A 72089-nucleotide genomic window follows, 5' to 3' on the forward strand; every position below is an offset into this window, starting at 1 on the left:
GATGAAAGATTTAAATCGTTCCACAAAATCACATAAGTACATCCATGCACATCTCCTAATGGAAATGCCTGAACCCGCCACCCATGAGGTACCCTCAGCAACACAAGAGATTAACCTCATGGACAAATTAGATATAGACTGAAGATATGGACCCCAAAAGAGATTTGGTAAGCTCCTTGATCAAATCTCTTTGAAGTCTGGTAAAATGTGCCAAATAATTCAGTGACCTTAAAGCAAAAGTTCCTGATGCATAGACACTTTCCAAACCCGTCCAGCACCCTAGACTCCCTGTTAGTGGGGTGGACAGAAGAACTCCATTCTGCTAGTTCATTTCTAGTCACTGCAGCAACAACCATGGCATCAACAGGCACTCTATTACTCCAGTGTAGACGCTCTTTTGGAGGAGCAAGAATTTTGTTTGGCCTTTGTTTTGTTTCTGCAGTCTTTCTAAGTTTTCCCTTGCTCTTGTAGAGTTTTGAACAAGCTAGCTGCCTGTGGATCAAATAACAGATCCCCATCTACATGAAAATCCAGAAAGTTTGCTTTGAAATCTTCAGGGAGACACTGAGTGTAATCGTACACATCTTCTAATTACTAAGCCAGTAGCAGCTACTCTGGTGGAGGCCTCTGCAGCATCACAGCTGCACTTAATGCTACGCCTAGTCAAGTAAGTTGCTGGAGCAACCAAAGACATGTCCTATTGTTTTCTATCTGACCTTTCCATGGCAGCAATAGCCTTATTCAGGCTGCCAAGAATAAACAAGAAATATTTTGTCATGAGAGTCTGACAATGACCCTGACAGGTCAAGGCAGAAGCAGAATAAACCTTTTTGCCCCACTTGCCAATGTTCCTACTGTCCTTATCTGAGGGAAGATGATGAACAGTAGGCAGATGCTTAGATGGCTTGTCAGAAGCTAGAGAAATGGTTGATGGATCAACTACAGAATTCCTGAAAAGAAATTTAAGTTAGTCTAGAACTATATAGTCTTTATCAGGCCTCTTGGGGGATGGTGGGTGAGAATAAGGGGCTGAGGAAGTGGATGCGAAAGGATTGGAGCGACAAGAGTAGGACAAGAAGTGCCCACTTCTAAAATCCCTTTTCCTTTTACCAGAAGCCACCACACAAGAAGGATTAACAACCTGCAAAAGACCCTGACCCAAAACCAATAAACGACTCCTTTCTAGACAGACATAGGAGAAGCTAAATGTTTGTTTTCAGTCTCTTTTTGGCAGGAAATTTAGGAGAAATGGAGTTCTCAGCACCTGCTGTAGTAGCACTGTTACTGGATACTGAGCAATTTGCAATAAAGGAGTTTAAAGGGTAGCCCATGAGCACTGATATTTTAATCCTAGTTGAATCACCAGGAATAAGAATTTAATTAGCAGCCCAAAAGGTTAGGCAATCAGAAGGGGAATCCATTGCTCGACAGGCAGTTCTCTATCCTTGGATGTGGGTGTTATCCCCCCCACCCACTCCTCTCGCCACAGAAGCATCTCTCTGTGGAGGACAGGATTACAGCTGGGTAAACAGTGTCCAAGTCTGAACACTGCCTAGCATTACCTTAAGCAAGTCATTTAACCACGAAGTGCTTTGGGGCAATTGGGAAAATTGGGTTAGGATCACCAATGGTTTTCTAGAACACATATCTACTAACAATCTGTGAACCTATGATTTCTGTGAGAGGGCATACATAAAAACTACTGATGACCAGGAAAGAGGCGTTAGGGTATTAAACATGAACTTCTCAGAAAAGTTAGTAATTACCTGAATGGTCCTTATTGGTCCTGGCTCACACCTCTCCCCTTATACTAGTCACGGGGGAAAGCGAATGTCTTAAAATTAGATCTGGGAGTTTGTGGCATGAAGTCAGATGTAGAGCATAGTATGCTACTTTTTTTTTTAAAGCAAAGCCACAACAAGAACAATTACCCTTCAGTTGAACGTTCAGTGTTTTTCTAAATCCTGAAAGACTGGAACCTTTAACTTTAAAGGGCAGGCACTTTCGAAGGGTAAGTGGCATTTAACTGGGTACAAGAATGGAAATACAGCTCTACAGGTTGAACTTAACCTAACAGTCGATGTCTGAATGAGCACTGCTGCAGTAACCTCAGCTATATGCCAAGGATATGATACAGCAGCTGGACAGTTTCCAAAGCTTTAGGGCACCTTCCACACACCCAAACTGTGAAGCAGCTTAAGCTGAGCTGACTAAAAGACAAGTTTGGGCCAAAGCCCTTTACAGTTTCTGCCAGCAGAGAGAAGGAGGCTGATACCTGAAAGGACAATGCTTGGAGCAACAAAAAATAAATGTCCACAACCAGGCATCAAAAACACACCAAAAAACTGTAAAACTGTTCTCCATGTTACCTCAAGTCAGTCAGATTATCTGGTTCAAATGGAGCAAGTATTAGTTTCTCTAACACAAAATTAAGATCCTAAGGAGAGGCCACCATTTGTCTTGGAGGCCTATTATATAAAACCCCTTTCAACAACAAATAGACATGAAACTGTACTGAAAGAGGAGATCCACGGGCAGATGTGCTGAACTGCCGATAAAATAACCATGAATAAGGAATAAGAAAGGCCGCAGGATAGTAACTCACAAAAATATTGTAAAACCAGTGAACAACTATCACTGAATTGGTGCTGGTTATGCTGTTGGCATCAACTAGAAAACCTTTTCCACTTGCTAATATATGACTTTCTACTAGCAGGTTTTCTTGCCTACATTAGTATGTGCTGCATATCCTCACAAAGCAGATGTCTAAAAGGAACTACTACTCAAGCATCCAGGTATCAGCGGTGGTGCAGCGGTAGCATTGTTGCCTCACAGCAAGAGGTTCTCCTGTTCGATTCTCAGCTGGAGTGCGGGGAATGCCTTCTGTGTGGAGTCTGCATGTCTTCCCCATGGTTGGGTGGGCGTTCGAAAAACATGCGTAAATGGGCGTGCCTTCGCTGAAGGTTGAACGTCGTGCTGGCATCTCGGCGTTCGTGAAAATCTACTGCCAATCATTAGCAGACCGGAGTTCCGCTGTGGCGACCCCTAACTGGGAAAAGCTGATAGACAACAACAACTCAAGCATCCAGGAAGTCAACTGAAGATAAGACATCGGGGTGTATCAAACACTCATGTTATTGTGCGACTGGAGCCATTCTGTGAGCAAGCTTGTGGGAATTGCCACTGGCCATTTCCAAAAGAAGGGAGAACCATGATTGTCTGGACCAGAAGACAGTCATCATAATGATCTTGGGGGATTTCTTCTGAATCTTCAGAAGTAACCTGGACATTACTGGAAAGTGTGGAAAAGCACACAGGAACATTCCTGTCCAAAGGAAAAAAAAAGGTATCTGTGCTCCAGGCCTTCTTGCATGGAGTCCTTGAACACAATTTTGCCAGCTGATTGTTCAAAGAAGAGGCAAAGAGGTCTACTTGAGCTCTCCACAGGTGGATCAAATCTTAGAAGACCTTCTGGTCTTGTTTCCATTTGTGAGGGTCTGCTCTGGTCCTGCACAGCTTGCCTGTCAAACAATTCTGATCTGATGGAATGTAGGATGCATGTAGAGTGAGGTTGTGCTGTGTGCTATGAAGCTATATCCCAAGCTAACATGACTGGTCTGCAAAGGGGGTATGACCTTGCTCCTCCTTTTTTCTTAATGTGCCACATGACTGTGGTATTGTCTGTAAACACAAAGAGGCCCCACGGACCAAAATTACTTCAGAGAATTGAATGCCTTGATCAGGGCAAGCATATACTTTTGCTGGCATCTGTCCTTGGTGACCCATACTCTCCCTGCACTTTTATCTCTTCTGGAACTGCTCTCAAAGCATCTGTGGTACTGACTGCTTTTGGGATAGAGAGGGAGAAGGGGAGAACTGGATTTAAGGATATCTGTTGTCTCCACCAAAAGATTTCTCTTCTGACAAACCCCAACACTGGGATCTGAAAAGATAAAGGGTGTTGACATTGGGACCACAGAGATTTCAGATACTGCTGTATCTTTCCCATGTGGAGTTTTGCCAGAGGTTTCATATGAATCAGATTCCACGAGATCCAAAATCCTGAAGTATTCCCTCACAGTGACTGAAGTCTTAGTGGAAAACCTTAGAACTAGATCTAAATAAAGATCCAATTTTTACTGTGAAAGAAAAGCTCTTTGAACTGAGGTATCTAGATGACATACCAGGAACACAATGTTGTAGGAGAGTCAAGCAACGGTTTTGAATTTTCTCTTGGATTACCAACTTGGGTGAGAGATCTCTTACGCAAGTTGGGATTCCAAGAGACAGATTCCTGACACTCTGAAAAAGACTCTGCAAAGATAAGCAAGTCATCTAAATATAGAAAATGAAAGTTATGTACTTACCATAACAACAGTTGTTGGATTTTCATCCAGTTTAACATACGGGTCATTGGATCAGATCAGATCCGATCTTGTCACCGAATTAGCTTTCACGGTTCCAGGGCTGGAAAGTCTGACTGGGCTCACAGGGTACCCAATTTCAGTGAAGGCCAAGGAGAAAAGCTCCAGGTTAAGACTGCTGCAAGCTGCTAACAAAAGCAGTTGGACTACATTTCTGCGTTTAGAGAAATTCTGAAGAAGTTCTTGTGGAACAAATGCACTTCATTGCCCGTTAAACTTTTGGATACACACTGATCGCTTGGTGTTTTGTGGACGTTTACTTCTGATTGTGCTTTTTACACTATAGTGGAAATGTTTTTACCACCACCTCTGACACATGGAGGTTTGTCTTCAGAGTGATTCTAGTAAGAGCTCTGTGACTTGCGAAACCATAATTTTTTTCCTGCTGTCTGGTTCCTGCAATAGGACCTTTGAGGGCCGGAAAAGTATATGCCTATTGCAGCAAGAGTCTTACTATCCTGTTCACTCCTGGTCAGGGTAGTCTTAACTTTGGACCAAAAAAGTGTGGAACAATCATAAGGGGCACTGATGAAGGACATCTTAAAGCCTTCCACAAAATCAGAAAGACACATCCAGGCATGTCTAACTGTATGACCTGCGCCTGCCATTCCGGCTGAGCCACCAGCTGCATTAGAAATGAGATGCATGGCTATGTTTGAAGTTGACTGCAAAGTTTACAACTAGGAATCCACAGTCTTTTGGATGTCCAACGCCATAACTCCAGAAAGAGACTTCGAAATCTCCTTGGTGAAGTCCCACTGAAACCGGATAACATCAGCAAGATAGTTTACTGACATGAGTGCAAAGGTCGCTGATGAATATGTCCATTTTCCAAATCTGTCCAATGCCCTACACTCCCTGTTAGGGGGATGGATAGAGAAACTCTCCTCACATAATTCCTTCTTTGTGACTGCTGCTATAACCATGGTGTCCAATGGTGGACTTTTACTCCAATGCTTTCTGCCCTTGAGAGCTTGTAAGATTCTGTCTGGCTTTTTAGAATGGGCTCCACCACGTCACAGTCCTTCCAAGCCCATTGCTCTGTAAGACTGACCAATGGATCAATGGGTGGTAACACCCAAAACAAAGTTGGGCTGGAACCAAGGCCTTGTAGAAATATGTCAGAAAAAGGATCTTCTGGAATCAACCTCCCTCTCTGTTTCATAAGTTCTAGAATTTTACCAAAGGTGATGTCCACTGAAGGAGACATGGGTGATCCCTTGCCTTCATCCAAATCTGTATTCTTCTGTGGCTGACTCTGGGGAGGAGTCTCTGTGCTTTCACTTGCATGTCCATTTCTTGTGAACAGACTTTGCTAGGGATGCAGACAGTTCCACATCGGACTAGGAGCTGATGCAGCAAGTGATCCCAGAAGCCTGTGATGTCAACTGTCCCTGTCTGGCAGGATGAGTGGAAACAGGAGTCGATGGATCCAGCTGCGGTTTGGGTGGAGCCAATCTCCAAAAAAGTGCCTTCTGTCTGGGCAAGCCAAAGCCCTTTCAACTACCTCAAAGGCCGAAGCTGCCACTGGAGCAGACAATCACTTCAGATCCAAGAAAGCAAGAGAAATCTAAATTCCTGACATCCCTAGCCCCAAGAAAGACCTCAGACCCGAGCTGTCTTGTGCCGTGGCTCCTAAGGGAAGGCAAGGTTCAGACAATCTTGGTGTCAAACCAACCCACCCAAGAGGTCAGCACTGATGCTGCGTCTCTTAAGTCCCATCCATATCAAAGGGTATTGATGTCGACAGGGATAGGGAGACTGTTGGAGAAGCCAAAAACTGTAGTCACCAAAAGAGGCATTTCAGAATTGGTCAGATCCAGAAGTCAGTGGATGGACTCCAACTGGAAAAATGGGGAAGCCAACATGAACAACGGTTGATACGTTCCCTGAGGATGGTACTGACAAAACCCCAAGCTGGATATGCATCCTTAAAAACTTCATCATCCTTTTAACACATTACTTTGACAAGCTGATCAGGTAGACAAAGCCACTGAAGGTCTTGAATATCTTTTCTCTTGTAAGATTGGAGAATGTAGTCTGGAGCTCACCAGTTCTGGTGAAAACTGGGGTCGAGATGAGGATGATTGGGACTGGGAGGCTGTCACTTTCAATCTCCTAGATGACTTGGGTGTGGGTCCAACTGGAACTGATGGATCTGAAGATCTTTTTTGAAATTGATGGACATTTGTCTTTATCCTTCCCTTTAAATTTACTCTTGCCTTTCTCCTTGTCCTCATCAAAAGCCTTCTCCGAAAATTGAGCCTTATCTTGTTTCTTAGTAGGGGAAGAGGAAGAGGAGGGTCCAGAAGACGTAGTCCCTTTCTGTGGAGGGAAAAGTCCCTTCACCACCAATTTGTCTCGATGAGCTTGCAAAGTTTTGGCACTAAAGGATGCACACAAAGTGCATTAATATCCATATGGGTAGCACCCAGGCAATACACAAAGTGTGAGGATTCTGAGGGGGCAGTTTGTGCTCACAGTCTGAACACTTTTTGAAGGCTTATGATTTAGCCTTGAGGAGACAGAGAGGACAGAGAACACTAGCCAAACATCTAACTTTATAAACAATAGTTGTGTAAAATCTTATCATAACCATAGATGTCCTTCTCTTCCATGCTGCAGTATTCATAAACTTTGGGTTATCCTGTGCTTAGCTACCTAAATGTCCGGCCAGTATACAAAAGATTTAGTCACTGCAAGGTATGTGGGATGTCGGACATTGGCCGTAGGGGGGTGGGCCATAAAAGTGACAGCTGCACGTACCTTTCCTCAGAACTGAACACCCCAGTCGGACCCCAGTTCCAGGATAGCTGCACAAGTCCTGTGTCATCCAGCAAGGCATTTATATAGCATATATTGGCAGTAGGAGGGATGGACAGAATACAGCAACATGGAAGAGAAGGACATCTATGGTTATGGTAAGATTTTACACAACTATTCTATCCTTCTATTCCCACGTTGCAGTATTCATAACATTTGGGTGAGTTTCAAAGCTCAAAGGGAAGAAGAGGAGGGTGGTATAGAATTGTTTTCCAAGAACCCATGCAGGACTTCCCTAGCAAACCCTGCTCTAGACCTGGAAACATGGTCCAGTTTGTAGTGTTTGGTGAAGTTATGGATAGATGCCTAGGTAGATGCCTCAGAATGGAAGCAGTGCCCAGCCCTTTGAAGAAGGCTCCAGATGAGGACATGGCTCTAGTGGAGTGGGCTTTAATTTTTGAGGTTAGATGTTTGCCACGGTAGGTGTAACAAAAGGAACTGGCTCTGGAAATCCAGGCAGAATTGGTCTGTTTTGTCACCACTTTTCCCAGAACTCTGGGGTGAAAGGAGACGTACAACTGCCCTGATCTCCTAAGGAACTTGGTCTTGTCAAGGTAAAATCTTGATTGTCTTTGAACATCAAGAGAATGCAGGACTCTCTCACTGTCATTCTGGGGATGTGGAAAAAGGTGGGGAGGTGAATACATTGGTTCAGGGACAGCTCATTGACTACCTTAAGCATGAAGGACGGGTTGGTCCTTAGGGTCACTCTATCCTTGTGGAAGATTAGAAAAGGTGGGGTGGCGATGAAGGCCTGGAGCTCTGACACTCTCCTGGCTGATGTCAGGGCCATCAAAAACAGTCTTCCAAGTGTAGTATTTTACAGAGGTTTTTGATGCTGATTCAAAAGGAGCAACAGTGAGTGTCTCTAAAACGTAGTTCAGGTCCCATGGAGGTGGAACTGGCCTCCTGAGGGGCCTGAGGTCCAGTATTCCCTTAAGGAATAACTTCACTGCAAGTCGGGAGGCAAGAGGAGGGTCAAGAGGCAGACAAGCCGAAATAGGAGCTAGGTGGACATTAACAGAAGACTATGCTAGCCCTGCTTGCAGCAATTCACACAGTTATCACAGCACTAAATGGATCTCTCCTTGAAATGGGTATAGCTGTCTCCAGATGGAGAATCTTTTCCATTTGGACAAATAAGATCTGCTAGCACTGGGTTTCCTGGCCTCCTGCAGGAAATTAAGCACGTCCTCACTTTAAAGGTGTCTGAAAGGGATCAAAACTATCACCCACAGGGTTAGGCTCAGAGATTCCAAGTTGTGATGGATTGGGGATCACTTGTCCTGTGCGAGAAGGTCCACTCTGTGAGGTAACTTGTGATGACTGCCCCTGGCTAAATGCAGAAGGAGGGGGAAACAATGCTGTCTTGGCCTAAAAGGAGTCACCAAAAAGATTTTTGGTTTGTCCTGCTGGATTTTCAGCAGGACTTTTTGGAGGAGTGGAAAGGGGAGGGGTGCATAGAGAAACATCCCCTTCCATGAGATAGAAAAGGTGCCCACTGCCCTCACTAGGGGGCTGGGTGTCCTGGTACAAAAGAGTGGAAGTTGTTTGTTCAGAGGTGAGGCAAACAGATCTATTTGTGGAGTACCCCACTTGTGGACTATGTCCAGGAACACATCCCTGTGTAGCATCCATTCGTGGGATTGTGACATGGACCTGGTCAAGGTGTCTGCCTGATTGTTGTGCGCTAAGGGAATATAGACTGCCTGAAGGGTGATTCCATGTTGGACTGCCAATTCCCAGGCCTGGAGTGCAAGTCTGCATAGCAAGTAAGATTTTGCCCCCCCCCCCCCATTTGTTCACATACCAGAGAACTAATAGTGTTGTCTGTGAACAACTTTTGGGGGCCTTGCTTCAGAATGTGTTGGAAGTCTCTCAGAGCAAGGATGATGCCCTCATTTCTCTGATGCTGATGTGCTCCCTCTTGAAGGGGCCTGTTCGTGTACCCTGCACCTTCAAGCTGCCCATACCAGCTCCCCAGCCCAGGTCTGAGGCATCTGTGTACATCTCCTGGACTGGGGTGATGGGTCGTAATGGAAGTCCTGGGTTGAGAGAGACTTGATCCAACCACCAAAGGATCACTTTCCTTAGGCATAGTAGGAAGGGAATGTTGTGGTCGAAGGGGTGGGAGTGTTGGGTCCATGTGGACCTCAGGTACCAATGACGTTTTCTCATGTGGAGTCTTGCCAGTGGCAACACTGGTACAATGGAGACCTTATGTCCTAGGAATTTGAGATATTGTCTCACTGTCGTAGCCATGGTGTGGAGGACAGACAGCAGGTATTGCTTCAGACTTTCCACCTTTTGGGGTGGAAGGAATGCCCTCATAACATCTGTCCTTATTCTGCACCCCAGGAAAACTTGGTCCTGGGAGGGGTTTTGTTCGGACATGGAGAAATTGATGCTGAACCCCAGGGACTGCAGGACAGAGATGACTTCTTGGAGATGGATTTTTAGGGAAGTGGAACATACTGCCTCGATCAGGTTGTCCAGGTATGAAAAAATCTGAATCCCTTGGACCCCGCAATAGGTTACCACTGGAACCAGACACTTGGTGAATACCCATGGAGCAGTAGATGGTCCAAAGGGCAAGGCAGAGAACTGAAAATGCGAGGAACCCACAGTGAATCGTAAATACTTCCTGTAGTTGGGCCTTATAGGGATATGCAGATATGAATCTTTGATGTTCAAAGTGGCCAGAAATACCCCAAGCATTAGCAATGGGAAAAGAGTCTGGAGAGTAAGCATGCAACAAGTGGGTACTTCCAGAAAAAGAATGAGGTGCGAGAGATCCACGATGGGTCTCCATGGGACATCTTTCCTTGGGACTAGGAAAAGTCTGGAGTAAAAGCCCTTTCCCTTTTCTGACCGAGGGAAAGGTTGGATAGCACCTTGAGAAAGGAGGCTGTCTATGACTGTCTGGAAAAGGGGGGGGGCTGGTCTTTCAGTGGCTGTGGGATGCCTCTTAAGGAGGGAGGAATGACCAAAGTCATGAAGTAATCCTTTTCAACAACAGATAAGATCCACCTGTCTAAGGTAATGCTTTGCCAGACAAGAAGACAGTGAGAGAGTCTTTGGGACAGGGGAATGCAATCCAGAGAGGGTGGAGGAGAAAGTAGGTAGTCACACACTACCTACCCTGTCCTGAAACTGAGGTTTCTCAACTGTAGTCTGAGCAGGCCTTTAAGGAGGCTGATGCTTCCTGGTGCTCTTTTTGCTCCTAGAATGAGGGGTAGGAGCAGAATGTTTCCTGATTAACTGTGTCTTGGTGGGATAATTCCTATGGAATTAAGGAATTGGAGACAAAAATGTTTTTTTAAGTCTTGTAATTCCTTCCCCTTTTGCTGAAGGGTTTTGAAAGGCTCTGCCACATTAGCCCCAAAAAGGGCAGAATTGTCCAGGGGTGCATCCAGACGTTTAGCTCCGGTATTATCAGGTAGGGGTTGGAGTCTCAGCCAAGAATACCTTCTAACACTGAGGCAGAAGATGCATATCTGGCCGAGGCCTCTGCAGCATCATAGCTGCATCTGATAGAACATCTTGTCACTTGAGAGGACAAGGAGATATGGTTAGATAACTGGGCCTTAGAAAGCAAGTCTGGGAGATCAGCCAAGAGTTTAGAAACCTGAGACAAAAGGGCCAAGACATACTTTGACACGTGTGTCTGGTAGTTGATCACCCTAAAAGCCAAAGTGGCAGAGGTGTATACTTTTTTGCCAATGCATGCCATGGTCTTACTGTCCTTATCAGTGGGAAGGACAGAAGTGGACAGAAGTAATCTAGAAGGTTTGTCTGCAGAGACTGAAACAGTGCCAGGGTCTGCAACAGGGCATTTAATCAGAAATTTGCCTCCTTCTGGGACCTTGAAGAACCTGTCAGGACTTCTAGGGGCTGGTGGTTGGGAATCAGCGCTTTGAGAGGCTGCATTGAAGGCATCGAAAAAGGCTGGTAAGACTGGAGGGATGGCAGAAGGTGAAGGGGTGTCCATTTGTTAGAGTTCATAATACCTCTTTTGAACCTCGGACATTTCAGAGGAATTCCATTTAAAAATCTCACATTATAGAGATGGTTTCACCAACGGTGATGTTCTCTCTTGGGAAGTCTGCTTCGGGAGAGGCATACCCAAGAGGGGAAGGCATCTGAGAGGCATAAGAAAGGGAGTCCTATGAAAAGGAATCTGAAGAGTCTTCAATATCAAGATAAATAAGGATCTTTAGTCTGAGGCCTAGGACTGAAACTGGAGGGGCAGCTGGAGGGGAAGCAGGCATAGAAGGCCTAAAGGCCATGAAGGCATTAAATAAGTTTTGAGAGAAAGCTTGCCAATCAGGCAGGCTTTCTGAAGGAGGAGATGCAGGTTTTGTCTTTTGTTTCCTTTTTTTTTTTTTTTAAATGAAGAGGTAGGCCTGGATGGTGTACGGCCTAAGGAGGCCCTAGGTTCAGACTGTTCTAAAGCAGTAGAAGGACCAGTCTGGATGAACATTGTGAACTGAGGTTCCCCTCTGTTGTCAGCACCTGACGTCTGCAAAACCTCCATAGATGTGCTTTCAGCCCTAGGTTCTGCGGCCTCCCAAATAGTACCAGCTATACCTAACTTGGCTGGTTCCATACATTCCTCCAGGCGAACGTTGGCCACAGGGGGAATGTTGGGTGGAGGAGGTGCAGCAGTAGGTCCAGGCCTGAAAACTTTGGCCTTCAATTTTAGTGGCCTGATGGTCTGACCAGACAGCCCTTCCATTGCCACAGCCAGACATTTAAGATGCTGGCTTTCTAAGTAGATGTTTAAGGTGTGCAGGCAGCTGCGAAGAGTCTTAGGAATGAAGGCCTGACAAATCATGCAGGTTTTATGGTTGTAGTTGTCCCTAAACAGAAAAGGCAAAGGTCATGGGCATCCTTATGGGGGATCTGACATCCGCACCTATACTTTCTTTTCCTGGATGACATAAACCTAAGCAGGCATGCAATGACCAAAAAGGGAAAAACATGGCCCCAACGGGGTACTTATCTTAATTTCAAAGATATGATGTCAGAGATGGTAGGAAGAGCTTACGTTTGAATGGCAGCAGAGAAGTGCTGAGGAAAGGTACATGCAGACGTCACCTTTATTGCCCATGCACCCTACGGCCATCAGATGTCCCACATACCTTGCAGTGACTAAAGCTTTTGTATATTGGCTGAATGTTCAGGCAGCTAAGCAGGGGATAAAAAAAATGAAGGAAAGCAGGAAGCCAGGAGTAGGTCCACCACTGTTTTATTGAATCAAATGACGAAAGCGCTTATAGTTATTTGATTCAATAAAACAGTGGTGGACCTACTCCTGGCTTCCTGCTTTCCTTTGTGTTTTTTACCCTGTTTGTGGAATTGTGCTGATAAGCAGGGGATAACCCAAAGGTTACAAATACTGCAACAAGGGAATAGAAGGACATCTACAAATATGTAAAAATTCAACAGTTTTCAAAAACTGTAAAGGATACGAGCCTCAAAAACACATCTGGAAACCTCAGGCAGCAAACAAAATCTGAGGTACTGCAGTGCAGTACAGGAAATTATGGGTAGAGGAGTCCGAGCCCTGGAGTCATGAAAGCTTCTAATTAGATGCCAAGGTTGCATCTGATTGGATCCAATAATCCATATGTTGAATCAGATGAAAACAGACAACACTGGATTACGTGGATACCCTGTAGCCTGCAATGAGCTACAACTCTGGCTTTACTGGAAAGGCTCACCCAGACTCTGCTAAAGCTTGCTGTGAGGGAAAAGTACAGTTGTGAACACTTACCATAAATGTAGATGTTCGAGTGTATTCACTGTTGCAGTCCTCACATATAGGTTATCCAGCTCCCAGTAGCCCTCAGTCGGCCCGAATATCACAGTCCTTGGTATATGAAGTCAGCTGCCGCTGGTTGTAAAACTGATGTCAGAATGTCAGGTATAAAGGGAGGCAGCCGACGGCATTTCCTCAATTTTTCTTGTCTTAACTGTCAGAAGTCCCCAAAAGAATGCTAACCCAGGAAGGTAGCACCCTGGACACATGCCACAACAAAAATAAAAATATATAGTTTGTGCCTTAGGAAAAAAGGGGGAATGGAGGGTGGGAAACCAGGACTGCAACAGTGAATACACTCGAACATCGACATTTATGGTAAGTGTACACAACTGTACTATGTTCTTCGTGTTTCACTGTTGCAGTCCTCACATATGGGTTGATTCCCAAAGCCCAGGAAAAAGACAAAGAGTGGAGGAAGGATCACAGATTAAGGGTTAGTAAGAAGGCCCTGCAAAACTGCAGAGGCAAAACCAGCCCTGGATTTAGAAAGCAAAGGTAGATTGTAATGCTTTGTGAAAGTATGGACAGAAGACTAAGCAGCTGCTTCTAGAATGTCCTTAGTAGGCACACCTCTCAGAAAGGCTGCTCTAGTAGAATGGGTCCTAATACCCTGAGGAGAAACCTTCCCACGCTACAGGTAACAAAAGTGAATATAATGAGCAATCCATTTGGAGATGGCTTGTTTTGAAATAACTTTACCTTGAGCCCTAGGAGCAAAACTAACCAACTGTTCAGATTTTCAAAAGGATTTAGTCCTTTAAGTAAACTCTCAGCTGTCTATGCACATCAAGAGAGTGCAGAAACCTTTCCCCTTTATTTTGGGGATTGTTGAAAAATGTAGGCAGGTGAATAGACTGGTTAAGGGTTAAACTGGAAACTACCTTAGGCATGAAGGAGGGATTAGTTCTCAGAGAAATTCGATCTGAGTGAAAAATAATGAAAGGTTCTACTGCCATTAAGGCTTGCAGCTCAGATACCTTTCTAGATGAAAGAACAGCTAAAAGAAAAGCAGTCTTCCAGGATAAAAACTTCAAATCTGCAGAGGCAGCTGGTTCAAAGGGAGGCAGAGTAAGTTTTTCCATGACAAAATTAAGATCCCAAGCAGGAGTAGGAGCTCTTCTGAGAGGTCTAAGATTACCGGCTCCCCTCAGGAACTGTTTCATCAAGGGGTGAGAACAAAAATGGGTTGCTCAAAAGAACAATGAGCTGAAATTGCTGAAGTGTGAATTTTGACAGAAGAAAAGGAAAGTCAACCATTAAGCAGTTCTGCTAGGTAGTTAAGAATGAGGGAGAGAGAAGGGCGAGAAGAGTCTTCTCCTTTAGCCAGCATCCAAGAGCAAAATCTCTTCCATTTATCTGCATAGGATTTTCTGGTGCTAGGCCTCCTGGCCTCATGAAGACCTTCAACCACCTGTTGGGAAAGATTTAAAGTATTAGCCAGGCAGTTAAATGCAGAATTTGAAGAGGAGGATGAAGGAACTTTCCCCCTCCCCGAACCAACAGATCTGGTACCAGGGGAAGATGCCAAGGCTGAGCCTGTGAAAGGCTGCACAGGAGGGGATACCAATGCTGCCTGGGCCAATCTGGTGCTATCAGAATAGCCTTTGGTTTTTCGTCCCTTATCTTTAGCAGCACTCTGGGAAGAAGAGGTAGAGGAGGGAATGCATAAACTGAGAGATGTGTCCATGGGAAGGACGCGTCCACCCTCCAAGCTTTATTGTGAAACTCCCTGGTGCAGAAGGCTGGAAGGAGATGACTGGTGTGAGAGGAGAAAAGGTCCACTTGTGGGGTGCCCCAATGATGAGTGATGTGATGGAAAATGTCCTTGTTCAGTTGCCACTTGTGAGGATCCAGAACATGTCTGCTCAAATGATCCACCAAGGAGTTTAGCCTCCCTGGGAGATACTGGACTATTAGATGCAAGCCCATCAATGCTGCTATGGACCATAGTCTCATGCTTTGTCTGCACAAGGGGTAAGAGTGAGTCTCCCCTTGCTTGTTGATGTATCACATGACTGTGGTACTGTCTGTCCTGATCAGCAGAGTCCCAGGATATAGTAGGTCCTTGAAAGCCAGCAAGGCCTGCTGCACTGCCATCATTTTTTTTAAGTTTATGTGCAGATGAATTTGCTGGTTGCTCCAAGTCCCCTGTATGCCCTGCCTTCCAGATGAGCCCCCCATGCAACATCTGAGGCATCTGTGGTGAGAGTCTGACTGGCAGGCGGTGGGCGGAAAGGCAAACCCTTGTTCTAAGAACAGGCTGTCGCCCACCAGTGGAACTCCATTTGTAGACAGGGAATCAGGGGAAGAATCAAGTCTAAGTCCTGTGTGTGTTGACACCAAAGATTATTGAGGTACCATTGAAGTTTTCTCATATGCAGCCTTGTATATGGGATCATCAAAATACATGAAGCCATGAACCCCAGTGCTTGCAGGAATTGCCTTGCAGAGAGCTGGGTCATGCTTGCCAAGTTCATGAAGTAAGCCAAAAGATCTTGCTTCTGTTTTGGGAGGAATACCATCTGGGTGGCTGTATTCAGACTCGCTCCCAGGAAAACAATCTCCCTTGTAGGAACCAACTTTGACTACTTTTCGTTGAGAGTGTAACCCAAAGAGGTGAGTGTGTTCTTCACGAAATCCAAAACCTTTTCTAGTTGTTCTGGGGAGTTTGCTTGAATGAGACAGTCATCCAGGTAAGGATAAATTTGAATGTTTCTCTGCCCGCAAAAAGCAATGGCTGGAGCCAGGCACTTGGTAAAAACTGTGGGAGCAGTAGATAAGCCAAAGGACAATGCAGAGAATTGAAAGTGTTGCTCCCCAGCCCTGAAGCGAAGGAACTGCCTGCAACTTTCCCCTACTGGGATGTGCAGATAAGCCTCCTTGAGATTCAAAGTTACCAGCCATGAATCCTTGCCCAGCATTGGTAGTAACTGTTGAAAGGTGAGCATCTTGAATTTGGGAATCACCAGAAAGGTGTTTAGAACAGACAGATCCAGAATAGGGCACCAGGTGCCCCCTTTTCTTGGGTATCAGAAAAAGTCTTTAATAAAAACCTAGGCCTGCCAGATTTGCCGGAACTGGCTCTATAGCCCCCATAGTCAGTAAAGAAGAAATTTGAGTTTCTACCTCTACCCTGAGAGGTCTGGGTACCCTTGTAAAACAGGGAAGGTGTGGAAGTAAAACTTGTAACCTTGGTTTACTATATTGGAGCACCCATTTGTTGTCTGCGATGGTAGACCATACCTCTGCGAACCTGGCTAACCTTCCCCCCAAAGGAAACCCAGGGCCCACAGAGGTAGGCACAAGAAGGACGGAGTCATTGAGAATGTTTGCTTTGGGAAGCTGGTTTAGAACTCCCCGATTTAGCAGAAGAATGCCATTGTTTAGCCCTCTTAGGGGCAGAAGCGTGCCCTCTGGAAGATCTGAACCCCCTAGGCCTAGAGCGACCCTGCTTGCCAGAATCAGGGAAAGACCAATTCTTGGAAGGATAATGCCTACTAAACCAAGGAGGCTGAACCTGAAGGAAATCTTTTACAGCTTGCATAGATTTTGCCTTATCCTCCAACTTCTTCAGTACCTCCTCTGCCTTATTATCAAAAAACTGTCCTTGTGCAAAGGAACATCCACCAATTTAGACTTGATAGGTTCAGAAAGAGGTTGCTCCCTGATCCAAGCATGCTCTGCTGGAAGCCTCCAAAGTGTCAAAACTACAATAAAGTGAATGCTTCATAACTATTTGTAAATCTTTGTTCTCCATCATAGAAGTAATATCTCCAAGTTTAGCCTTAATAGCCTCCAAAGTATGCTGCTGATACTTAAGCATGTGAAAAAGACAATTCATGGATCTAATTTCAAGAGTTGCAGAGGAAGACTTTTTTACCCCACCTGTCCAAGGCTCTAGACTCCTTATCAGAAGGCAAAGGGTTTTTAGCAATAGTAGCCATAACACCCTTGGGGTCTTAAGAAATAATTTCTGGATCAGCAGTAGGGTTTTCAAAAAGGAATTGATGAGATTCAGGAACCCTACAATACCTATCCGGTTTTCTGGGGGCAGGAGGAACAGAATTAGGAGTTAAAGAATTTTCCATGAAAACATCATCCACAACTTCCAAAACTGGAGGCATAGCCAAAGGCTTATGCTGTGGAAAATCCAAAAATTCCCTGATTCTTTTCTTAGACTGTGGAAAATCCTGACATTCCCATTTAAAATGCTCCCTAAGAGTATTCAAAGTATCCCCAAAGGAAAAATCTTCTGGAGGGGAGGCAGAAGAGAGAAGAGTCCTCAACATCAGAATCCTCAAAGCCAGAAAAAAGTTGAGAATTTCCTTCTTCACCAGCAGACATACTGGAAATTTCAGAATCTGAGACAGATAAAACATCAGGAGATAATTCCCTAGTCCTCTTTGAAGGGGGGGGGGGGGATGAGAGCCCATAATCAGGGAAAGAAGATCACCAGCCATCTTTACCAACTGGGACTGAGGCACAGGAAGGGAGGCTGATGCCGGCTTGTGAGTAGGTTTGCGTCTGGAAGGTTTACTAGCAATCCGGAGGGACTCAGGAGGCCTAGCAACTGCAGAAGTCTGAACTAAGGTAGTCGGTCTGGTTCTGGTCTCATGTCGAAAACAAGAGGCATGAGAAGCCGGTGCCTGCAAAGCGGCTCCGGACCCATCTGAGGTGGCGACGGGCAGAGGGTCTGAAGAAATAGCAGCCTGTGGCATGGAGGACTCCATAAAGGTCTCGGCAGAGGCTTGCGGCTGAAAATCTGCGGACTGCAGGGGCTGCGAAAATGCCTCACTGACTACCGCTGTGCTGACTACCAATTTCACTGGTGCGTCATCAGCAGATTTAACCCTAGGCCTGTCGCTGTCCTTGTCTTTGCATTTCCTAGGTATATCCAAAGTCGGGAGACCAGTAGACGCCATACCGACGAACTTAGGCCAGACTCCAAAATGCTTATACAAAATCTTAGCTCTACAAGCAGAGAGATCACAGTTAGGGACGTCATGCTCAAGGCTCAAACAAGTTATACAATAGGAATGGAAATCACGGTGTGGAATCTGTTTTCCACAGGCAAGACAGTTATTAACTTTGTCTGACATTCGATAAAGCAAGAAAAGAGGATCCTCAATGGGGTACTTATCTGAAGGAGTCTTCAACTTGGTAGTCGGAAAGCAAAACAAAGCTAAACGACCGACCGGCACTAGTGCGAATTGCAACTGCTTTGGGCTCCGCAACAAGAAAGACTGAGGAAATGGTGTTGGCTGCCTCCCTTTATATTAAGAAGTTATGTACCTACCATAATGTTCCATGTTAGTTGTCTTCGTCTCGCCTTCTTTCTTGCTGGATAGGTTCACAGCCAATCCTCGGCTCCGACTCGGCCTATACTATAGCTCGAGAGCTATTTTTACCGGTTGGAAGCAGCCCTATATCCCACAATACCATGCGCTAACTCCCCAGATCTCGTTGACAGCTAACACATAGTATAGTTTTATTGTTACCAAAAAAAAAAACATTATACAAAAATACGGTCTCCCTGCTGGTAACACTCATGATACGGGTAACCCTGAATAACTATGTATCATGAAAGAAAAAGACTCTGAGACCTTCAAGTCTGTCCAGGCTAGGGGGCAGGAGGGAGGGACGCAAGAAAGAAGGCGAGAAGAAGACAACTAACATGGAACGTTATGGTATGTACATAACTTCTTAATCTTAAGTTGTCATTCTCGCCTTCATTCTTGCTGGATGGGACAGCGTCCCTAGAACCTTGGGGTCCTGGGTGGCTCAACGGAACAGATTCCTGAGTACGGTGGAACCAAAGTCAGCTCTATTTCTGGAGGCTATATCAAGTTTGTAACGGGTAATAAAAGTATGTTAAGAAGCCCATGTAGCTGCTGCACAAATGGCATCTAATGGTAACCTTGCTTGAAAAGCTGTTGAGGTTGATAGTGCCCTGGTTGAATGAGCCTTAGGTCTTGAAGGAAGTTGTTTGTGTCTCAACTCATTGACAAAGGTAATGATGGATGCTAACCATCTGGAAAGAGTTACCTTTGATACTAGAAATCCTTTCTTTCCTTCAGCATGAGAGGAAGAGCTGTTCTGACTTTCTGAATTGTTTTGTCCTGTCTAGATAATACGGCAGTTGACGAACATCCAAGGAATGTAGTTTCTGTTCAACCCTGTTTAAATAATTCGGGAAGAAAACAGGCAAGTCAATAGTGTGGTTCAGATTTGATTCAGAAGAAACTTTTGGTAGAAAGGAAGGATTCGTTCCGAGAGCTACCTATCTTTATGAAAAACCAAATAAGGGGGACGGACAGACAAGGCCTGAAGTTCCGACAGAGCCAGACTTAGACAGGGAGTCATCAGGCTTCAATAAGCCCCTCAAAATTAGCTTATTGCAGTGCTCCTGCAGGACTCTTGGACTAAATCCATGACAAACGGAACAAGAGTCCTGCAGGTGCAAGGGTCCCAGGCAATAAACACAAGAAGTGTGACCGTCTGTCAGAGACATCTTCTGACAGCACGAGTCACACTTCTTGAATCCTGAGACTTTAGTGTCTTTGGACATTATAGTGGACACTAACAATCTAACACAGCACACAGACCTCACTCAAACACTCACACAAGGGGAGAAGTTAAAGGGCCGACTAAGAAAACACACACACACACCCACTCAATAAGGGCAAACTATAGGGATAACTATAGAAAAACTAAAGCCCGAAGGTCCGTTTATCAATTTGACTAAAGGGGGGGGGGGGCTTAAAACTGTTAATAAGCTTTTAAGGGTAAGATAATGAACAGATAGGGAAAACTAACCTTAAATTTTAAAAAAGTCCTCACAAAAATAAAAAACTTTTTACACTGACCTGAGCCGGTAAAAACGCAACCTCGCAGCGAAGCGAAGAATGAAGGCGAGAATGGCAACTTAACATCTGACATTCTGACATCAGTTTTACAACTGGCAGCAGCCGATGTCATATAACAAGGACTATGGTATTCGGGCCGACTGAGGGCTACCAGGTGCCAGATAACCCATATGTGAGGACTGCAACAGTGAAACACGAAGAACATGGTTAGTTTCCTGTATTTTGTATTACTTTATTGCCTTTTTCTATTTTGTATACTGTGATTTGTTTTCTTTACACCGTGTTTTACTTGTAATCTGCTTTTAACTGCATATTAAAACTTGAAAAGAGACCACAGCACAGTCTCTTGTGAGTCAGAATTTTTTTCTACCCTCCCACCCTGTTACTGTTGTGTTCTTAAACAACAGTCTTTCTAGTTCCCTGTCCCTTATGTTAATTTGACCATATATCTCATTCCCTCTCTCCTTTCACTGGCTGGTGTGAGTAAGCACAAAATTATCAGTTTGTGAAATCACTCCCCTTCAGCTATTTAAACTTATTGGCCACCCTATTGTATTCCATAGTACCAGAATACAAAAGTGCAACCCCGTTCAATCTATCTTGCTATTTTAAATGTAGTGGCTCTCCACTAAAACTTAACTTTTTAAGCAGCTAACACTTAAGTTACCCACTTTTATAGCGAACTGCTTAGTGCAAACTGCAGTGTTTAGGGTAAACACTTTTTTCTTCATCTTACCTTTAAGCAACTACTGCAAGACAACCAATTATTGGAAAGCCCACATTCTGCCTCTCAGTAGTCATCTTGGGATTACTGCTTCTGTTTACTCCTGGTGAGAGAAGGAGTACAGGGACACTAATTTCTGGAGACTGCTGATCACCAGAAAGCCTAATAATGCTTTTATAGGCGACAGCTTGAAATCTGTGCTTATATTCTGATCCTGGTGAGAGAAGGAGCAGAGTGCATTGATTCCTGACTGCTTCTGGTTGGAGAGCGAGTGTCTGTGCTTAACGTACCCAATTGGTCTGGTTGCTATTTGAGGCATCTACCAGAAAACAGCTACAAGCCTACAGATCCTTGCATCATCTGGGACAAGACTGTGGATCACTAAACAGCCCATGGCCTGCTTTTATTCTTGGGATTGGTGCTAACATTTTGCTTCTGGAGAGAGAAGAAGCAAAGGAGCATTGTATCCCAACAGAGTGAAGTTGTGGTGATACCAGCATTAGTAGTAGCCATTCATGCGACTTCCCTCTTTTCATCATTCTTGACAAGCTAATTCTTTGTTTTCAGCAAGTACTGCTTGATTTGTTTCTAACTTCAGAATATCTGCCTAAATACTTCAGGGATTACGTATTAGTTTCCCCTCAAGTGTTTGGCAGTGCTCTGTATAGACTCAGGCACCGTAAGTGACATTTTCCCTGTAAAAGCACAACTGAAATTTCTCAAATACCTAGTTGCATACAGGACAACTAGTCTGCAGTGACAAGCATTGTCCACATAGTTGCAAACTGGATACTCCTGACAGTGACTGATATTCTCATTCCAACTGTCTAATCAATAAAAAAAACTGTTAGCTGCTATGGATATAAACTTTCCTACTGTCTCCATTACTGGCTTGGTGGACATGGGCATCCTGAGGCAATGTTGAAATTGCCTCATGTTTACTGAGGACCAGTTAATTCTCAAACAAACTGATATGGTATGTGAGAGATATATTTACACAAAGTCACTGTAGGCAAAGGTCATCGGTAGTACACATGCTGCACCCATCACGCACAATTCAAAGCAGATGTATAGACCCACATAAGCTGAGGCACTTGCACATAACCTTCCTAAACCACAAAGACCTCATAGACGAAGTACACAACAAATACCCTCAAGCAGCCCCAAATGCGCTCTTTCAAAACAGCACCCACATCAACATATACAGCTACATCTCATGGAGCCTCTACCTCTAAACCCATATAAGGCAAGTCACCACACAATCCAACATTCTAGTCATTGCAGACTCCATCATGAGATATAATGATGTCCCTCTCACCAGGCTGTGTAAGGAGAAAGTTACAGTCAGTTGGTTATCAGGGGCTAGGCTCCGCCACATTACCCATGCACTCAGGTCATTGGACCACAATTACCAATATGACTCAGTCATAGTCAATGTGGGAGTAAATGAGCTGAGATGTACCTCCCTAGACTATATTAAGAGAGATATCATGAAGCTCTCGGAATATGCATCTCAAGCTGATATGAGCCCAGCACTGAGCAGCATTTTACCTTCTCCAAAGATGATGCCACAACACAAACAAAATATGATTGACTTTAATAATTGGCTTAGTTTCTGGTGTCATTCTAAGGGGGTGCAATATTTGTGAGCACGGAAGGAGATGGTCAACAGACCACACTACTTTGCCAGGGATGGTCTGCATCTCTCACCTCTAGGCTTTTGAATATTAGCTAAAACATTGTCTTCCCCCATAGTGCCTTTTTTAGGCAATGCCAAACAAAGTACTTCTAACATAGCAAATCAAAACCAATAACATTTAAAGGTATTACTGCTCAATGCTAGAAGTCTAAACAAAAAACTCCACTCCCTAGAAGCTCTCTTTACCCTAGAGAATGCTGATCTCTGTGCTGTCACTGACTCATGGTTTAAAGCCGTGGAGAGCACACCAAGAGTGCAAGGTTATAATGCCCTTCATACATTTAGGCCAGCTACTTCACAGGCAGGAACTAAAGGTGGAGGTGTCTCTATTTACATTAAAAATAAATATACTTCAAGGCTGGTCAAACAGGACAATGCACTTGAGTTGCTCCATGTTCAAACCACCATAGGTAAAATCTAATACCACTTCCTTGCAAGCTACAGGTCCCCTCTATGACCCAGCAAACCCATACCATGTATTTTAACTTATGAGAAACACTAACCATCCAACGCAATACCATATTCATGGGCGACTTTAATTAGGTTTACCATCAAAAGTTCGGTGGCAACATCTGCGACGCTGCTTCCGCAGACTGCGAACCGTGAAATTCGAATACCGCGAAAACCAAAGTGCTGAATGATAAAACCTTTCCCCCTTTTTGACCCATGGTAGCACTCGTTTTGGTGGTGGAGCGATCGGGAATGTCAAAGTTCGATATTCTTACATTTAGGGACATCGGCGTAATGGAATTCGGCAACAAGGTTCGCATATATGGCCATTTGGAATGTGCCTTTGCACAAATGAATGTATACCTTTAATTACCCCACTATTAACCGGGAATTCTATACAACACCAAATGCACAGGCACAGATATTCCTGGATTTTGTAAACACAAACACCCTGGACCAGATAGTCAATACACCATCCAGGGGTGCAACCATACTGGATCTGGTCCTCACTAATATGGGAGACTGCTGCACACCCCCCTACTGTAATGCCTTCCCTGGTAAGGTCAGACCACAAAATGGTCTCCTTTGAAGTAAAAATAAAACCTGGACCCTCAGCTAAACCTGGAATATTCAGGAACTATTCTAAGGCTAACCTCCTGCTATTAAGTGAGAACCTGACAAAGTTTTAAGCCCACATAAACCATGTGAACACTTCTGCCTATGCAGAACTGTTCACAGAAACCCTGTACAAGCATGTTAACAGCTGCATAGAGGCAGCTGTACCCACCAGGAAGAAGTACAGAACTAACAAAAAAAAAATAAGACACCCTAGTGGAATCACAAAATCAATCGGCTACATAACAGGAGGAAGAAAATCACGGCAAAAATTAGGTGTAGCACCCAGCAGGATAAAAGCACTTATCAAACTAAACAACTCACAGAACAAAGTCTACCAAAGCCAACTTTGAGGCAAGTTTGGCCTCCAAGGCCAATAACAACCACAAGACATTCTTTATGTCCACAACCTCAAAGGCAATACACAATTGTGTGCAGAGCTCATTGTAAATGGAGCCACCTATATTGAGCCAGAAGATATAACAAACTACTGGCTGATAAATTCATCTCTAACTTTACTCCTCTCTCCTCGTCAACCTTCCCTCAGGAAATATCAAATATAACTCCTACCACTAGGGAACAGGTCCTTAATGCTTTCTCTAAGACCAAGAACACTGCATCAATGGGCCCAGACAATATCCCAGCATGCTTTCTAAATAGCATGAAACATGACCTTTCAGGGCCTCTGGAATTACTATTTAACTGTAGCCTCCAAACAGGCTTTGTGCCTCATGAATGGAGAAAGGCAACAGTCATCCTTCTGCTCAAAGGTGAGGCATCTACAGACCCTTTAAACTACAGACCCACAAGTCTCACTAGTCTTACATGTAAAGCCATGGAAAGAATTATCATAGAGATGATCAAGAGAGATATAGTAAACTTCCCGACATTGGACCCAAGCCAGTTTGGTTTCAGCAAGGGCAGATCATGTCTACTCAACCTGGTAGATGTCTTTGAGAAGGTCACCAAAGCAATGGATGAGGAAAAATCATTCACACTGTATACCTTGACCTGGCCAAGGGATTTGACAAAATACCCCACTTGGGCATTGTTGACAAAGTCAAGAGGTTATGTACAAACCCGTATGTCACCTGGTGGATAGCCATCAGACTCACAGACAGGACCCAGGAAGTTAAAATTGGGGAGTCCACCTCTACAAAGAGACCAGTCACAAGTGAAGTCCCTCAGGGATCAGTCCTTGGACTGCTCCTTTTTGGAATTTACTTCTCAGACATCAAGGCCAATGTCAGTGGTCCCTGGCTGACTAAATTTACAGATGATTGAAAATTAGGAGCTGTAATTGAATTTCACATGGACACAAATGTTCTCCAGGTGGGGCTGACACAGACAAACAACTGGTGTCAGAGCCATGGACTAAAACTAAATGCCAAGAAATGCATAATAGTATCCCTTTGGGAAGTCATCCATCCCTGGTAACTATCATATTGACAACACACCCCTTAGAGTTAACCCAGTAGTCAGGGACTTAGGGACAGACATAGACAGTAATCTAGCCTTTGATCATCAAGTGTCTACAGTGGTGTGGAAATCATTCTATGTTGTACAACTTATAAACAAAGGCATGGCATCTAAGTCCAAGGAAGTCATTGTTTCATTGTATGTGGTATTCATCAGACCTACCATCGAGTACAGTGCCCCCTTTGGTATGTACCTAACCAGGCATATCCAACAACTGGAATGTCCACAGAGGTTCCTCGCTAAAAGAATACAGGGCATAAGTAATATGTCCTATGCAGACCATCTCAAGGCCATATCCCTGTATTCTGTCTCCTACAGGCTTTTGACAGGAAATCTATGCCTGGCATACAGAGCATTGTCAGACCCCACTCTGATGAACCTCCTGCATATCCACAAAACAAATAGTACAAGAATTACCTGTTCTAAAGATTTAAACCTTGCCTGTGATATAAACAGGACCTGCTGGAGAGATAGGCATGTATCCCAGAGTCTACCCAGTCTACAGAACAGGCTCCCCATCCATGTGAAGCAGAGTGCCTTCCTAACCCAATTCAAGTGCAACTTCCCTGGTTTGGCATCTATGTCTCTAATGGACACAGGTTCATCTGCCAGGCCCATGCTTACACTTATCAAGAGAATCAGAACTTGTCAGAGATTTGAGATCCATGGCTAGGCTTAAAAAGGCCCCTGTGGTCGTTAGCCTAGTAAACGCCCATGAAATACCCACACCTCCAGGTTAGTGGCAACGCACGAAGCATCGGAGACCATCTAGGTGCAATTAACCATAGATAAAACTGCCCTACAGTTTGTAGCATGCTACAGACCACCTTCTCAAACTCAGGAAACCCACACAGCCTTCCTGAAGACACTGGAGAGTATGAATGTCTCTCCAAACACCATCATATTGGGTGACTTCAACTACCCAAACATAGACTGGGAACATTACTCAAGCCCCAACACCCTAGCCCAAAGGTTCCTGGAGTTCATAAACTCAAATGCTATGGAACAACTAGTCACCATTCCCACAAGAGGAGAAAATATACTAGAACTGATCATCACAAACATAGGGACAAAATGCTCCACACCAGAAGTATATCCCTCATTGGTGAGATCAGACCATAAATTAATCTCATTGGAGATCCACATCCCGCCCCCACCCCCAGCAAAAAAGACCACAGTGAAGAACTTCTCAAAAGTAAACTTCACACTTCTTAAGACTGGAGTGGTATCCTTCAAGGCCCCCGAGCCAGTGGAAACCACAACCCACGCTGCTGAAACCCTTACAAATGCCTTCTACGAGCACCTCCAGGAATGTATGGATCAAGCAATCCCTAATAAAATCAAGACCCTTTCCACCAAAGGCAGGCCCGGTCTGGTGGACCCCAGCCATAAACAAACTCTACAACAAGAGGAGAAAGCTACTACATGACAGAGCAAAATCCCTAAAAGGGAAGGCATCTCTGATCAATACTAGCAAAAAACTACGATCACTCATAAATCATCCAAGGCCAACTTTGAGAGAAAAATCGCTAATGACACAAAAGACAATCATAAGGCCTTCTTTAGCTATGTTAGAAACCTGGGTGGAAACTCCCAGATATGCTCAGAATTAGTCCAAAATGATAAAAAAATCACTGAACCCACAGACATTGCCAACATACTGGCAGACAGGTTCAGTGCTAATTTCTCCCCTCCCTCCCCCCCAAAAGGAGAAATATCTATCCCACCAGAGTCTAGCCTCCCAAACATCTCAGATGCCCAGGTGAGAGCTGCTCTCTAAAGCAAAAACACAGCATCAATGGGACCGGACGGTGTCCCCGGCTGTGTGCTACACGAACTCAATGAGGAACTAAACCCACACATAAGGCTGCTGTTTAATCTTAGCCTTACTACAGGATACGTACCCAAAGAATGGCGTACGGCAACTGTGGTCCCACTCCACAAAGGCGGTGCTTCTACGGACCCTGAAATTACCGCCCCATAAGCTTGACGAGCCTTGTCTGCAAAGCTATGGAGAGGATCATAATGGAACTCATAAATAAAGACATTGGGGACCTACAGACACTGGATCCTACCCAATTTGGCTTTGTCAAGGGCAGATCCTGCCTCTTGAACTTGGTCGACTTTTTCAAACAGTCACTAAGGCCATTGATGAGGGTAAGGCAGTTCACACAGCCTACCTTGACCTAGCAAAAGCGTTCGACACAATACCCCACACGGGCATCATAGAAAAGCTCACCAGCTTAGATGTAAACCCATATGTCACAAGATGGGTTGCAAACTGGCTCAAGGACAGAACACACAGGGTTAGAGTTGCTGGTGCCATGTCAGACTCTAAGCCGGTCACGGCGGTGTCCCACAGGGCTCAGTCCTGGGCCCCTCTTGTTCGGCATTTATTTTTCTGAAGTGCAGGCAAACATAGGGGATTGTGGCTGACAAAATTTGCAGATGACTGCAAACTGGGCACCATAATTGACACTCCATCAGACACAGACATCCTCCAGAGAGGTCTCATAGAAATGGATAACTGGTGCCAGAGCCATGGCCTTAAGCTAAATGCCAAAAAATGTATAGTCATACCCTTTGGGAAAAACAAGGTAACCCCTAATTACCACATAGGTGGTAATCCATTAAACACAGAAGAAGTTATCAGGGACCTGGGGACCCAAGTTGACAGTAACCTCTTTTGACACTCACATTGCCAAAGTGGTTAGGAAGACCTTCTACATTGCCCACCTGATCATGAAGGGATTCACATCCAGATCAGGAGAGGTCATTGTACCCCTGTACTCTTCATTTATCAGACCAATGATTGAGTACAACGCCCCATTCGGAATGTACCTTACCAGACACCTGCAGCAGTTGGAAAGACCCCAAAAGTTCCTCACCAAAAGGATAAAGGGGCTCAAACATATGTCATACGATGCCTGACTGAAGAAACTCCAGCTCTATTCAGTCGCATACCTTCTGCTCAGAGGTGATCTGTGCCCGACATACAAGGCCATGTCCTACCCGGAATTAATGGACATGCTCCACCTCAAAAAATCCAAATCCACCAGAGCCACGAGAGCAAGAGACTTAAACCTCAACACGGATATAAATAGGACGTGCTGGAGGGACAGATTCATCACCCAGAGACTCCCTACACTATGGAACAGAATCCCAGTCCATGTGAGGCAGAGCCCCTCACTGACTCTGTTCAAGAGAAATCTTGACGAGTGGATGGGAGATCGCAGGTTTACCCCGGGAATCATCTCTGTGTCACTGCTGGACAGAGGCACAGCAAACTAATGGGTATAGTATTCTCATCCTAAGGGGTGGTGAAAGCCACACACACTCTGTCTAGGCTTATAAATGCCCTAGGGCAGATAGCCTAGTATGAACCTATGAACCTATGAACTGGAGCTAGAAACTTTGTGAAAACTCTTGGTGCAATGGGTAATCCAAAGGGTAAGGCAGAGAACTGACAATGTGATCCAGTCAAACAAAACCTTATGAAATGTCTGAAGTGTGGATGAATAAGGTGGTGATAAGCATCTTTTAAATCTAGCATTAAGAAAATTAAGGAAGAAGAGGCAACAACTTGTAAAGTGACAACTTTGAATTTGGCTGCTATCACAAACCGGTTCAAAAAAGAAAGATCCAGAACTGGTCTCCAAGCATATTCTCTCTTTGGCACTAGGAATATCCTTAAATAAAAACTCTTCCCCACCTGGGGAAGAGGAACTGGTTTTATTGCTCCTTGGAATAGGATGTGATGAAGAACAGGTGTAAATAAATGAAGCTAACAACAACAACAACTTGGGGGATGAGGAATGACACTCTGGAAAGGAGGAATTTCCTCCCACTGCCATCTGTAACCTTGATGAATGGCTTTCAGAACCCATTTGTCTGAAACAATCTGTTGCCAAGAGAAAATGGAGATTCAGACTTTCTGGAAGAAAAGAAGGGGCCAGGGTGGGAGTGGGTCACAAGGTCTCTTGAACAGTTAGACTTGTTGGATTGTCCTTGGTTTTGGGAGGTTTGAGGCTTCTTTTTGGAACCCCGTTGCCTTTTCTTCTTACACATTTGTTTACCTGAATTCTTATGAGACTGTTTATTCTTATTCTGTTTTTTTTTTCCCTCAAAACTGGATGAGGAGAAACAAAATCCCTTGAACAATTTGGAAAAAGAGGGCTGAAAAATCTTAGAGATTCCATGGATCAGCTTGCCCCATTCATCACACCTTTTAGGAACTTGTGCAAGCAATAGAAGAAACTAAGTTAATTAAAGCAGAGTCTTCTTTCTTCACAAGAAGAAACTGCAGATAAACATTTCCTCATACTTCCACATTTTGTAAGAACAAACACATGAGCCTGACAATTCAGGACCCTGATAATCAGTGTTGCGGAAGAATATACGTTTTTCCCACACTTATCAATAACTTTCTTATCCTTATCAGAAAGGATAGGAAATAACCAAGTGCTTAGCATCAGTAGGATCAGCTAAGTCAATTGCTGCTGGGTCAGGTTTGTGAACAGTGTATGAAAATTTAAAAAGACTGGGAAACTTTATGCATCCTCTCTGCCTTTTTAGGGGCAGCCAGCTGACTATCAGGAAAATGAAAGGTAGTAACACACACATCCTTCTAAAGCAGACAAAACAGGAGGAATGAGTACAAGTTCTGCAAAATCCTTCTGTAACAACTCATGGCATTTTCTGAGGGACTGAGAAAACTCAGTGTTCTCCCACTAAAAACACTGTGACATTCTAGCAACAGTCTCACAGAACGAGAAACCCCTACATGGAGAAACAGAAACTGAGAGTTCCATAGTCTGAATCAGAAATCTGAGGGGGGGGGTGAATCTGTCCCTGCATCTTCGTGTCCAGAGTCAGAATCTTGAATCTTTTCAGGAAAAGAGGAATCTCTCTCTTACCATAAACTACTTTACAAGAAGGATCAATAGCCTAAATTAAACACGTATCCAAAGAAATTTCAAGAGTAGATACATGCTTAGTTTTCTGTTTATTTTTGACAGGAAAAATGGGGCCAACCATGTTGGTAAAGGCAGCAGCTGCTTCCCCTTAGATGGGCATAGCATTCTGGTGCAACAGGGAGATGTTCCTGTTCCTGCTCCACTGCTAGCCTGCTAGCAGTGATGCTCCAAATCTGGGTTCAAGGAGCTTTTCTCCCTGGGCCTTCACTGAAAATGGGACAGTGAGCCCAGACTCCCTGGTAAACAAACAGTAAAAAAATGAATAACAGGGCAGTCAAAATTGTACTTCAAAAGTTGGCTAAAGTTTTAAAAGGTAGGACAAGCACAGCATTGTCTTCTTTGGAGGCTACAAATATATCTGATCAAGACCTATCCAATACCAATGAGGCAGTGAACCCTTAAGATTTCCTCAAGTTTACTGAGAACAAATCCAAAAAACGGCAAAGCTCAAGTCTGAAAAGAATCAAGAGAGACATAACAGTGTGCTGATCAAAGGTGCATTGCCAGAGGTGGCTGTCCTGATAGCAGTAAAAGTGTCAAGCCTCTGAACAGAAAAGAGTAAATACACACAAAAGGAAGGACAGCATGAATAAAGGCAGGCAAGGAACTGGTGTTTCAAGATGCAGCAAAATGGGACCAAATCTCATTCTAAGCCTTTAGATGCTTGTGTATTATGTTACTTTTCCCTAAACATCAAATATGGTAGTCCAACTTGACTAAACGTCATACCACCACTTAACAGTTTATACCCATACAAAACTCGGTAAGCATTTTTATTTTTGCTACAGTACTCTGCACCTCTTTTCCTATAAGCAAAAACAGTTTCTACCTAGCTGTCTCAATCTGGACTGCTCTCACATTCAATCATTAAATATACTGAGATTTTCCTGTATGCTAGCATCCTTCTCATAAAATATGGTATAGGTTTGCCCACTTGTAATTGGGGGAGAAACAGAGAGAACATTTTCTAAGGTCGAAGATGGTTCATCCCGTCAGTCAACAGATATAAAGCACAGAGTGAGAAACATTCTATTCCAGCTGCACGGAGAGGCTAAAACCATTTCTTGTAAAATGCCAGATTTATGGAGATCTAAGTCTGGAATGAACCTGGTCACCTTGACTAATAAAACCTTGACTGGCTTTATAAGAAAATTGTGGAGTGGCTTCCCATCTGTCTAGTAGAGATCCGTGCTATAAAAAAGACGCAGTAAACTTAGGCTTAAAATCTTCACGTTCTTTTATATTTAAGGCAGATGAGCTTTGCTTCAAGTTTTTAAAAGTACAAAACTGTTTTTTATTGCTAGAATTTACAGTTCTAGAATCCACTCCTTGTGGGTGTGTCTTGCTTTAAGGTTAACTGATATGGGTTGTCCAGCGCTGGGATGATTTGGTGCCTTTGGTGGACTTTGAAATTAAAAAAAAAGTGAAATACATGCACTTTAACTACAACAATACAAGATAAATACAATTAAAATCTACTTAAATATCCCTAGGTCTAAGACTTTAAATAGACTCTCAAAGTTTTCCCTGAAGCTTCATTGATCTGCCTAGATTAAAGATTGCAGTCAGTTCTGTTATAAGTAAATATTTCAAGTCAATTGAATTAACTAGTAAGTCTGTCTGTTGAGTTTGACATACCAGGGCTCTGTGTGACATTATGTCTCGATTAAAGTTAATGGATCCGGGCGATGAACAGTGTTTAGAAGGGATTAGAAAACTACAGGGGTTAGGTGTATATCCGAATAGGGTAGGTGTATCGTGGATTTATTCTGTTTGGTATTTAGCAAAATGGTTGGTATATTGCTATAACTGGTTTATCTAGGGCTAATAAAGAAAAAGATTTAAAAAAAAAAAAAGAGAGAAAGAAAGAAATAGGTCCTAATTGTCCATTGTACTGGGTATGAGAGTCTGTTGAGTGTTGAGTGATAAGACCAGAGCTGTGTGCTTGCTCTGTTTGCGATCATGTTTGGGTAACAGGTTTTTGATTCAAAAAAGGGGATTTTGCAGCTTTTTAACCAATATAAAACAGAATCAATGCGAAAATATTGCATTGTCCTTATCACTCGTAGTGTGTAGGAAGAGATGGAATATTGTGGGTGGTTTGTCCAGTCTGGATGGTGGTGCTGATCTTCAGGTCTGGGACTAGATAGAAAGTGGATCTGCTGTGAGCATGGAATTGCAGTTCCAGTTCCAAACACTCCCAAATAATTTGCACAGATAAATAGTCCCACTCCCCAAGCAGTATGAAACGGGGATCGATTTAGCCCGATTAGCTAAACACGGCTACTAATATGAATATGTCACCAGGGACACAAGGTTCCAAAGCCCCCTCACACACACACTTGCTGCTTAAGCTCTGTGGCTACGTTTATAAACAGGACTGGCCCTGATCCCAGACAGATCAAGGAAGTCCTACAACCTTTAATGAAGATGCCTGTGACCTCTGCAGCTAACCAGCTATATCCAACCCTCTCAAACTGGAAAGTATAGTTGTGTAAAATCTTACCATAACAGTAGATGTCCTTCTCTTCACTGTTGCAGTATTCATCACAAAACAGATCCCCTGCCAAGGGTAGCCTATCATCCGGTCACTGTATCAAAGCCTTAGGTTGTTATAGGGAATGCTGTATGTCACACGTATGCTCCCTGTTCACGGCGTAGGGCATAAAGGTGCTGTACGAATGTCCACACTGCAGAAGTGAAGAGCACAGGAGGAACAACAGTCCAAGGAACAAGAGGAACACGTGCAACTAGAAAAGGGGGGGGGATGGAAGGAGCGAATATTCAAACAGTAAAAAGAAGGACATCTACTGCTATGGTAAGGTTTTATACAACAATACTATGTTCTTCCACATCACTGTTCCTGTATTCATTATGAAAGGGAAGTACAAACGTTCAGGAGGAAAGTTGAGAGTAGGAAGGCCCAGAAGAACCCTCCAGAAAACCATACAGGATAGCTCTGGCAAACTCATCCCTTGCACTGGAAACAACATCCAATTTGTAATGCTTATGGGCAGAGGACCAATTGGCAGCCTCAAGGATGGAAGAAGTATCCATGCCCTTGAAAAAGCACCAGAGGAAGCCACAACCCCGGTAGAATGAGCTTTTACAGAGGCAGAAAGGCTTTTTCCATGAAAAGAATAACAAAAAGAAATGGCCTTAGAAATCTAAGAAAAAATGATACATTTAGAAACAACCAAACCAAGAGATCTAGGATGAAAAGAAACAAAGTTTCTCAGCCTTGCAAATGGCCTTTTTCTTATCCAAATAAAACCTGAGCTGTCTATGTAAATCCAAGGTGTAAAGAATCTTCTCTGGCAGACTGCACAGAAGGGAAAAAGTGGGCAAATTAATAGATTAAAAGACAATCCATTAACCACTTTGGGCATAAAAGAAAGATTAGCATGAACAGACAACCTGTCCCTATGAAAAACTAAAAAAAGAGGAACAGCCATAAAGGCCTGAAGTTCAGACATCCTTCTAGCTGAAGTAAGGGCGAAAAGTAGACCAGTCTTCCATGAACAATGTTGCAAGGAGGCTGAAGCAGCAGGCTGAAAAGGGGCCGGAGTAAATTTTTCAAGAATAAAATTAAGGTTCCAGGAAGGAGGAATATGCTCCCTGGGAGGCCTAACATGGAGAACACCTGTAAGAAACTGCTTGACCTTAAACCTAGAGGCCGAATGAGGAGTCACAAGCAGAAATTACTAAAAGGTGAGCTTTAACCAAAGAATAAGCCAATCCAGCTTGGAGCAATTCACACAAATAAGAAAGGACCAGAGGAACCTTCACATAAAAAGGGATCCTGGTTATGAGCAAGGCACGAGACAGAAAATCTCTTCCATTTGGAAAAGTAAGATTTCCTGGTAGTGGGTTTCCTGGCCTCCTGCAGGACCCGGAGCATGTCCTCAGAAAAAAGGTGCCGGAAAGGAATCAGAACCATATCACCCACAGTGTCAATTGAAGAGTGGACAAGCTAGGATGGATGAGAGATCCCTTGTCTTGTGTGAGAAGGTCCACCCTGTGAAGTAATCTGTGGTGACTGCCCTTGGCTAGGTGCAGAAGAAGAGAGAACCAATACTGTCTGGGCTAAAAGGGAGACACCAACAAGATTTTGGAAGAGTCCTGTTCTATTTGGAAAACAACCCTCAGTATGAGAGGAAGGGGAGGGAAAATAATATTCCCTTAAGAGAAAGATAGTGTGTCCAGCTTCCATGCCAGAGGACTGGGGATTTTAGTGCAAAAGAGAGGAAGTTGTCTGTTCAGAGAGATGGAAAAAAAGACGTGAGGAATACCCCACTGGTGGACAATGTCCAGAAACGCATCTGTGTGAAGCATCCACTCATTAGCCTGTGTTACTGACCTGCTCAAAGAGTCTGCCACTATGTGTTGTTCTGACGGGATATAAACTGCCTGAACAGTGACCTGATACTGGACAGCTAAACCCAAACCTGAAGAGCTAGTTTGCATAGGAGGTAAGACAATGTCCCGCCTTGCTTGTTGATATACCACATCACTCTGGTACTGTCTGTAAAGATTATGAAAGGACCCTGGAGAAACAGAATGGAAGGCCTGAAGAGCAAGGAGTGCTATCATCTCCTTGAGATTGATATGGTCTGCCCTAGGATGAGCTGACCTAAAGCCCTGAACCTTCTGAGGGCCGAAGGAAGCCCCCCACCCCACATCTGAGGCATCTGAAAACAGTTTCTCATTGGAGAGTGGGGGCTGAAAAGGAAGCCCCAAGTTGAGACAGCTAATGAACCCACCACTGAAGTTCTAGCTTAAGGCATGGAAGAAGGGGAACTAGAAAATCCAGAGGATGAGAATGTTGAAGCCAGACTGATTTCAGGAACCACTGAAGCCTCCTTATAAGGAGTCTGGCTAGAGAAAGCATAGGCATAGTGGACGCCATGTAATCCATGACCCTGAGATACTCCCAGGCTGAAACTGAGAACAGGAGGAGGAGGGACTGAAAATAAGTAAGAAGAGCCAGAGCCTTGGGCGGTGGCAGGGACGCCAACACAGAGATGATCCAGAACCTGCAGCCTAGGAAAACATGATCCTGAGAAGGAATGAGTTAGGATTTTTGGAAATTCACAGTAAATCCCAGGCTTTGCAGGAGGCAAATAGCATAATGAAGGTGCTGGAGCAGGGTCCCTGGACAGAAGCCTGAATAAGGTCATCCAGGTAGGGAAAAATCTAAATCCCCCTCATCCTGCAAATGGCAGTCACAGGAGTGAGGCAGTTCGTGAAGACCCTTGGTGCAGAAGAGAGGCCAAAGGGCAAAGCAGAAAACTGAAAATGCAAAGAAGAAAAGAAACACAAACTTCCTGAAAAGGGGATAATACGGATGTGAAGATAGGCATCTTTGAGATCCAGAGAGTAGGAAATTCTGAGGAAGAAACAGAAATAGGGTCTGGAGAGAACATTCGAAAGGAAAGAACTTTCATAAAGATGTTGAAGTGGGAAAGATCAGGGATGGGTCACCAGGTACATTCTTTCCCAGAGACCAAAAACATTCTGGAATAGACCCCTTTCCCGCTTTGAGGAGCAGAAACTGCTTGGATAGTGCCCTAAGACAAAAGACTCTGGAGAACATCTGAAAAAAAAAAGGGGCAGTTGTTTCTAAGGATGCTAAAGACTGCCCAGAAAAGGAGAAAGAGATTGCCACACAATAAAATACCTCTGACAAATGATGGACAGAACCCAAGAATCCTGATTGATCCTTAACCAATTACGAAGGGACAGGGAAAGACAGAGATGAAGGAAAGTACAGTTTTGTACCTACCATAAATGTAGATGTCCGATAGGTATGCATCTGCAGTCCTTACATATGGGCTGTCCTGCCTCAGGCAGCCCCTCAGTCGGCCGGATTCCAAAGTCTGGGTCCAGCATCGGCTGATGTCGCCCTTTCCCCGACGTCAGAGCGCCTGGGGTATAAAAGCATCAGCCGACGCCATCTTCCTCAGTTTTTCCTTGCCCCAGATGCCAGGTGCCCTCTAAGGAAGGCTAAATTTGGAGAGATGCAAAAAATTCCAAACATGCACAGTAATATAAAACAAATACACCATAATAGATAACCCCAGCTAGCTATAAGAGGGATAAGTACCCAAGAAATACCACAGAGGGGAAGGAGGGAGGGTAAACCTGACTGCAGATGCATACCTATCGAACATCTACATTTATGGTAGGTACAAAACTGTACTATGTCCTTCAAGGATGCATCTGCAGTCCTTACATATGGGTAGAATACCATAGCCAAGCTGGGGGTGGTAGGATCTAAGAAAAGGATGGTGTAGCTAAAATGCCCAGCAGGACTGCCGTAGCAAAGCCTGCTCTGGATCTGGAATATAAATGTAAGTTGTAATGCTTGGAAAATGTATGTACGGAGCTCCATTTAGCAGCTTTTAAAATGTCCTTGGTAGCCACCCCTCTTAAGAAGGCTGTGGAGGTGGCTGTGGCTATGGTGGAATGAGGTCTAATGTTAGCTGGCACAGTTTTGCCATGAAAAGAGTAACAGAATCGAATGCAATTCCCTATCCATTTTGAAATTGTCTGTTTGGAAATTGCTTTTCCTTGTACACCAGCAGCATATGCTACAAACAGCTAGTCAGTTTTTCTGCAAGTCTTAGTTCTGTCCAAGTAGTAGCGCAACTGTCTGTGAATGTCCAGGGTATGCAGAAGTTTCTCCCCTTTGTTTTGTGGATTTGGAAAGAAGGTAGGCAGGTGAATAGCTTGGTTCAATGAGACCCTGGATACCAACTTTGGCATGAATGAAGGATTGGTTCTCAATGAGACTCTGTCCTGATGAAAAATAAGAAATGGTTGTACTGCCATGAGGGCCTGCAACTCAGATACTCTTCTTGCTGAGGTTATGGCCAGAAGGAAGGCAGTCTTCCAAGACAGGAACTGTAGTTCTGAAGATGCTGCTGGTTCAAAGGGAGGTAGAGTTAATTTTTCCAACATGAAGTTAAGGTCCCATGTAGGCACTGGTGGTTTCCTTGGAGGATTGATGTTTTTAATTCCTCTTAGAAACTGCCTTAGGAGAGGATGCGAGAAGACAGGTGGATCAGTATTGTATTCTGCTGAAATTGCTGAAGCATGAATTTTTATGGAAGAGTAAGAGAGGCCATTGTGGAGCATTTCTGCCAAGTATTCCAGGATATGTGCCATGTTCATCACTGTCGCATCTAGGCCCTTTGTGGTGCTCCAAGTGCGAAATCTTTTCCATTTTGCTGAATATGCCTTTCTTGTGGAAGGCCGGCGAGCTTCCATGATGATATCCTTCACTCTCTTGGATAGCTTATCCTGGTGAGGAGTCAAGGTATTCTCCAGGCTGTCAGCTGCAAGGTTTTCAGGCTGGAGTGCAGAGTTTTGTAATTGTGCTGAGTCAGAAGAAGTGGCCATTGAGGTAGAGGCCACGGTTTCGTGCATGACATGCTCCTTAACAGTGGGTACCAGTGCTGTCTTGGCCAGTCCGGAGCTATCAGAATCACTTTTGGCTGCTCTGTCCTGATCTTCAGTAAGACCTTAGTCATTAAATGGAAGAGGTGGAAATGCATACACTGTTAGAGTATTCCAGCTGAAAGAGAGGGCGTCCACTTTCCATGCTTGTGGGTGGTATGTCCTTGAGCAGAATTTCTTCAGCTGATGGTTGTGGTGGGAGGCAGAAAGGTCTATGTCCGGCCTCCCCCATGATTGTGTTATCTGAAGGAAGATGTCTGGGTGCAGCATCCATTCGTGTGGATCCATGATATTTCTGCTTAGGCTGTCCGCCAGTATATTGTCTTTTCCTGGCACAAACTGGGATTGCAGCTCTATATTGAGTTTTAGGGAAAGTTCCCAAAGATTCATTGCCAGCCTGCAAAGAGGGTAGGAATGGGTACCTCCTTGCTTGTTTATGTACCACATAACTGTGGTATTGTCTGTCCTTATTAGCAGGTGGCCTTGATGCAGAAAGTGTTTGAAGGCCTCGATTGCATGTATCACTGCCAGCATTTCCTTTTGGTTTATGTGCATGCGCAATTCTTTCTGTGACCATAGTCCTTGAATGCATCTGCCCTCCATGTGTGCTCCCCATGCATGGTCTGAAGCGTCCATTGTAATGGTTTGGCTGGTTATTGGTTTGCTGAAGGGCAGACCCCTGTTTGACTGGCTTGCTTGAGCCCACCACAGAAATTCCTTTTGAAGGCATGGAATGAGTGGTATCAAAGCTTCTAGGCTGTGACTGTGCTGAGACCATAAACTCCTTAGGTACCATTGTAGTTTCCTCATATGCAGCCTTGCTTGTGGAATCAGAAGAATGCAAGATGCCATGTAACCCAGGGCCTGCAGGATTTTCCTTGCAGTCAGCTGAGTTTGTTTTGTCATATTTTCGAAATAATCCGGTAGTTGTCTTTGTTTTTCTTCTGTGAGAAAAGCCATTTGGGTGGTTGTATCTAGTTTCGCACCAAGAAAAGTTATTCTTTGGGATGGAACAAGTCTTGATTTGTGAATGCTGACTGTGTATCCCAAGGCCTGAAGTAGGCGGATGGCATAATTCAAGTGTTTTACCAAAGTTTGTTGGCTGTCCGCTTGTAAAAGGCAGTCATCCAGATATGGGTATATTTGAATCCCCTGAAGTCTGCAGTGTGCAATTACTGATGCCAGGCATTTCGTGAATACTCTGGGCGCAGTAGATAAGCCAAAGGGCAATTCTGAGAATTGATAATGCTATGAACCTGCAAGAAATCTGAGGTGTCTTCTGCAACTTTGTCTGATAGGGACATGCAGGTATGCCTCCTTGAGGTCTAGAGTTACCAGCCAAGACCCCTTGCCCAGCATGGGAAGGAGTTGCTGTAGGGTCAGCATTTTGAATTTTGGCACAATGAGATAAGTATTCAGTGCGGACAAGTCGAGAATAGGCCTCCATTGTTTTTCTTTTCTTGGGACAAGGAATAGTCTGGAATAAAATCCTTGGCCTTGTTCTGTGAGAGGAACCTTTTCTATAGCTTTCATTTGCAATAGGTTGGCAATTTGTTTTAAAGCCTCTGCCCTTTGATTCGGTGGCAGGTTTGGCATGCCTTTTCTTTTTGGTAATGTATGAAAAAAGAACCTGTATCCTTTGTCTATTGTTTGCGGTGTCCGTTTGTCCCTTGTAATACTGTGCCAATTTTCTGAGAATAAAGATAGCTTTCCGCCCATAGGTGCTTCCAATTGAGCCCTGGTTGGCGGGGTGAAGGTAAAGTCATTGAGTCTGTCCTTGTGCAGCAGCTGTAGGTCCTGCACTACCTCTCTGGTTAGGAGGCTGCCATTGACGTCCTCTGTAGGAGCCTCTAGCCTGCCCTCTACCTCTGGCACGCCTGTTCTTGCCTCTTTGAAATCTCTCTGTGTCTGGAAAGGACCAATTCTTAGAAGGCCAATTTCTGCTGAATCTTGGTGGTTGGACCTGGAGAAAATCTTTGACCGTTTGTACAGATTTAGCCTTTTCCTCAAATTTCTTTAAGACCTCCTGAGCAGTGGAGCCAAATAACTTTTGCTTTTCTAGTGGCGCATCCAGAAGCTTTGCTTTAACATGATCTGGCAGAGTTTGTTCCTTCAGCCAAGCATGCCTACGTATGACTGCACCTGTCATTGCTGACCTACATGAAGCTTCCAATGCATCATAACCACACTGCAAGAAATGGTTGCTAACCTGTTGGGAGTTATGTACCAGATCCTGAAGTGACTTGCGATCTAGGGGTTCAGGTGAAGACAGTTTTTTATGCAATTCATCTAACAAATACTCTTGGTACTGTATCATATGGAATTGACAATTTAATGCCCTCATAGAAAGAGTGGAAGTAGTATACACTTTTTTACCCCATCTCTCTAAAGCCCTGGACTCCCTCTCAGATGGGAGTGGATTTTTAGTAGTGGCAGTTGCAACCCCTTTAGGGCCCTGGGAAATAGTTTCTGGGTCAGCAGAGTGGGCCTTGTAAGGAAATGATGCGAGTCCGGGACCCTGTAGTACCTATCGGGTTTGACAGGAGCCGGAGGAAGGGAGTCAGGGGTAATGCTAGACTCAGAGTACACATCATCAATGACATTCAAAACAGGAGGAATAGCCAAAGGTCTACGCTGAGGTAAATGCAAAAAAGTCCTTAATCTCTTCCTGGAATCAGAAAATTCCTGGCCCTGCCATTTGAAATGCTCTCTCATGGAGTGAAGGGTCTCCCCAAAGGATAGCTCTTCAGGAGGGGAGGCCGAGGGAATAGATTCCTCTGCATCAGAATCCTCGTAGGCCGTAAAGGCCTCCTCCTGGTAGTCTGATAGAGCAGAGCCATCTGAGGCCTCAGAGGACTGGGGATCAGTGGGCTCAACCCTGGGCCTTTTGTCTAGAGGAGGTTGAGAGCCCCTGTCCGGATGTGGCTGAGAGCCCCTAATTAAGGAAATAAGGTTCTCAGCTAAACTTAAAATCTGTGAACCTGTAGTGGATCCCTGAGGAATAGCCTTGGGAGGCAGAGATTTTGGCTGTTTAGCAGCTTTAGCCCTTGTGAATGCCTTTATGGACATGGATGCAGGAGGCCTGGCTGCTCCACGTACTGGCGTAGTTCTGTCTAAGGAAATGGTGTCGGATGTTTCCAGAACACCGGTTTCTGAGGGAAATTCTATAACCGACTCAGAAGAGGCCTCCGGGGCAGAGGTTGTCGGTTGTGCGGTTTCTATGGTCGGAAGTACCAAGGACTCTGTTTCAGCCGAGACAGAGACACTCGCGGTAGACCTAGGCGTGGTTTCAGCCGAAACCACGGTCCGCGTGTGTCGGTCCTTGTCCTTCCGTTTTTTGGTTAAATGAGAAGTCGGGGTCTCCTCCGATGGCATATTGTAACAGTAACTAGCCCCAAAAAATTCCTCTGCAAACTCCGCCCGACGCCTAAGAGTGCGTCGATTGAAGGAGGCACAGGCTGTACAGGCCGAGACGTCGTGGTCTGGGCCTAGGCAGGGGAGGCAGTAAGAATGGAAATCCTTATGAGGTATTTGTTTCCCACAAGTTAAGCAATTATTAACTTTAAGTGTTTGATCTGACATCGGCTGAGGCAAGAAAGAGTCCCCAATGGGGTACTTAGCTTTTGAAGTCTTCGGTAGCTGAAGTTACAGGAGCTGGCCGACCGGCACTTGTGAACTGCTTCTGCTTCGGGCACCACGTGGCAAGAAAGACTGAGGAAGATGGCGTCGGCTGACGCTTTTATACCCCAGGCGCTCTGACGTCGGGGAAAGGGCGACATCAGCCGACGCCGGACCCAGACTTTGGAATCCGGCCGACCGAGGGGCTGCCTGAGGCAGGACAACCCATATGTAAGGACTGCAGATGCATCCTTGAAGGACATCCTAACTTATAAGGGAGGAAAAAAGGTAGCCAGACAGAACCTGGCTTGTCTGGAAAAGTAGGCTTCTGAGTATTAGGATTTGGAGTAGAATTAGCAGGAGGATCCCTCCTAGAACCCTTTTTACCTTTAGGAGGGTGACACTATCCAAGAACAAAGGCATCCTTAGGATAATTCCTCTGAAATTTGGAAACAAAAATGTGTTTCAACTCCTGCATGGCTCTACCCTTTTCCTGAAGTGACTTAAAAAGCTCAGCAGCTGCAGAACCAAAGAGATTTTTATTGTCAATAGGAGCATCCACCAATGTAGCCTTAATATCATTAGGCAAGGGTTTCAGGAGAAGCCAGGAATAATACCTCAGGACAGTGCCAAAGGCAGCAGTTCTAGAAAAGGCATCAGCTGCATCATAACTGCACTTAATGGAATGGTGGATCACCTGAAAAGAAGAACCCAACAAAGAAAGGGCCGAGACTTTTCTCTTCAGAGTCTGGAAGGTCTGAAATAACCTGAAATGCCCAAGAAAGAAGGACTAAAACCTATCTGGTCATATAGTTCTGGTAATTCACAGCCTGAAAGACCACAGTAGCAGCAGTGTAACAATGTACACATTTTTGTCCAACTTTTCCATGGCCCTATTGTCTTTGTGAAAAAGCAGTAGTTCAGTAGAGAGCAAAAATTTTGAAGGCTTATCAGAAGAAACAGAAATAACAGAGGGGTCAGCAGAAGGACACCTGTAAAGAAATTTACAATAATCAGGCTTCTTAGGAGCTGGGGGTTTGGAATCAGGAGCCTGAAAAGCTGCAGACAAAGTGTCCAAAAAGACAGCAAGTACAGGAGGAAGCTTAGGGAATTCCACTTGAAGGAGTTCATAATATCTTTTCTGAACATCAGAAACCTAGGTGCAGTCCCACTTAATAAACTCCATCATATGAGAAATAGTATCCCCAAAGTAAATCTCAGAAGGAGAATCTGGACTAATATAGTCCTCTTCCTCAGAACCATAATCCAAGGAAAACGGAATCTGGGAGGAAGAGGCCAAAGACCCTTCTCATCAGAATCTATGTCCTCATCAAAAGAATCCTGCTCCCTAGGTCTGTTAAGGAGAGTAGAAGACCAAGGGGAGCAAGAACAGAGACTTCCTGAGGGGGCTTCAAAGTCATAAGAGCATTAAATAGCCCCTGCATGAAATCCTGCCACTCATGCTGAGGGTCCTAAGGAACAGGGGAAATACGCTTGGTCTTCTGTTTCTTTTTCAAGGGGATATTAGCCCTAAACATCTTAGGAGGTTCAGACCCCTGCTGACAATCAACACAGTGGGAAGCTCCTCCCTAACAAGAATCTGTAGAACACTTCCTGGGCCCTTCGGAAATAATCAGCTGCGGTTCCCCCTGAACATGTGAAATGGATGTGTGAGAAGTCAGATCCATGCTGGCCTCCGAAGCAGTCATGGCACTGGAATCTGACTGAAGAATCAGAGGTTTCACCAGACTCATGAGAGACATCCAGGGGATGTGGTACAGCCGGAGAACCTGACCAAACTTTCTTGCCCTTCTTAATAGATGGTTGAACCTTGGGCCGGGACGATTCCACCATTGTACCCTGAGCCAACAATTTAAGATGATGGTTCTCTAGATAAATAGATGAGGACAGACGACTAAGAATTTTATGAACAAATGCCTGACAAACAAGACAAGACGTATAATTGTGAGAAGTACCTAAGCAAAACAAGCAGTGTTTGTGATGGTCCTTATGGGGAATCTGTCTCCCACACTGGCATTTCCCCTTTCTGGATGACATGTAATCCAACAAAAACAACAAAAAAGAAAACAAGAAGAAAAACTCCAGTGGGGCACTTATCTGAAAGTAGCTTGTAAACCAGCAGACGAAACAGGATTCAGACAGATGATTGAAGATGGGCTTCGGACTGGTGACAAAGAAGTTCTGAGGTATGGACATCCATACGGCACCTTTATGCCCTACCCCATGAGCAGAGAGTATACATGTGACATAAGACAGCCTATAACAACCTAAAGCTTTAATTTAAGATGTCAGGCTACCCTTTCGTGATGAATACTACAACACGGATATGGAAAGACATCTGCAATTCCATGCTCACAGCGAATCCACGTTCTGTCTAGCTCCAGTAATAGGGAGCAATGTCATATTTTCATGCTGACTTCTGTTTTTTATACTGGTTAAAAGGCAGCAATATCCCCAGTTTTTAATCAAAAACCTACTACACAAACCAGATTGCAAACAGAGCTAGCACACAAATCTAGACCTTTCACTCGAGTGACTCGCAAGTCCAGTACCACGAACAGTCGGGACCTATTTTTATTCTTCTTTCTTTTTTTAAATCTTTTTATTTTGTTAGCCCAAGAAAAACCCAACATAGTGATATACTGATCATTTTGCTAAATACCAGACAGAACAATCCATGACAATGCCTACCCTATTTGGATATACACCCAAACTCCATAGTTTTCTAACCCCTTCTAAACATAGTTCAACGTCCAGAGCCACAAACGTTAACATACAACATCACATGGAGGCCCGGAATACCACAGTCAACAGACCGATTAACCAGTAATTAATTCAATCGACTCAAAATATTTACTTATAACATGACCAACTATAATCTTTAAACTACTGAGATCCGAAGTTTCAATGAAACCTTTGACATAGTCTGTTTATAAAGTTTTAGACCTATGGACATTTAAGTAGATTTTAATTGTCTTTCTTTTGTACTGTTGTAGTTTAGTATAAAATACTTTTTTTTTTTTTTTTTTTTTTTTTACAGTTTTCTAATTTCAAAGTCTTTGGCGCCAAATCATCCCAGTGCTGGACAACCCATGTCAATCAGGCTTAAATCAAGACACTCCCCAAGGGGCAAATTTTTTTTTTTTTACAGTTTTCTAATTTCAAAGTCTTTGGCGCCAAATCATCCCAGTGCTGGACAACCCATGTCAATCAGGCTTAAATCAAGACACTCCCCAAGGGGCAAATACTAGTAATGTAAAGTCTGTTAAGTGCTTTTAAACACTTGAAGCAATGCTCATCTGCCATAATTAAATAAATACAAAAGAACTTGGAAGATTTTAAGCCAGAGTTTACTGGTCTTTTTACAGCACAGTTCTCTACTAGACAGAGTGGAAATCACGGCACAAATTTCTTATAAAGCCGGTCAAGGTTTTATTATCCAGGGTGATCAGGTTCATTCCAGACTTGGCTCTCCGTAACTATGACATTTTACTGGAAATTATTTTACCCTGTCGCAGTCCCGATGGACCAGACAGGAATTCCTGACAAGCCAGCATCATATAAAATCAGGGACATCCTTTATAATTTTAACTACAAGGAGAGGATCACAGAACTCCAATATGTGAGCCCCTTTACCCAACTGCTGCCCACATTTTTATTTGTAGCAGCAGCACAGAATGTAACTTGTTACAAAGTGCAGCACTTTCTTATATTAAAAGTAATTGCTACACAAACTCCAAATACCCCCTCCCCCATGGCAACAGCATTAATTACCTGAAAAACTCTGGTGACATAGAGGGATAAAGCCATGTGTACAGTCCAAGTGACTACAGATTGAATATAAACAGTTCAGGTGTCTGACAATGCTGGCAGGGTAGGACGTGTGAGAGTCAAGTACAATGCATACAGCTATAATCCCTCATAGGAGGGGTGGCAGCATAGTGCATGTTCTGGGGTGAGTTTGCTGCTCTGAGACACTGTTTGGTTTATAGCTCTCATTAGTGAGCACTGAAGAGCATGTACTCATGACTGAGGAAGGCACCACGTGTTCCCAATGATGCAGGTAATCCATCTCCCCACCCAAGGGGGCACGTTAGGCTAATCAGATATCCTCCCAGTTGGGGCACCAGTGAGGACACAACCAAGTAAAGCTATTATTAACAAAAAAAGTAGTTTCACTATCAAAGAAATGAGGCCATTAACAGAAAGTTTTGAAGAACTGATATGAGCTGCATGTTCTTTAAGCACCAAATCCTACACAGGTGGGAGAAATGTTCTACTTTAGAGACAGAGAAAGTACTTTTAGCAGACTTAAACAGATAAATCAAGGCTTGGAATACAATATTTTACACTTTTAAGGGATTATAGCAAACTTCTGCTGCACCATAAAATATATACATATATAAGCATTTGTGTGTGTGTGTTAAATATATATGTGTGTGCAAACTGTGGCTTATAAAAATATTTCTAATAAGCAACTACAGCAGTTCAAAACATGACTCTCAGTGCAGCAATTCACTACCCACGGGCAGAAATTCAAAGCTTTTCAGACTCCTTTGTTTGAGAAACTTCCATTAAGGAAGAAAAGAAATTCTTCCCACATGATTAAATCCATATTTTGTATTCTTTAAAAATTGTTCTTTTACAGAAATGGCCTTACAGTGTATTACTCAGCTGTCATTTTTCTGTCTAATTACACCTACTTCTGTTTTCCACTGGAGTGTTTAGCATCACCCATGTAGCCAAGCAAAACCTACAGTTATACCGTTATGAGCATGAGCATTTCACAGGAAGATTAACAACTTAATCCAAGCAAAGACATTATAAAGTTCAAAACCAATTAGTTAAAGCAAAGCAAGATGGGAAAAAATTGGTGAGGATTTAACTAATCTCAAACTTAACTCAGCATCAATCATTCTGTTATCTTAGACACCCTAAAACAGAAAACTAACATTTTACAAGGATTTATAAAGGCATTCTTGTTTGTAGGGTCACAGCACTCAGTATCAGCAGTTCACTACCCCTGGGGCACAGTTTATAACACTTCTAGTCTGTGAGTGCAATGTTTTATCTATCACTGTAAGGATTCCAAATTCAGGAATAACTCCCTGCTTAGAATGACAAAGGCATGTATTCTAGCATCAATTAGATCATTTTCCCTTCTTGAGTGTAGGGGTTCTGCAGGCTGTGGTACAGCAACAGATTAAGCCCTGGTAGAAACCACAAGTAGAACATGCAGACTGCAATGACAAGATGCTTTATGGAATACTAGGTAAGCATACAAATACTGTAATAAGGTAAGTAATGTCACACTAAGAGGGGAAAAAACAGCAATTGCAGGCAAGATGGACACACACACACACACACACACACACACACACACACACATATATCTCCAGCCTTCCCTGCAAACATTTCATCAGTGATAGAAAAGGCGTTTACTTCTCATTTCTAGATGTGCTGCCCAGTCTTAATAGACATTACATGAACATACTTAATTAGCTGACTGCTGCTCAAGGTGGTGTGAATAAAGTGCACTTGTCACTGCCTCAGTCTATGACTGGTGTGAATTTGTATACGTGTGTGCATGCGTCTTGTGTGTATATGCATGTGCGCATGTGTGTGATAGGGGGTACCATCAGAATGTAGTACAGGGAGTAGAGTCCACTGAGCCACCTGAGATATCTGTAGTTGTCTATGTGGGCAAAAGAACTAGGGACAGCTACTACCAGAATACAACTTATTAAAGCTGTTAGAATCACTACTGGTGGGACGAAAGAAATAAGCCACTAGTCTGCTTGCTGTACATTGGAGAGGATTCTGTGATACAGGTGGTACACCTTAAACAATAATAAGTTTCTATACAGAGGTACTGCACTGCTAAGAATTAGAAGTTATGTACCTACCATAACGTTCCATGTTGGTTGTCTTCTCTCACCTTCTTTCTTGCTGGATGGGTTCGGAGCCGATCCGCGGCTCCGACTCGGCACTTGCTAAGCTCGAGAGTCACTTTTACCAGCTCAAGGCAGCCCCATATCCCATGATGCAAGGCGGTAAATACCCAGATCTCGTTTGGTACCTAGAGGGAAAACTACCTAGCATAAAAACTTCCCAGTAAGGAAAGAAGAGCAATTAGTCTAAAAAGGCTGTAAGGGGAACCAGATAACTAAAACTGGAACTAACTGGTGCCCAAAGAAGCAATCTTCCAGAGACAAGGGAGATCAAGGTCTGTCCAGGCAAGGGGGCAGGAGGGAGGGTCGCAAGAAAGAAGGCAAGAGAAGACAACCAACATGGAACGTTATGGTAGGTACATAACTTCTAAATGTTAGGTTGTCAATCTCGCCTTCATTCTTGCTGGATGGGACCGCGTCCCTAGCACCTCTATCCTGGGTGGCTCATTGGAACAGACTCTTGAGAACCGTAGAACCAAAACTGGCTCTATCCCTGGAGGCCAAATCCAATTTGTAATGAGAAACAAAGGTATGAGGAGTGGCCCAAGTGGCTGCTGCACAAATAGTATCTAAGGGTAGTCTAGCCTGAAAGGCTGTAGAAGTGGCCAAGCCTCTAGTGGAATGTGCCTTTGGTTTTGAGCACAGCTGTTTGCCCCTAAGTTGATAGATTTCGGAAATGGTGGAAGATAGCCATCTAGATAAGGTCACTTTGGAAACAGGGAGGCCTTTCTTATTTTCAGCATAGGAAAGAAAGAGCTGATCAGACTTTCTGAATTGTTTTGTTCTGTCCAAATAATATCTGAATTGGCGGTGAACATCAAGATAATGTAATTTTTGTTCCGCTCTGTTGGAGTAATTGGGAAAAAATACAGGGAGATCAATAGATTGGTTTAAATTTGTTTTTGAAGCAACCTTGGGCAAAAAGGATGGATTAGTTCTCAAGGATACTCTGTCCTTGTGGAAGACCAAATATGGGGGACAAACAGAAAGGGCATGAAGTTCTGACACTCTCCTAGCCGAGGTAATAGCGACAAGGAAGAGTGTCTTCCATGAAAGAAACTTTAGTGAGCATGAAGCAGCTGGCTCAAAGGGAGGAAGAATTAAGGATGTCAGCACTAGATTTAAGTCCCATTGAGGAGGAGGACTCCTGACAGGAGGTTTGAGGAGAAAAACTCCTTTTAGAAAAGCTCTACAAAGCTTGTGGGACATAATGTTGTGATCTGCAAACCCGACATGAAAGTTCGAGATCGCAGCCAACTGAACTTTGACCGTGGAAGATGAAGAACCCGAGTGAAAGATTTCCGCTAGAAAATCCAAAACTGCATGAACAGGGGCAGTAAAGGGATCTATGTTCCTTGATTTCGCCCAAAGGGAGAAGCGCTTCCACTTGCTAGTGTAAATCCTTCTAGTAGAGGATTTAAGGGAAGCCACTATGATATCCTAACAGGGTTAGAGATCATAGGAAGCCTGGCTAAGGAAGGAAGTGGAGCAACCAAGCTGTGAGGTTGAGAGAAGGAATGGACCGATGCAGCTGACCCGATTGGTGGATCAGAAGATCTGGCACTGGGTCCAGATGCCAGGGCTGCGCCAAAAGGTAACGATGGAGGAACGGAAACCAAATTTGTTGAGGCCAATACGGGGCAATGAGAATCATTTTTGCTCTCAAAACGGTAGCTTTCTGGAGTACCTGTGGTATCAATGGAAAGGGAGGAAAGGCATAAAGAAGTCCCTGGGGCCAATCTTGGGTAAGAGCGTCTCTGGTGGGATGGCCCGGAGGTGGGAAGAGAGAGAAGAAGGCTAGGCATTTGCTGTTTTGGGGAGTAGCAAAAAGATTGCAACATGGGCGGCCCCACTTCTGAAAAATCTCCTCCACTATAGATTGTTTGAGAGACCACTCATGAGGCATGAGTATAGCTCTGCTCAATCTGTCCGCTAAAATGTTGGTTTTCCCAGGGATATGCGTTGCTACCAGAAACCGATGAGAGGAGATCGCCCATTGCCAAAGTCTGAGAGCCTCTCGACACAAGGGGTAGGATTTGGTTCCACCCTGCTTGTTGATGTACCACACTACGGACATGTTGTCCGTGTGAACTGCAATTGTTCCCAAGGGAAGAAAGTCGTTGAGGGCTTGCAACGTTAAAAGCACTGCTCTCATCTCTAGGACATTTATGTGCAGGTGGTATTCGAACGGTTGCCACGTCCCATGAACCATCCTGCCCTGATAATGACCCCCCCCTCACCCGATCAGGGAGGCTTCCGTAGTGACTGTGGCTACCGGGGCCGGGGCAACAAAGGGTCTGCCCTGATGAACCTGGGGAGAAGAAATCCACCAGGATAGGTGGTTTTTGCAAATTTGTGTCACCAGAATTTGGTGACGCATGGGAAGTTGTTGGTAGGACCATTGGGTGAACAACATCCATTGAAGGAGACGCATATAAAAGCGGGCCAAAGGAAGAAGAGTAATGGCAGCTGCCATGAGGCCCAATACGTTTAGGACCAGTCTGGCTTGCACCTTTTTGCTGGCAAGGATGATCCGCATATAGTTTCGGATATCTAGGATTCTCTGGCTCGTGAGGTTTGCTGACATCCGAACAATGTCCAAATTTGCGCCTATAAAAGTAATAGACTGGCAGGGCAATAAGGAGGATTTTTCGTAGTTGATCGAAATTCCTAACGGAGTGCAGAGATTTAGGGTGTAATCCCTGGCTTGGAGAAGTTGATGCCTGGTGGTGGCTGAGAGGAGCCAGTCGTCGAGATACGGAAACACCTGGAATCCTTGACGTCTCAGGTGAGCCGTGACCACTGCCATACATTTGGTGAACACTCTTGGGGCTATAGTGAGACCAAAGGGCAGGGCTCTGAATTGAAAATGACTGGACCCCAGCCGAAAGCGGAGAAACCTTCTGGAGCGTCTTTGGATTTTTATGTGATAGTACGCATCCTGAAGGTCTATTGAGCACATCCAGTTGTCTTTGCCCAGGAAGGGCAAAATCGATTGAAGTGTGACCATCCAAAATCTTGTCTTTTTCACAGACCTGTTGAGCCTGCTGAGGTCCAATATTGGTCTCCAATCTCCCGTTTTTTTTTGGGAACCAAAAAGAACCTTGAGCAGATTCCGGGCTCTGGATGGTCTGTTGGAACTGGCTGAATGGCCCTTTTGTGTAGAAGCTTTGATACTTCTAATTTTGCGATTTCCCTTAGACCGGGTGGAACATCTGGAAGGGAATTTTTGTGAGAGAAGGGACTTTCCTCGAAAGGAATCTTGTAACCCTCGGATATGATCGACTGTACCCATTTGTCTTGTGAAAGGGAAAGCAAGGCTTCTGGGTACAGCGATAATCTTCCCCCGACTGCCTCCAAGGATGGACAGTCGGGCAACACCTCAGGGATGCTGGAAGGGCTTGTCAGAGAGAGGCTCTCTGCTTCCCTGGTTTTGCGGACCCCCTCTGCCTCTAGGGCGGCGTCTGTTATTATTACCCCCTCTGCCCCTAGGGGTAAACTGACCAGGTGTGTCCGGCGTGACTCCCTGAGATTTACGGAACCACATCTTTCCGCCCTTCTGTCCCTTAGGGTAAGGCCTAGAAGGGGTGGAAAAACGGACTCCTACGGCAGAAAGAGTCTTGCCGTCTTGCTCACACCTGGTCAACGTATCCTTCACCCGAGGACCAAACAAAGTTGATCCATCGAAGGGAGAGTTTGTGAAGGACGCCTTAAAGGGATCTGCAAAATTAGAGCCGCATCCAGGACTGACGTCTAAGAGCCACTCCTGTCCCTGCAGCTCTATTCGCTCCATCTGCTGCATACGAAATCAGCCGCATGGAGGAGTTGGTTATGGAATTAAGGATTCCTAGCTGGGAAGCAATCTTGTCCTGAGCCCCTGCAGCTGTAGGATCCTGTACTACTTCACCTAATTCTTTAAGGATGTCCCTTTGAAGTCTGGTGAAGTGACATAAATAATTCAGCGAACGCATGGCAAAGGTCACTGAGGAAAACATCCGCTTACCATACCTGTCCATGGTCCTAGAATCCTTGTTAGGAGGATGGACTGGTACGGAAGGATCTGCAAGTTCCTTCTTGGTGGCGGCCGCCACCACCATGGCATCAACAGGGACACCTTTTGTAAGAAATTGTTTCTCGGAAGGGGCTGTAATAAATTTAGAAGGCCTCCTGGGAACTGGTTCTACGAAATCAGGAGATGCCCACGCCTTCCGAGCTATCACCTCCATGAGGGGGTCGAAAGGCGGAGACACCCAGGAGGTGGAGGGTCGAGATCCGAACGCCTTAGGTATACCGACTCATCCTCAGAGGGATTTATGGAAGGCCAGTTTCCCCTGTGTTTAGGAGTTCTAGGATGTCTGAAAAAGAGACATCCTCAGAGGGGGATCTAGGGGACCCCTCCGACTCATCTAAGTCGGTATCTGAAGTAGTAGACTCGGGGGAGTCTAGGTGCTTCCTCTTACAGGTCCTCTTATGCGGAGGATCTCCTGATGGATCAGGAGAATCCTCGGAAGAGGGGGTTCTTCCCAGTGGGGAAACCTGAGGCAGTGGATCTCTCGGTCCGGGAGCAAGAGAGTGAGAAGAGACATCTACAGGCACCATAGAGGGAGGAGCTAAGGGGACAGACTGCTGACTGAGCCCAGGTGCCAGCACACTCCTCATCACCTCGAAGGCTCCCCTCCCAGGGAGATCCGAGAGACCCCGCTCCGAAGAAACAGGGACTCCTGGGCCCACCGAAAGGGAAGGTTCCGAGGCAGATGTCGGGGCCGAGCTCACCAAGGCCGAAGCCCCGAGAGGAAGAGCAGGGTCGGACAAGGGTCCAATGCCACTCACCCCCTCGGAGCAGACCAGGGAAGCCCGACCACCGGATCCCTCCAAGGAAGGTCTCGAGGAGGAGATAAGAGTAGAAGCTGAGGGAGCAGAAAGGGGAGGTATCTGCCCCGCAGCCAAAGCAGTGACTATTCCCATAGACTCCAGCTCCGAGCTCTGGAGGAGAGTCGAAGGAGGAACTTGAAGAGGGTGTGGACTAATAGTCGTCAACCCCTGTTGAGACGGACTATGAAGCATTTGGGCTAGTGCCTGTGATTTTAATAATCTGCTTACCACTCTCTCCAAATCATGGTCTGAGAGCCTGGAAGACCTAGATGATCGGCTCCGATGGCTCCGCTCCAAAAGAAGAGGAGAGGCCGGAGCTGACAGTATCGGCTCCAAAGAGGGAGACCTGGACCGCTTCCTCGACGGAAACATCGGAGCCGAAGAACCTTCGGTTCCAGACGGAGCCGACAACTTCTCGTCTCCAAGTCTAGTCAAGGATGTATCAGCTCCAGCCGGAGCCGATACAGGCAAGGAAATAATGGTATCAGAGCCGGTCGGCGCCGATACCGAAGCCTTAGTCACATGGTGATCGGAGCCGGTCGGAGCCGACACCAATGTGGCAGTTAAAGTATCGGCACCGATAGCCATCGGTGCCGAAGATTTAGCCAAAATAAGATCGGCTCCAGTCGGAGCCGATCTCGACTCCAAAGGAGTCGGAGCCAAGGCCGGAGGCTTAGAAGCAGAAGCCTGGGCCTTGGAGGTCTTAGAGGGCTTGCCCGAAGCAGACTTGGTCGGGGAGCCCTCCGGTTTGAGAAGTCCTCTCAAAATTAATTTATTTCTCCTTTCCTGTAGGACTCTCTGGCTGAAAGAGTGACAAATGGCACAGGGGTCCTGCAGGTGGAGAGGTCCCAGGCAGTAGATACAAGAAGTGTGACCGTCTGTCAGAGACATCTTCTGACAGCACGAGTCACACTTCTTGAAGCCTGAGACCCTCTGTTCTTTGGACATAGTGCTATCCACAAAACACACAACTCACACAGTCCCAGAATCAGAAATATTTAACTTAAATGTGTAAAAAATAAAACCACACACACACCCTGACAGGAAGGGATGGGAGGGGATGAAGGCCCGACTAAATAAAAGAACTAGGGAAATAGTAAAACTAGCTAAAGACCTTACAACTATCTAAAAGTGACAAAAAAATCTAATAAATGAGAGAAAATTTAGGAATGGGGTGACTAAAATGTGTATAATAAAACACTTACCAAGAGCTGGTAAAAGGAGTACCTCATCAGCGAAGCGGCAAACGAGATCTGGGTATTTACCGCCTTGCATCATGGGATATGGGGCTGCCTCGAGCTGGTAAAAGTGACTCTCGAGCTTAGCAAGTGCCGAGTTGGAGCAGAGGATCGGCTCCGAACCCATCCAGCAAGAATGAAGGCGAGATTGACAACCTAACATGTACTGTTTTCAATGTCCACTACACTACCACATGAGCAGAGAGCGTCAGTGTTCCAGACAATTGTGCCAACAGCAGGATTCCAACTACTACACACTGCACTTGTGATGACTTGCAGATACACAGAAACACAACATTTCTGCCATTTTACATTAAAAAACAAATAAAAAAAACCTCTATACTGGACAACTAGTAAGGTGGGTCCGTAACACTTTCTGGACAAACAGCAGAGGGTGTAGGTAAAGAAATAAGTGACATACAACTAACTCATCATGCTAAATGTCAGTCTCAGTAAAAGCGCTAAGGAAATGCTAAAATTAAATTGTTTAATCAGACACAGCAACTATTCATGGAACCAACCCTCTAACAATGAATAAAAAAAAGATGGCTACATACAAGTTGCAAGGAGGATAACTGTTGAAAAAAGTAAGATCGTCTCACTCAGCAGGGTATTAACAAAAGCTGCAGACATCAAGAATATTAAAATATGTGGCTGTCTTGCCCAGCACTGTAGCACAGAGAAATAAATTCTCCAGCTGTGACCCATATTACAGGGTTTCAAATGTAGCTCAGACATTGGAAGAGCCAAATGGGACAGGATAGGAGTGATGAGAGAAGTTGCTCTGGTAATCTAATTGCCACTATGTAAGCGTAAGCTTGCATGGCACTGAAATGTCCAGGACCTGGATGTGGGCTTGGTGACATCATGCTTAGGATGGTAGCCCATGCCCTCATATATTGTAGGTGGAAGTACAGACATGCAAAGGCATAGCATTACTGGTGAACACATCACCAGTCAATGAAGGGGATGACTTCCTTAACAGAACTGCCCTTACCACCAGGATACCAGCAAGCGTACGAACCAACTACCTGGCTGCCCGGATGACAGCCCTTCCAGCCAGCTCTCACCCCGTGCAGTGAATATCCACTTCAGGAAATCAAATGGGTTTGAAACACACTGTGGAAAGGCTTAATGATCAGAAGGCATGGAGACAAAAGACAAGGAAAGAATAGAGTGCAATGGAAAAGTATTTGCCCCCTTCCTGATTTCTTTTTTTTTTTGCAGGTTTGTCACACTTAAATGTTTCAGATCAAACAAATTTAAATATTAGACAACTATAACCCAAGTAAACACAAAATGCAGTTTTTAAGTGATGATTTTATTTATTAAGGGGAAAAAAAACTATCCAAACCTACGTGGCCCTAAGTAAAAAAGTAATTGCCCCCTAAACCTAATAACTGGTTGTGCCACCCTTAGCAGCAACAACTGCAATCAAGCAACTGCGATAACTGGCAATGAGTCTTTCACATCGCTGTGGAGGAATTTTGATCCACTCTTCTTTGCAGAGTTGTTTTAATTCAGCCATATTGGAGGGTTTCCAAGCATAAACTGCCTTTTTAAGGTCATGCCACAGCATCACAATTGGATTCAAGTCCGGACTTTGACTAGGCCACTCCAAAATCTTCGTTTTGTTTTTTTTTTAAGCCATTCAGGATTTGCTGGTGTGTTTTGGATCATTGTTCTGCTGCAGAACCCAAGTGCACTTCAGCTTGAGGTCATGAACTAATGTCTGGACATTCTCCTTCAGGATTTTTTGGTAGAGAGCAGAATTCATGGTTCCATCAATCACAGCAAGTCGTCCAGGTCCAGAAGCAGCAAAGCAGCCCCAGACCATCACACTACCACCACCATGTTTGACTGCTGGCATGATGTTCTTTTTCTGAAATACTGTGTTACTTTTACGCCAGATGTAACGGGGGACACACCTCCCAAAAAGTTCAACTTTTGTTTAGTCAGTCCACAGAATATTTTCCCAAAAGTCTTGAGAATCAAGATGTTTTTTGGCAAAAGTGAGATGAGCCCTTATGTTCTTTTTGGTCACCAGTGTTTTTTGCCTTGGAACTCTGCCATGCATGCCATTTTTGCCCAGTCTCTTTCTTATGATTGAGTCATGAACACTGACCTTAACTGAGGCAAGTGAGGCCTGCAGTTCTCTAGATGTTGTTCTGGGTTCTTTTGTGACCTCCTGGATGAGTCGTCGCTGTGCTCTTGGGATAATTTTTGTCATCCGGCCACTCCAGGGAAGGTTCACCACTGTTCCAGGTTTTCTCCTTTTGTGGATAACAGCTCTCACCGTGGTTCCCTGGAGTCCCAAAACTTTAGAAATAGCTTTGTAACCTTTTCCAGACTGACAGATGTCAATTACTTTGTTTCGCATCTGTTCCCGAATTTCTTTAGATCACGGCATTACGTTTTCCTTTTTGGGATCTTTTGGCCTACTTCACTTTGTCTGACAGGTTCTATTTAAGTGATCTCTTGATTCAACAGGTCTGGCAGTAATCAGGCCTGGGTGTGGCTAGTGAAATTGAACTCAGCTTTCCCAAAAATGTGATTAACCAGTTACTTCATGATTTAACAAGGGGGGGGGGGGGCAATTACTTTTTCACATAGGACCATGTAGGTTTGGATAGTTTTTTTCCTTAATAAATAAAATCATCACTTAACTGTATTTTGCATTTACGTGGGTTATCATTGTCTAATATTTAAATTTGTTTGATGATCTGAAACATTTAAGTGTGACAAACATGCAAAAAAATAAGAAATCAGGAAGGGGCAAATACTTTTTCATTGCACTGTATATGGTGATCTTACACTACAAGCCACAAAAAAGCTTTTCCATGAAAATTCAGATCCAAACAGTATAGTATAAAATGATGCAAAATGATGCAGTCTCACGGTGAGAGGAACTGTGAATTATCAAGATGGGATATACACTGCACAGAGCAACTGATAAAACAAGAAACTGTGTGCAATTTGCCAAAAGAATCCATACCATTTAAAATGTAAACACTTTCTTTGACAACCAGAAAAATATCACAACCCAACTGCAGGAAGAAGTACTTTCTGACTCATTTGGCTGGTAATCTGACTGGTAATTTTCACTGAACTTCTACAAGATGGCTTTATTTGTCTCACAATAAAATGTGACCTGCTGGCATTATTTTACTATACGAGATGCTGTTACAGCAACATGACCTTATTTACAGTGCTTTAAACAACGAAGAGGCTGTACAACAGTAAACATGCTTATACAGTTCTGAGGTTGAGAAGACATTTTCTTAAATTGCATCTTTCATGTATTCTTAAGACTAAATCCTAGAAAGACCATTTTCTCAATAGGTCTTCCACTCTTAATGCTCAAAACCAAGGAGCCCACACTAAGACAGGCAAGTCCACACCATAAGCAGAGGCCTCCGAGAAACCTCAGCCAGTCTGCTGCATCTGCTCCAATGCTGCAGGCATCCAGAAAAGCCTCTGACAAATTTATACACATTCTAAAACCATGGAATTTTGTAATCGTTTACACCATCCCAGTACCCTCCCTCCCAGTACTCTCCCAGAGTCTGCACCTCCTTTCTCCAGGAGGGCCACAGCAATTAATCCAGGAAGAAATTTGTGAAAACTCATCTCAATTATCCAGGTTATCTTTAATGGAAAATGGGCAGATGCACTGCCGAACATGTAGGAAATGTTTATTCCAGAGGTTAGAGAAGTGCTGGGTTATAAGCTCGTACCTCCATCATGTTTCATTCATCTGTTGGTGAAGATTAGGTCCCTGGTTCTAGTATTGGTGGAAATACTGAGCTTACAGAAACACAGGAGGTCCATGACAACTGGGATTCTAATAAAATGGTAAGAGACACAGATCTCCACCTCAAAAGTCTCTAAGACACTTAAAGGGATACAGCTTCCAATATCTTGTAATAGCTCAGAGACTTTAGACTTTTGATCTTTTTAGTTAAGAACTTTTGGGGTCTTTCTAATTGCTTGATATGCATTCCAATACACAACTGGTCTTAGCAATGCAGAGTGTCTAAGGGAGTGATTATTTTTTAGACCTTGATGATATTTGGCAATTAGATGTGTTTAATAAAATAATTTCCTGACAACTGTTGTCATAATGGTCAAAAGAGAGAATTAGCAATCCAAATTCCTAAGTCCCTGACTATAGTTTAATCTTGCAGTGGGGCATTGTATATATAATATGATGACAGGAGGGTCTGCTTATCAAAAGTTGACAATACTACCATTAACATTTAATGTGAACCCATTTTAGTTAGCCAAAAGTACAGTTTTGTACCTACCATAAATGTAGATGTCCGAACTGGATAGCATCTGCAGTCATAACAAATGGGTTGTCCTGTCGTCAGGCAGCCCTTCGGTCGGCCGGATTCCAAAGTCTGGGTCCGGCTTCGGCTGATGTCGCACTTCACCCGACGTCATCTCTGCTGGTCTTCGGGTATAAAGGCATCAGCCAACGCCATTTTCCTCAGTGTTTCTTGCCCCAGATGCCAGTTGCCCTCTTGGAAGGCTAAATTTTGGATAAATGCCAATGTTTCCAAAAAAAGTAGAAGGCAAACACAAAAATAAGCATGTATGTACATATATACAAACAAATACACCATAAGAGACCCCCCCCAGCTAGCTATTAGGAGGGTAAATACCCTAGGAGTACCACAGAGGGGAAGGAGGGAGGGTAATCCTGACTGCAGATGCTATCCAGTTCGGACATCTACATTTATGGTAGGTACAAAACTGTACTATGTCCTTCATGGATGCATCTGCAGTCATAACAAATGGGTAGAATACCATAGCCAAACTAGGGAGGAGGAAGAAAAATTATGGTGTAGTTAGGATCCCTTGCAGTACAGCAGTGGCAAACCCTGCTCGGGATCTAGAGTATAGAGGTAAATTATAATGCTTGGCAAATGTATGCACGGAGGTCCAAGTAGCCGCCTCAATAATGTCCTTGGTTGCCACTCCTCGTAAGAAAGCTGTGGTAGTGGCTGTAGCCCTTGTAGAATGAGGTCTTATGTTCTGTGGAATTGGTTTTCCATGGTAGGAGTAACAGAATCTTATGCAATTTCCTATCCATTTGGAGATTGTCTGTTTGGAAATTGCTTTTCCTTCCCTTCCTGTTGCATAGGCTACAAATAGCTGGTCAGTTTTTCTGTTACTTTTGGTTCTGTCCAGGTAGTAGCGTAACTGTCTATGTACATCCAAGGTATGCAGCATTCTTTCCCCTCTGTTTTGTGGATTGGGAAAGAAGGTAGGTAGGTGGATTGCCTGGTTTAAAGACATTCTGGATACCACCTTAGGCATAAATGTAGGATTAGTTCTCATGGACACCCTATCTTGATGGAAGATTAGGAAGGGTTGCACTGCCATTAAGGCCTGTAGTTCAAACCCTCCTTGCTGAGGTAATTGCCAGTAGGAAAGCAGTTTTCCATGACAGGTGTTGTAGATCTGCTGTTGCTGCTGGTTCAAACGGAGGGAGTGTTAACTTTTCTAGCACAAAGTTCAAGTCCCATGCTGGTAATGGTGGTTTCCTAGGAGGTTTTACATTCTTGATCCCTCTGAGGAACTGCCTGAGTAGAGGATGTGAAAAGACAGGTGGATCAAAGCTGTATTCTGCTGAAATAGCTGATGCATGTATCTTGATGGAGGAATAGGACAGGCCTGTATGTAGAAGCTCTGCCAAGTACTCCAGAATGTTAGCAATATCTATGTTTGACACATCTTTTCCTCTTTCAGTACTCCAAATGACAAACCTTTTCCATTTTCCTGCATAGTTCCTTCTTGTTGAAGGTCTGCGGGCTTCAAGGATAATGTCTTTAACCCTTTGGGAAAGGTCTGGGTTAGTTGCTGCTATGTGATGTTCCAGGCAGTCAGTTGCAAGGTTTTTAGGTTTGGATGCATGATGTTGTAGTTGTTCTGAGTTAACATCAAAGGCATCAGGGGTATTGACCACATTTTCTCCCGAGACATGCTCCTCAGCAATGGGTACCAGTGTTGTCTTGGCCAGTTCGGAGCTATCAGGATTATCCTTGGGCGTTCCTCTTTGATTTTCAGTAGTACCTTGTGCATCAAGGGAAGAGGTGGAAATGCATATGCTGTCAGGCCTTTCCAGCTGAAGGATAGAGAGTCCACCTTCCATGCAAGTGGGTGGAATGTCCTTGTGCAGAATTTTTTGAGCTGGTGATTGAGTGGGGAAGCGAATAGATCTATTTGTGGCATTCCCCATTTCTTTGTGATGGCCTTGAAGATGTCCGGGTGTAGCATCCATTCGTGAGCATCCGAGGTGGTTCTGCTTAACATGTCTGCTAGGGTGTTCTCTTTTCCCGGTACAAATATTGCCTGTAACTGGATGTTGTAGCGGAGAGCCAGATTCCAAAGGTCCAAAGTCATTCTGCATAGGGGGTATGAATGAGTGCCTCCCTGTTTGTTGATGTACCACATGACTGTGGTGTTGTCTGTCCTTATCAAATGGCCTTCTTTGAGGAATGGTCTGAATTTTTGGATTGCCAGTTTTACTGCCAGCATTTCTTTTTGGTTTATGTGTAGGTGCAGCTGGTCCTGAGTCCACAATCCTTGTACGCATTTGTCCAGCATGTGCGCCCCCCATCCTAGGTCTGAGGCGTCCGTTGTGATGGTTTGGCTTGCTCGAAAGTTGTGGAAGGGTAAGCCTGGGTTTGACTGGCATGCTTGAGCCCACCATAGGAACTCCTGTTTTAGGCATGGGATTAGTGGTATTTCTGTTTCTAAGCTGTGCCTGTGTTGAGACCATAAATTCTTTAGGTACCACTGTAGCTTTCTCATATGTAGTCTGGCATGTGGGACCAAGATTATGCATGATGCCATGAAGCCCAAGGCCTGCAGAACTTTTCTTGCTGTTAGTTTGTTCTGCTTTGTTAATGCCAAGAAGTAAAGAGGGAGCTTTTTTTTTTTGTTTTTCTGCAGTTAGGAATGCCATTTGTTTTACTGTGTCCAATTCAGCCCAAGAATGTTCTTGTTTGGGATGGTATCAGCCTTGACTTTTGTAAATTGACTGTGTATCCCAGGGCTTGTAGCAAGTAAATGACCCTTTGTAAATCTGTTGTCAGCTTGCTTTTGTTGCCCGCTTGTAACAGGCAGTCGTCCAGGTATGGATAAATTTGGATTCCTGTACTCTGCAGTGAGCGATTACTGATGCCAGGCATTTTGTGAATACTCTGGGCGCAGTAGATAAGCCAAAGGGCAATGCTGAGAATTGATAATGCTCTGATCCTGCAAGAAATCTGAGGTATCTTCTGCAATTTGGTCGAATGGGGACGTGCAGGTATGCCTCCTTGAGATCTAGAGTTACCAGCCAACACTCCTTGCCCAGCATGGGAAGAAGTTGCTGTAGGGTCAGCATTTTGAATTTTGGGACAATGATGTATGTGTTTAAGATGGACAGGTCGAGAATAGGTCTCCAACTTTTCTCTTTTCTTGGCACTAGGAAGAGTCTGGAGTAGAATCCTTTGCCCTGTTCTGTTATTGGTACTCTTTCCACAGCTCTCATCTTTGTTAATTCCGCTATCTGCTGCAGAGCTTCTATTTTTGATTTGGAGGCAGGTTTGGCATTCCTCTTTTACTGGTAAGGTGTGGAAGTGGAACCGGTAGCCTTGGTCTATGGTTTGCAAAATCCACTTGTCTTTTGTGATATAGTGCCAATTTTTCGAAAATAAGGCTAACTTTCCGCCTAATGGTGCTGCTATTTGCTCCCTGATAGGCGGAGTCAGAGCCAAGTCACTGTGATTGTCCTGTTGCAGTGGCAGTGGTTGTGTCTGTGCCTCGGTTATTGCCTTGCCACTGTCGTCCTCTGTCGGCACCTCCTCTGGATTGATTTCTGCCTCTAGAGCGTCTATTCCTGCCCCTTTGGGATCTTGTGGAGTCAGGAAAGGACCAATTTTTGGCAGGCCAGTTCCTGCTAAACCTTGGGGCTGAACCTGTAAGAAATCTTTAACTGTTTGTACAGATTTTGCCTTTTCTTCCATTTTCTTCATTACCTGCTGGGCAGGTGTACCAAATAGACTGGCCTTATCCATAGGAGCATCTAATAGCTTTGCTTTAACATGATCCGTAAGACCTGTTCTTTCAACCATGCATGTCTTCTTATCACTGTGCCAGTCATGGCTGATCTAAATGAAGCCTCCAGTGCATCATAGCCACATTTTAAGGAATGGTTACTAACCTGTTGGATGTTATTCACCATTTCTAATACATATTTCTTATCTAAAGATTCATCAGAGGACAGTTTTTTAGTTAACTGATCAAGCATAAACTCTTGGTATTGGATCATGTGAAACTGACAGTTTAAAGCTCTAGCTGAGAGAGTAGCAGAGGTGTAAACTTTTTTCTCCCATCTCTCTAAGGACCTGGATTCCCTTTCAGAAGGAATAGGGTTTTTTTCTGCAAGTGGGGCCTTGTATAGGTGGTGATGAGTGTCTGGCACCCTGTAAAATCTATCTGGTTTGGCAGGGGCTGGAGGTAAAGAATCAGGAGCAGTGCAGACATCATTAAATGCATCATCCACAACAGGCAGAACAGGAGGTATAGCTAAGGGCCTATGTTGTGGTAAGTGCAGAAAAGTCCTAAGCCTTTTTCTTGAATCTGAGAAATCTTGTCCCTGCCATTGGAATTGTTCTCTCATTGCATGTAAGGTTTCCCCAAAGGAAAATTCCTCTGGTGGAGAGGCAGCTGGAATGGATTCTTCAGCATCGGAATCTTCATAAGTAGAAAAAGGAGCCTCTGGCTGGTCTGTAATGTCTGAGTCATCCGCAGAATCATCAGAGGACACTGGCTCGGGGGGCTCTGCTCTAGGTCTCTTTTCTGGGGGCTGAGAGGCCCTGTCTGGGTGAGATTGGGATCCCCTAATTAAGGATATTAAATCTTCTGCCAGAGTAAGCATTTGTGAACTAGAAGTGGGCCTGTGTGAGGGGGGGGTTAACAGGCACTGATTTAGCAGATTTGGCTGCTTTAGCCCTGGCAAAGGCCTTAATAGACATGGCTGCAGGAGGCCTAGCAGCACCACGTGCTGGGGTAGAGACATCCAAAGGGATGGTGTCTGATAAATCACTAGGAACCACAGTTGTAGGCAAAATTTCTGAGGCCGATTCAGGTAAGGTAGCAGGAGCCTCAGTAGTAGTCATGGATTCGGCTGAAGATTGACCAGTTTTCTCGGTTTCGGCCGAAACCGAGACACTCGCAGCTTGCTTAACCGTGGTTTCAGCCGAAACCGCGGACTGCGAGTGTCGGTCTTTTTCTTTGCGTTTTTTAACAATTTGGGTAGTCGGAGGATCCGACGGCATAATGTACGCAAAATCTGAGCCGAAAAACTGTTCAGCAAACTCCGACCGACGCCTAAGCGTTCGTCGGTTGAAGGAAGCACAGGCCGAACAGGCTGCTACGTCGTGGTCTGGGCCTAAGCAAGGCAGACAGTAAGAGTGGAAATCTTTATGAGGTATTTGTTTCCCACAAGTTAAACAGTTATTGACTTTTTCTGACATCGGCTGAGGCAAGAAAGAGTCCCCAACGGGTACTTAGCTTTTAGAAGTCTTGAGTAGTATTCGGTAGTAGTAATCTCTGGATCTGACCGACCGGCACTTGCGAACAGCTTCTGCTTCGGGCGCCACGCGGCAAGAAAGACTAAGGAAAATGGCGTCGGCTGATGCCTTTATACCCGAAGACCAGCAGAGATGACGTCGGGTGAAGTGCGACATCAGCCGAAGCCGGACCCAGACTTTGGAATCCGGCCGACCGAAGGGCTGCCTGACGACAGGACAACCCATTTGTTATGACTGCAGATGCATCCATGAAGGACATCATCTTGGCTCTCTGCTTGGAAATCTGAGAAGCAAAGGCCAAAAAGGAGAGTGCCCAGCACTGATCCCCAGGGGAAACTAATGGTCACTTTCATACATTCAGATGAGGCTGCTGCAACTTGCACTGTCTGGGTTCTGCCTTTCAGAGAGTTTACTATACATCTGACTACACATGGGTTAATATTTACAGTATTTACCTTCTGTAGGATGCCAACATGGTGAATGGTGGAAGTAGTGCTGCCTAGTCCTGGTGGGGTAAGTTAATTCTCAATCACCTTATGTCAGGTATTGAAGATAAGGCATAAATTATGGGTTCTACTTGCCTGTGGGATGATAGAAATGTAGTTATTCCTCTGAGTGAATGGATTCACCCTGTCCTTAATATCAGTCACAACATGTATTTTGTGCCAGTTAAAACTTTGTACATTCCCCTAGTTTTTTTAAATGGTTTAAGTCATTACATTTCTTCCACCAAATCACTGTAAGTAACTTGGGATTCCTTTAAACCAGTTGCTTCTGATGGTCATGGAGTGACCTTTCAGTATTAACCATGTTCCGAACAAGTGGTCACAGTGCCCCTAGAAACGTATGACCCTGTTAGTCAAGACACCAAATTTTCCACAGGTTTTTGGATTAACATTTATGGATTTGGATTTTAAATCGTTTTATTCTTGGAGACCAGGTCAGTATCAGCAGAATTATTTTTTAAGCACTCAGGACTTCCCCTCCATCTAGTCTTAAAACTCCAGCATACCTCGCTGACACGCAAGCTTTCCTTCCCCCATATTAAAGGAGAGTAATTTAGCTCACACTGTATAGCACCACAGCCATACAGCACCTCCAATTTCTTGCCCAACCAGCCCAAAGTGGACTCAGATTCCTGCAGTGTGGCCTATTTAACCTCCATAGCATTTTATTCTTTTCTGTTACTGACAAATTCCTTGACATTCACATAAACTAACCTTGGCACTACCCAACAATTTTTACACAAACCTTCTGCCACAGGCCCACCTTTTAATTTGCGAAACTCATGCAGTAAAAATATTATGGCTGCAGTTAGTCTAGTGCCCAACTAGCTAACTAAATAAATTAATTCATACAAGTATAGAGCCGTATACACTTGAAGCCTTTTAGGAAGAAAGATTCATTTTGAATCATAACTATGCAGATTTGAAGAAGTTCATACGTTCATAGGTGTGTACTAGGCTAATGACTCTGGAGCCTTTACAAGCCTAGCCCTCAGGATTATCCTGGCATCATGCCACCCAACCTTAGTTCCTAGTGCCTCTGTCGAGTAGAGCCACTGGAGTGATCTCTGGGGTAAGTATCCATGAAAGCGCTGCAGATATTAGACGACTCCTTCTCAGCATTCAGTACTTTTTTAAAAATGAAATACAACTAACTCACCATTCACTTTTAAAGTCCACATTGTTTTTTTTTTTTTTTTTACATGTTATGGCTAATATAGAAAAGTCATTCCACTGCAATCACAAGTGACTGGTTTAAAGGAATCCTAGATTACTTATACTTGTTTGGTGAAGGAAAATTAATGCCTTAAACCATTTAAGGACCTTAAGGAATGTACAAAATCTGAACTAGCATGAAATACTCAGACTTCTTGTGACTTTATATATTTGAAATTTTAGGTGATGTAATAATTTAAAGCTGACTTTACTGGTATGTTATGTTATGATTAAATGGAATAAGAAGTTATGTACCTACCATAACGTTTCATGTTAGTTGTCTTCATCTCGCCTTCTTTCCTGCTGTTTGGGATTGGAGCCGACCATCGGCTCCGACTCGGCCATCTTCAATAGCTCGAGAGCTGTTTACTGGCTCGAGGCTACCCCTTATCCCATGATGCCTAGCGACAGCTACCCAGATCTCGTTTGAAATAGCGAATCCCAGACATAATATGAGAGAAACCAGTTATCAAAAAAAATGGTTGTTCCATGCATCCTAAAATCTAGAATAGGTTAGGAAGACTTAGCCAGAAGAATAACAATAAAGAATACTCAGCCAGTGAAAAAGGATTCCTCTCGATCCACTAGGACGAGAGGATGGAGGGAGGGACGCAAGAAAGAAGGTGAGATGAAAACAACTAACATGGAACGTTATGGTAGGTACATAACTTCTTAATGTTAACTCGTCTATCTCGCCTTCATTCTTGCTGTTTGCGACAGCGTCCCTAGCACCTAACATCCTGGGTGCAGACTCTTCACAACAGTGGAACCAAAGTGAACTCTGCTCCAGGAGACCATATCCACCTTGCAATGAGAAATAAAGGTATGAGGGTTTGCCCACGTGGCAGCTGCACAGATGGAATCCATGGGCAACCTAGACTGAAAAGCTACGGAGGTGGCTAATGCCCTAGTAGAATGACCTTTCGATTTAGTTGGCAACTCTTTATTCCGTAACTGGTAAATAAATGTAATAGTGTGGGACAACCATCTAGATAAGGTCACCTTGGAAACTGGGAGACCTTGTTTGTTTAAGACATACGAAAGGAATAATTGGTCTGACTTTCTTATTTCTTTAGTTCTATGTAGGTAAAAACGCAATGGTCTGTGAACGTCCAATTGGTGAAGCTTGTACTCTGCTTTGTTACTATGATTGGGGAAGAACACAGGGAGATCTATAGATTGATATAAATTATTTTCTGAGCAGACTTTAGGAAGAAATGTAGGATTAGTCCTCAGAGAAACTCTGTCCTTGTGAAACACCAGGTAAGGAGAACGAACACATAGTGCTTGAAGTTCTGAGACACGCCTAGCTGAAGTGATAACACCCAGAAAGACCGTCTTCCAAGACAGAAACTTGATGGAACAGGATGTTGCCGGTTCAAAGGGAGGCAGAATTAAGGAAGTTAGGACTAAATTAAGGTCCCACGAAGGAGGGAGATCTCTCACTGGAGGTCTAAGAAGAGATGTTCCTCTGAAAAAAGCTTTACAGAGCTTATGAGACATGTTAGAATTTTGCAAACCGATATGAAAATTAGAAATTGCCACTAATTGTACCCTAATCGTAGCAGAAGTGGCCCCGGAGTGAAAAAGTTGGGCTAGGAATTCAAGAATTTTATGGACTGGGGCTGAGAAGGGATCCACATTCCTAGACTCGATAAATAAGAAAAACGTTTCCATTTGCTAGCATAAGTTTTTCTCATTGTAGACTTATGTGAGGAAGTGACAATCTCACGGACTGCTGGGGAAATGCTGGGAAGCCTGGCTAAGGTTGGAAGTGGAGCAACCAAGCTGTGAGCTGGAGAGTTTGGAGGGATTGATGCAACCCACCTGATTGATGAATCAGGAGATCTGGAATCGGGTCCAGAGTCCAGGGCTGATCAAGAAGGTAGGGGTGCAGGAATGAGAACCATATCTGTCGAGGCCAGTAGGAGGCAATGAGGATCATTTTGCAACCCAACGATTTTGCTTTCTGTATGAGTTTCGGTATCAGGGGAACAAAGGAAAGGCATAAAGAAGTCCCTGAGGCCAATCGTGGACTAGAGCGTCTCTGGGTATGTGACCTGGAAGCAGAAGGGAGAAGTAGTTGCTGCATTTGCTGCTGAAAGGGGTGGCAAAAAGATCGCAGCAAGGCTGCCCCTATTTGCGGAAGATAAGATCCACAACTTCCTGATTCAGAGACCACTCGTGAGGCATGAGGATACCTCTGCTGAGCCTGTCCGCTATGACGTTGGATCTCCCAGGGATGTGCGTCGCAATCAGAAAACGTTGGGAGGAAATCGCCCACTGCCACAGTCTGAGTGCTTCTCAACACAGGGGGTAGGATCCGATTCCACCCTGCTTGTTGATGTACCACATCACTGACATGTTGTCTGTTTGAATTGCAATGGGTCCGGAAGGAAGAGAGTCTTGAAGGGCTTGCAACGCTAGGAGCGCGGCTCTCATTTCTAGGATATTTATGTGCAGATGATACTCGTGAGGTTGCCAAGTGCCTTGGACTGTCCTGCCCAGATAATGCCCCCCCCCCCCACCATATCAGGGAGGTGTCTGTAGTCACTCTGGCTACCGGAGGGGGCTGTATGAAAGGTCTGCCCTGAGTCACTAGTGGGGAGACCATCCACCAAGAAAGGTGCCTTTTGCATGCCTCTGTAATCAGGATCATGTGAGACATGGGTAGCTCCTGGAAAGACCACTGCGTGAAAAGAAGCCACTGAAGAATTCTCATGTGGAAACGCACTAATGGAAGTAGAAGAATGTCAGCTGCCATGGAGCCCAGAGTTTGAAGGACATATCTGACTTGGATCATTTTGCTCTGCATTAGGATTTGCACTTGTTGACGAATTGTGGACACTTTTCAGTGGTAACCTTGTGAACATTTCCCTTGTGTTTAACTCTGCTCTGGAGCATTTCTCCCCGGGCCTCCGCTGAAAACAGGCTCTGTGGAACCTAGTCGGACATTCCCGGCCAACAAATGTTAAATAAAATAAATAAAATAAAATGTAAGTGATAGACTGACAGGGCAACAAGGCAGATTTTTCAAAATTTATTGTAATACCTAGCTGGGTGCAAGATGTGATTGTATAATCCCCCGCTTGTAAGAGTTGATGCCTGGTGGTAGCAGTGAGGAGCCAGTTGTCTAGATATTGAAACACCTGGAATCCTTGACGTCTCAGGTGAGCCGTGACCACTGCCATACATTTGGTGAACACCCTGGGGACTGTGGTGAGACCAAAGGGCAGAGCTTTGAACTGGTAATGACTGGCCCCCACCCTAAAGCGAAGAAATCTCCTGGAGTGTCTGTCCATCTTGATATGGTAGTATGCATCCTGAAGATCTATCGAGCACATCCAATTGTCCTGACCCAGGAAGGGTAGAAAGGACTGTAGCATGACCATCCGAAACTTTGTTCTTTGTACAGACTTGTTTAGTCTGCTGAGATCCAAAATCGGTCTCCAGTCCCCTGTCTTTTTTGGTACCAAAAAGAATCTTGTGTAAGTTCCGGATCCGTGCTGGTCTGAGAGGACTTCCTGAACGGCTCTTTTTTCTAGCAGTTTTGAAACTTCTATTACTGCTTGCTCCTTCAGATTGGGTGGAACATCTGGAAGGGCCTTTTTTGACTGTAAGGGGGATTGATGGAAGGGAATTTTGTAACCTCCTGATATAATGGATAGTACCCATCTGTCTCTTGTTAAATTTTGCCAGGCTTATGGGTACAGCAAAAGTCTTCCCCCGACTGCCTCCAGAGGTGAGCAGCCGGGCAACCCTTCAGGGATGCTGGAAGGGCTTATCAGAGAAGGATTCACTGTTGCCCTGGTTCTGCGGACCCTCTCTGCCACGAGGGTGGCGTCTATTACTGTTGTTTCCCCCTCTGCCTCTGGAGGAAAAATCACCATGTGTGTCAGGCAAGGCTCCCTGAGATTTGCGGAACCACATCTTCCCACTCTTCTGACCCTTGGGGTAAGGTCTAGAGGGAGTGGAAAAACGGACTCCCATGGCAGACAGATTCTTGCCTTCTTGCTCACTCCTAGTCAACGTGTCTTTCACCTGTGGCCCAAAGAGAAAGGAGCCATCAAAGGGGGTATTGGTGAAGGATGCTCGAAAGGGTTCCGCATCCAAGCATGCCTCCTGAGGGCCGCACCCGTACCAGCGGCTCTACTCACTCCATCGGCTGCATAGGAAATGAGCCTCATGGAGGAGTTAACTACAGAATTAAGAGTCGCTAGCTGGGAAGCTACTTTGGCTTGTACTCCCTCAGCTGTAGGATCTTGAAGGGTATCTCCAAGCTCTTTAAGGAGATCCCTTTGAAGGCGAGTAAAATGACATAGATAGTTCACGGACCTCATGGAGAAGGTCGCTGAAGCAAACATTCACTTTCCGTACCTGTCCATCATCCTAGACTCCTTGTTAGGGGGATGAACAGATGAAGAGGTCTCTGCTAACTCTTTTTTGGAGTCTGCTGCTACCACCATGGCATCAATGGGCACACCTTTACAAAGGAATTGCTTATCCTGGGGGGCTGTAATAAATTTACCAGGTCTCCGAGTTGTTTCCACTGTGTCCGGAGCTGACCAAGCCTTTCGAGCCACTACAGACATAAGTGGGTCGAAAGGAGGAGAAACCCAAGAGGTGGAAGGTCGGGAACCGAAAGCGTCCAGGAATACAGACTCATCCACGGTAGGGGCTAGGGGAGTCCAGTTCTCCCTCTCCCTAAGCATTTCAAGGATGTCCGAAAAGGAAACATTTTCAGAGGGGGATCTCGGCGACCCTTCCGATTCATCTAAGTCTGTATCAGAAGTCACAGACTCAGGGGAGTCAATGTGCTTCCTCTTGCACTTCTTCCGAGGGGGCTCCTCGGAGTGATCAGGGGAGGCCTTGGAATAAGATGAAACACTCAATGGGGTGTCCTGGGACACCAGTTCCCTACGCTTGGGGTCTGGAGGAGGAGCAGAGGTTAGCACAGACACTACGGGGGACGGAGCTGGGTGGGGCTGGTAGTGGAACTGTCTCGGGGGACAGCACACTCTGCATGACCTCACAGGCGTCCCTGCCTCAAGGCAGAGAAAGCTTCAGTTCCGAAGTAATAGAAATCTTTCTCCGTGCCGAGGGGGGCAGCTCCAAGGCCGATGTTGGAGCCGAGCTCACCTGTGCCGATGCTCTGAGAGGGAGAACGGGGTCGGACAAGGGTCCAATGCCACTCGCCCCCTCGGAGCCGACGAGAGAGCCCTGGCGTCCAGATTCCTCGATCAAAGGAACTATCGAGGTAATCGGAGCCGAAGTTGGAACCGAAGAAGAGGATGGTGATCAGAGCCGACGGTTCCACTACTCGAACCCCAATGAACTCCGGCTCCGAACTCAATGGAGTCGGAGGAGGAACAGAAAAAGAGGTGGATGGAGCCGATATCTGTTGAGGAGGGCTAGACAATTTTGCTAGTGGCTGTGATTTAAGCAACCTACTTACTACTCTCTCCACATCATGATCAGACAGCCTAGAGGATCGACAGGAGTGTGATGAATGGCGGCTACGTTCACTTTGCAATAATGGAGACCAAGGAGCCGAATGAACTGACTCTAATGAAGGGGACCTCAGCCTCTTATGACTCTGAGACTGCTCCGAAACATCCAATGGAGCCGACGGAGGGTTTGTCTCATTGGTGCCAGCCAGAACCGACATACTCGGTAAATCCTGTACAGGAGTCGGCTCTGAAAGTGGAGCCGACAGTTTAGTGGATTTTGGGGATTTCACTGGCTGGGAACTCTTTGCTGGTGAATCCTGAGACTTTAACAGACCCCTAAGGATCAATTTGTTCTTACGCTCCTGCAGGACTCTTGGACTAAAGGCATGGCAAATAGAACAAGAGTCCTGCAGGGTGAACAGTGCCCAAACAATAAATGCAGCTAGTGTGCCCATCTGTCAGACATTTTCTGACAGCATGACTCACACTTTTTAAAGCCAGATACTTTAGCTTCCTTAGACATGACCCAACTACAAAAAACTAAGTACCACAAGGTAAACACAGACAGACAAATAAGTACTACTCTAAACAAGTACACCTATAACTATATAACCTCTGTCTTTTTTTTTTTTTTTTTTTTACGACAGCAAAAAAGGAAAGGAAAGCCTCTAAGTTAAACGGCTATCCTAGGGAGAGGGGGAGGGGGGAGAACTCTCTAACTTAAATGAGTTCTAAATAAAAGGGAAACTAAGAAGAGCAAAGTACTCAACAACACGTACAGAATAAAACTAAGAACAGTAAAATATCTATTAGTTTAAAGGGTCTAAGAGAATATTTTTACACAAAAAAAATGAAATATACAAGCCTGAGCCAGAAATGACACACCTCGCAGCTGAAGTGGCAAACGAGATCTGGGTAGCTGTCGCTAGGCATCATGGGATAAGGGTAGCCTCAAGACAGTAAACAGCTCTCGAGCTATTGAAGATGGCCGAGTCAAAGCAGGGGGTCGGCTCTGATTCCAAACAGCATGAATGAAGGCGAGACAGACAACTTAACATCAAAGGTTTTCTAAAAAAAAAATGTAATCCTAATCAATCTGGCCCACTCCAACTCATTCTAAGACACACCTACCATGACACCACGGATGGACCAAGGACTTGCAAACACACCCACATATACCCACCATGACTACATGGGAGGCTCTGCCCCACAATTTAAGCAATAAAACGCCAAGATCGGATAATGTTCGCTCAGTCTTCTAAGCAGCGCTCATCTGCCAGTAAAGAATATATGAAATCAAAAGTACTGAGTAACAGTCTTTTCTTCAAGAGCCTTAAGCAGACATGATGTTCAGAATTTCTCTTAGAAAAGAGAACCGCAGCTTCATCTATGGTTGAACCAGCTGACCTGAACCAACAGAGATTAAGGACAGACAGTGAATCTGTCCACACTGAGAAAGCTGGAAGAAACTACATTACCACCAGCCCACAGGTAAGTAAACAGCATCGTTTAAGCATAGGGAATAGTGTCAAAGGCCTGGATCAGGTTAAGATCTACTATGTAATGCATGACTACCATTTCCAGCCTCTACAGCCCTTGCAAAAAAGTTTACCAAATTCAACAGACAAGATCTATCCCTCACAAAGCCAAACTACTGGGCATCAAGTCTAACAATATTCTTTATTTTATAGTTTATGGAGTCAGTTAACATATGTTCTGTCGCATGTCAGATAAGGCTTTGGTCTGTAATTAACCAGTATTTTTTTTATTAATTTAATTTTTAAATAACTAATCAGTAATTAAATAATTAATTCATTTTTTAATTAACCAGTAATGTTTTGGTTGGTTAATTAACCAAGATCAACTGTAAAGCCACCCCCAAAGAGGGATACCACTGCAGCTCTCCACTCAATAAGGGAAAAAAAAACAGTGGCTAAAATGTAGGCTAAGCAACTTATGGAGTGGGTTTGCAAGGACATGTTCATAGGTTCATAGGTAGGTACTAGGCTATTGGCCCTAGGGCCTATATAAGCCTAGCCAAAAATGTACCCTGGCTTTCGCCACCCAAGAAAATAATTTTCCTGTGCCCCTGTCGAGTAGAGCCACAGAAGTGATCCCTGGGGTGAATTTCCTATTTCCCATCCAATCATCAAGATTTTTCTTGAAGAGTGCTAATGAGGAGCTCTGTTTTGCATAGATAGGTAGTCTGTTCCAGAGTATGGGAAGTCTGTGGAACAGGAATCTATCCCTCCAGCATGTTCTGTTTATTGTGGTGACAAGGTTT

The sequence above is a fragment of the Protopterus annectens genome, chromosome 8.part0 (assembly GCF_019279795.1).
Source record: "Protopterus annectens isolate FY-2018-M chromosome 8.part0, PAN1.0, whole genome shotgun sequence".
Taxonomy (NCBI): Eukaryota; Metazoa; Chordata; order Ceratodontiformes; family Protopteridae; genus Protopterus; species Protopterus annectens.